The sequence below is a fragment of the Sarcophilus harrisii genome, chromosome 6 (assembly GCF_902635505.1).
Source record: "Sarcophilus harrisii chromosome 6, mSarHar1.11, whole genome shotgun sequence".
Taxonomy (NCBI): domain Eukaryota; kingdom Metazoa; phylum Chordata; class Mammalia; order Dasyuromorphia; family Dasyuridae; genus Sarcophilus; species Sarcophilus harrisii.
Window position 1 is genome coordinate 219,019,407 of NC_045431.1, and position 69,122 is coordinate 219,088,528.

Below are 69,122 nucleotides of genomic sequence, written 5' to 3' on the forward strand. Positions count from 1 at the left end.
GTTTGGCAGAAAATTCAAAATTTTCTCACTCCAGAAGTGTTAGGCTCCTTGTGACACCTCAGATACCATTGAAGGGGGGAAGTAATGAGCTCTGTTTTATAAATGTCAAGTTTGAGATTCTCTTGGGACTTGTAGTTCAAATTGTCTACTAGGCAATGTAGAACTGGAACTCAGAATAGGATATAGAAATCCCAACTGTCTGCGCACAGATCTTTGAGAGAGGGGTGATCCAGGCCATTGCCAGTCGGCTTGACTTTTGTCTTGCCACTGTACTCTGAAAGAAAAAGCGAACAGCAATTTTGTGCAGTTCTGCCTCACTTGATTCCAATTCACTCACAAGTGAAGACATCACTCATCTGATATCATTGGGTCTCTGAAAACAAAGGACAAACAACAGAGAGAAGAGAGAGCCCAGTAAAAATTTAAGGTATACTTGAAGTTAAGGGTTATGATATGATTAACGACCCAACAAAGGAGTCTGAGAAAATCCAATAGGTAAAACAAGATAAAAACAAGAGAACAATGTCAAGAAAACTCAACCGACCATCTAGTAGGAAAAGGGGATCATTGGTGTCAGGCTGCAGAGAGGCCAGTCAAGATGAAGAATGAGAAAAGGCCTTCACATTTGGTAATTAAGGGAACATAATTAACTTTAGAGAGACAAGTTTAGTTTTATGATGAGATCAGCAACCATATTGCAAGAAGATGAAACGTTAATGAGAAAAGTGAGAATAGGGAGCTTTTTTAGGACTTTTAATGGGAGCAAAGCTACTGTAAGATCATAATCTGAAAATATGGATCTAGTGAGTTGATTTTTAAGGATAGAGAAATCTGGCTTTTTATAGATAGGAAGGAAGGGAGAGATTGATGATTAGAAAATGAAGGAATGATTTTGAGGGTAACATGCTAGAAAAGTTGGAAGACTATGAGATCAAGGATAGATAGAGAGGTTGGTCCTAGAGAGAAGGGCCACCTCTCCATCAAAGATGAGTAAAGGAGGAGACATGGGGAATGATATCAAAGACTAAAATGTAGACAATGGGAAAAGAAGCAACTCATAGCGAAAGGCCTCTATTTTCTCAATAAAGTATAAGGCCTGGTCAAGTCCTCTGTTCAGAGAGTGGCTGAAGGAGAAGGTGTCTCCTTGTTTCTAGTAGTCATCTCCTTCTTTGTTCATCCTTTGAAGTTGCCTCATTGATATAACCTCAGACCATGTTACTTTTTTTTGACAAATATATTTTTTAGCCTGACATTTAAAGTCAGTCTCTACAAACTGACTTCTACCTACTTCTCCATACATTCCTACACTCTGTTCCTTAGCTATAATGGCCTATTAGCTGTTCCCTAAGATGCATATTTGCCTCTCTTCTGCCTCCATACCCTCACACTAATTGTTTTATATGTCTGAAGTACAGTACTCCCTCATTTCAGCTTATTTCCTTAAAAGCTTCAAATTCAGTTCAAAACCTTCATTTAAGACCTTTTCTTATGGTTTTCCCCTACTCCTGGGTTTGTAGTGTGGTTTCCTGCTTCAAAAATAATTTAAAAATTTTTTTCATGGGTATATTTTACTTGTTTTTTTAAAAATTATTTTAAATAGTAACTTATTTTCCCAAATACATGCAAAGATGCTTTTTAACATCCACCTTGCAAAACTTTAATGTTCAAGAATTTTCTCCCTCCTTTCTCCAAGATAGTAAGCAGTCTGATATGTTAAACATGTGCACTTCTTCCAAGCATATTTCCATATTTGTCATGCTGCACAAGAAAAAAGAAAAAAACTGAAAAAAAAAAAAAACAAGCAAACAAACAAAAATGTGAAAAAAACCATGTATTGATCCACATTCAGTCTTAGTTCTTTGTGGATGTGGGTTATAGCACAAATCTTATTGGGTACTTTTTATTAAATCTCCTTTGTGCTGGGTTTTCTTGACACTTTTTATGCCGTGGATTTCTTTATCAGTCCAGCGAAGGCTGTGGGCCCTTTATCAGAATGTTTTTAAATACATAAAGTACACAGAATTACAAAGAAATCAATTATATCAAAGTATAGAGAAATAATAAAATATCTAAATATAGATATTTTAATATCTATATCTAAAATATCTAAAAATAGATATAAAAATCTAAATAATATTTTAATATAACCAAAGCATTTTCCAAAAAGCTCACAAGACTCTGGATTAAGAACCCTTTGTTTCAATCATAATTAACTCTTCATGACCCCTTTTGGAGTTTTTGTGGAAAGATATTGGAGTGGTTTGCTATATCCTTCTCCAGCTCATTTTACAGATGAGAAAACTGAGGTAAACAGGGTGTACCCAGGGACACACAGCTAGTAAGTGTCTGAAACTAAATTTCCTGACTTGGCCCAATGTTTTGTCTATCTACCGTACCACCTCTTTACTCTTACTAGAATAAAAATAGTCTGAACATACAGACCTTTTCTCCTGTTTGTCTTTATATCTACCCTCAGTGCTACAGTTTTGCCCAATGCATAAGAAGCTACTTCAATAAACATTTATTACTGATATACTCTTATAGTTCTATAAAACTGTTGCTTCAAAATATAGATATATTTTTGAAAAAAAGTCCAACAAAAGTATTAGTGCTAATTGCAAAATGCTGACAAAACTATATTTATTCAATAGGTGGGGCTTATAATACAAATAAATGATGACCAGGAAATGGAAAGATGATAAAATGCAACACTCTTGGAATTGTACCTAAGCCAGGCTTTGGTGGCTCTTATGATCAGGGATACAGCCAAGCATGTGCCACATCACCATCATATTTCTTTTCTTTCTCAGTGGAGCAACAGAAGAAAGCTGCTATCTTAATGGCTTTTGGCAATGTTTTTTCTGGATAGCTTCTGAAAGTTCCTAGATCTGCTTACATGATGTTTGAAACTGATGGATTGGTCTTTGTACAGCCTCTCCTTCTGGGTTGGAAATAAGGCATCTTTCCTTATTTAATCTACTTGGCTCAATGGAAACTGGAGAAACCAGTTTACTTAACTATTTATTTATTTAGTTTAGTTACTTAAAGTCTGTCATATTAGTTGTAAATAGCATTAGAACTTTTAGTAAAGCTAAATGACAGTGCAGGTATACAGAAACTAAATAAGAAACTAATTTCTTTCAAGATAATGTACTCAGAATCTGAAATTATATTCATTAGTAAATTATACTTTTGCAGAAAATACCAAATATTATATATTTTATAAAAACAAACATTAAAAACCCACTCTGCAAAATTTAAAATTGGATGGTAAAACTTTTTCATTTGGATGAGTTTTTGCTCCCTAAATTAGAAAAAGAAAATTTCCATATTGAGCTTGAAGACCTCCAAGTTGAGCAATCAAACAAGTCTTTTTAATCTTTTAGTTGGTGAAAACTCTTGGGCTTATTAGGAGGTATTAGTAAGAATAAAATTTATGTACCTGAATTCATTCACTGTTATGCTTGTCAAACAGTCTGGATTCTTTTTACAAAACAAAACAATGTTTCATTGATATCCTCTAGATAATTGAGTAAACTTAGAGAAGTTCATTTCTTTCTCTTGGCCTCCATTTCCTCAATACAAAATGAGGCAATTTGTTCTTCAATATCTATAAGGTCAGCTCTGGTGCTGACCTGTGAGTCAGTGTCCCAGTAGTCGATTAAAAGCAGCACATGATATTTAACTAAGTATCCACTCTGTTAGACATTGAGAGAGAGAGAAAAATTTAGATTAATCAAAGATTGGATTTGTAATTAGAGGACTTGAATTCAAATCACACTAATTTTTAAAATTGTTATCCCTCTTGTCTAGTAGCTGCAGTGTTCACCTTGGAGGCAAGAGAAACCTGATTTCAAATTCTGCATGGGCAAGTCACTTAAGGAAACCTAGTTTCCTTATCTATAAACAGAAGATAATATGAATAGTTTACTATTAGTGAGCTTGAATAAGGTAGTCTACATGAAGCACTTTGCAAAATTTTTAAATGTCCAAAAATGTCTTAATTGGTATTGTGATGAAAAAATGGATTCTCCAGAATTATCTTAGCAATTAATATCCAATTTAATTTTAATCTAAGTGATTCTTCAGTACTTCAGTTGTTTATGAGCTTCTAGTTAAGAGTGAAATAGAGCCAGTGAATAGGACTAGTAATATGGAACAAAACTGGAAAGGAACATGAAAGCCAGATTTGGAAGGTGAGGAGATGGAGAAGGAATTTTAAATGCCCAAATGAGAGTTTATATTTTATCCTAAAGGCACCTGGAAGAAACTAAATCCTTTTGAGTAGGGATTGACATGGGGAATCCTGTGTTAAGCAGTTCTGTATAGATGTACTGATGAGGAATGGTAATTAGGAGGATTTTTGCAATAATTAGGCAAAAGGTGATGAGAGTTGAATTATGGTGGTGACTATATGAAGGAGAGGACAGAATAGGAAAAGAGATCTCATAGAGTCTCATAAATATGACTCCAAGAGAACAGAAGGGCTATCTCTTTATCAAAAACTGGAATGAAAGTGAGAATGGAGACCAGGGAAGAGAGATTTCCATTAAGTTACAATTAGGGATTGTTTTATTATTTGTATCCTCAGCACCTAGTATGATGCCTGGAACATTGAAGACACAAATGTTTGTGGATTGATTTAGATAAATCTTTTCTGACGACAGATTCAAAAGGGAGAGGGATATATATATGTGGAGAGTTGGTGGGACAGATAATCTTAACTCATTATGGTAGCCTTTCTATCACTAATTGCAACTTTTTTAACCTTGAGATGAGAGAGCACTGAGTATATTTGAATACATTAATAAAAAATGTTTTATGGAACTACTATGAAAATATAGCAAATTTTAAAAATTCTACTCTCAATGAATAAAGTATTGGGCAAAATTTGGATTTTTAGTACAGGCCCCAATGAAATGTCAACATGGTTAAAATAAAAGATCAGAATATTAGTGATGCCCCAAGATCCAGCCCAGAGGAAAAGGGTGATTTCTTAACAATGTCAAACAGAGACTCAAAGCAAAAAAAAAAAAAATGTATACAGGAACTATATGGAAACCTAGAAGAGGTCAAATGAAATGAAATTAAAGCTCTTAAGGACAGAATTCTCAAAGGAAGAATAGCCTGGAAAAGAAAGTATTGAGTTTCACCCAGGTAATAGACTTTCTGAAAGTTATACTAAACCACACAGAAATCAGGGATTCCATTAGAGAGTAAGAAATGTTAGAAACACAGCCAAGAGATTGAAAAAAGAGGGGAAAAATGTATATCCGTACCAAAGCAGCCAACCTGGAAAACAGGAAAAAGTTATACAGTGATAATACTATTAATACATACAATCCTGAAAGACTTAATGATGCTTGATTAATGCCATATCAACCACCCCAAAGGACCTGTGATAAAGCCCAGGTGCCAGACGAAATGGATGCGGGGTACAAAATGAGATGTGTATTTCCGTGCATGACCATTCTGTGAATTTGATTTTCTTGACTATGCTTATTTGTTACACGGGTTGAGTTTTTAAATTTGGGGGTGGTATTTTGGGTTGGGGAGAAAAGGGCTCAGCCATGACAGCAAAGGCATTCAAAATTGCATAGAAGAGAAAGGAAGGAAGCATAGACAAAATCAAGGCAGTGTTGAAAGTGACACTTTGAGAAATGGAGAACTAAGACAGCTTAATGGAAGGAAAAAATCTGCATATTTTCATAATAGTTCTATAAAACATGCAAGGTATTCGAATATACTCAGTGCTCCCTCACCTCAGGGTTAAAAGTTGCAATTAGTGACAGGCAGCATAAACTAAAACTATTTGTTCCACTAGCTCCCAACATATACTCTTCTCCCCCTTTTGAAACTCTATGTTGTTAGAAGAGATTTATCTAAATCAATCAACAATAAGTTCAGGTGTGAACTGGCAGCTTTGTCACTCACTATCTAGTTCCAGGTCACAGATCCAGGGTAGACTGAGAAAGGGACCTATGGACCTGGACAGTGTTCCCAGCTAGGGATACCCTGGATGAGAAAGGAGGAAGTTCAGACACCAGCAGCAGTGTGTGGCTCAGATCCAAGCACAGGTTTTAGCATCTAGCTCAGCCTGCAGAGGAATAGTTAGGGCATGAATCCTGAACCAAAGGGGAGCTTATAACTACTGCTCCGAGCCAAAAAAGCTTTCCAGTTGGCTGATAAGGGCTGAGTTCAGCAGCAGTCTCTTTTTGCTCAGACTCAAATCCAGGTCAAGAACTTGCAAACCAAGGGGCAGCGATTGAACTTTGCCCTGGATGAGATCATTTTTGAAGCACTGAAAGCTTACAGGTCCCCAGTCTGGCTTGGAGATTCTGGAAAAACAATACTGAGTACCCCAAGAAAGCAGTAATGGCACAGGGCCAGACTTTCTCTTCAGAAGTGCAACAGAGCCCATTCCTAACTTTAAATTTGAAGTGAGGAAGTAAGTTGGAAGAATGGGAAGGAAGGAGGGAAATCTCCCCATAAGGAGCTATTTTGGTGACAGGTAAGCTCAGGACACAAATCTGCAAGAGAAACTACTACAAAATATCTACAAAAAAAGGAAAGGCACAGTTTGTTTAACTTCTGTAGATTTCCTGGAAGAGATGAAGCAAGAGTTAAAAATGCTTTTATAAATGAAAAGAGAGCACTTGAAAAGAAATTTGGAAAAGAAGTGAGAGCTATGTAAGAAAGCATTGGTTAGGGAATTAAGAGGGGAATGATACAAGATGTGCAAAGTCTTGTTCAAGCAACAAACTTTTTGTAAAATAAGAATGAACAAAGTATAAGTTAATGACTGAAGAAAAATATAAAAAGGCCTAAACAAGAATGAACTGCTCATATCCCTATACGAGAAGGTGATGGTAAAAAGGCATTCCTTCTGATTCCCATCATCATCAAGTTATAGAGGGAGTCTTATTAGACAAGACCAAAGAGTACTTTTTGTCATGACTTGATTACGCCTAAAAAGGGAATGGGACAGAGAGGCAAAGAGGAATACACATAGGCGGAGGGAAAAGAACCTTAATGGAAAGTTCTCTCACATAATCAAGGTTCTATATAAGCAAAGGGGAGGGGGAGAGCAGCTGCCGTTTGAACCTCACTCTCATCTGGACTGATCAAAAAAGAATTTACACTTACAAAATGGGTACAGAAGTACATTCCATCAAATAGGGAAAGGGAATAGAGTAAAAGTGGGATTAGTCCTAAACAAAACAAGCTCAAAAATTGTATCTAGCTTTTTAGGGTGCCAAAGAATGGGAATCTGAGGGGGTTAACCATTGATTGGAGAAAATTAGAACAAATTAAGTTATATACATGTGATGGAATGCCATTCTGCTATTCCAGAGGCCTAATAAGGAAGCATGCCCCTAGCTTCTAGATAGATAGGTGAAGGGCTCAGAATACAGAATGAGACATTTTTTAGACTTCAATAATATAGAAATTTGTTTTGATTGACTATGTAATGGGTCTCATTTTTCTTGTATTTTCAGTTTGGAATCTGGGGCTTGGGATAGGTAGATGAGAAGGTGGATTTTGGTTGATTAAAACAATAAAATCTTAGTCTGTCTGTCTCTCTCTTGTTGAGGCAATTGGGGTTGTGACTTGCCCAAGGTCACACAGCTAGGAAGTGTTAAGTATCTGAGACCAGATTTGAACTCGAGTCCTCCTGACTTCAGGGGTAGTGCCATATCCACTTCATCACCTAGCTGCCCCTAAAATCTCTTTTTAAAAAAAGAATTTTAACACATTGAATTTAACATTTTTTTTAAAGTGAAATAAGAAATGGAGAGTTAGTTTTTATATGCTCTTTTGTGTTGCGATGTGTATAAGAAAACAATTTTTTATTAAATCCAGAATTTAAAACATTTTAAAAACAAATAAGATAGTTTTCATGATGCTTTAAAAAATTAGTTTGAAAAGAGTAGCCCTACTTAGATAATTTGATACAAACTTAATTAACAAGAGTTAAGTAATGATTTCAGTTGAGGTCCTCATAAATAAAATGATAAATATAATTTTTATTTAAAATTTATTTTTAAAAGATCACTTTATATGTTTTGGGGGTTGCAAGGTACTTTATATCATTCTCGAATGAGACCTGAGAAAATATAGTTTGTATGGACTTTATAGAGTTTATATATGAGTATGTTTCTATCAATCCATTCATCTTTTAAAAATTAAGAACAGGAAACACAAAACTAGTCAATAAAAGTTAATAAAAAAAAAAAGAAGAAGAAAGGATTCTTAAAATGCATTTCAAAGGTTAAATTTTTATCTTGGTCATTTAAGAGAGTGTTTCCCAAGGCTGTGTGCATGGGCCTTTTCTACCTCCATACAGTTTTACTTGTTTATTTCATTATGTTCCATGGATTCAACTATCATCCTTATGCATATGATTTCCAGGTTCATTTGTCCAGCCTAATCTCTCTTGTCCTTCAGAATCTTATCTCTGACTGCTAATTGGACACATTGAACTGAATATGACAGATAGCTTAAATTCAACATGTCCAAAAATGAACTCATCATTTCTTCCCCCTCCCCCCAAAACCATTCTTCTTAACTTCCCTATCACAGACAAGGGCACCACTCTATTCACAGTCCCCCAGGCTCGGCACCTCAACTCGTCATTTCCAGCCCACTGTTGCCAAGTCCCGTTAAATTATTTCTCTTATACACCACCTGTTCTTTATCACTGCTCCTATGCTAGTACAAACCTTCCTCCCCTCATACCTGGGTTTTCTCAGGACAAGTTTTCCCTACTGGAGGCCATCCTCCAATTCAGCTGTCAGATGAAGTCAATGTCATGCTTTACCTCTCCCCTCCCAATTCAGTCACCTCCATAATCAAATATGAAATCTTATTTTGCTTTTAAAGTTCTTTATAACCTGGCCTCATCCTTCCTTTCCAGTTTTCTTACCAGTCTCCCCCAAACCCTTTACTGACTGCAGTGACAGTGATCTTGCTAATCCTCACACTATTAAGCCACCGCCTACCCCCCCCACCCCCCCTGCAACCTTCCTTGCCATTAGAACTGGAAATTGAGTTTAAAAAGAGAGCCAGGAAAAAACCTTGAAGCTCTGACCACTTTTACATATCATTGTGTCGTAAACTCCAGGTACATCGTCTTGATCCTTAATTCCCCCTCCTTTTGAGTATTGTCCCACGCCTCACTGTCTCCTGCCTTTGACCTTCTTATCTTTTTTTTTTTTATTTTTTTTATTTTTTATTTAATAGCCTTTTATTTACAGGATATATACATGGGTAACTTTACAGCATTAACAATTGCCAAACCTCTTGTTCCAATTTTTCACCTCTTACCCCCCCACCCCCTCCCCTAAATGTCAGGATGACCAGTAGATGTTAAATATATTAAAATATAACTTAGATACACAATAAGTATACATGACCAAAACATTATTTTGCTGTACAAAAAGAATCAGACTCTGAATTATTGTACAATTAGCTTGTGAAGGAAATCAAAAATGCATGTGTGCATAAATATAGGGATTGGGAATTTAATGTAATGGTTTTTAGTCATCTCCCAGAGTTCTTTTTCTGGGCATAGCTAGTTCAGTTCATTGCTGCTCCATTAGAAATGATTTGGTTGATCTCGTTGCTGAGGATGGCCTGATCCATCAGAACAGGTCATCATCTAGTATTGTTGTTGAAGTATATAATGATCTCCTGGTCCTGCTCATTTCACTCAGCATCAGTTCGTGTAAGTCTCTCCAGGCCTTTCTGAAATCATCCTGTTTGACCTTCTTATCTTGACCCCTATCCTGTCAAGATTAAGTTATGATCCTTTCCTAAAATTATGGCTTGTCAGTCCTCCCACTGTCCTTGTCCCCCTTATCTGCCTTTGTTTCCCCTATAAGATTGAATACTCAGGTTACATATTCTGTTTGCAAAACCTAATTAACTAAAACCCTATATAAGTTCTCTGCCTCAGTTTAAAATCTGAGCCAAATGCTTTGGACAAGCTGTCAGCTAGCCTAAACTCTCCACATTAAAAATTAAAAACCAATTTCTGTCTGCCTCAGTTTCTCTGGTATTACAACACGAGCTATTCCCATCTCATGCCTGGAATTCTTTCTTCTCATCTCTGCTTCACAGCTTTCCTACTTCCTTCAAGTCCAAGATTAAATATCACTTTCTTTTTCTCAGCCCATCTTAATCTTTGTGCCTTCCCTCTGAGATGTCTCCAGTTTATCCTGTGTATGTCTTGTTTGCACATAGTATTTTGAGAATAAGGACTTTTTCCCCTTTTTTTTTATATCCCCAGCTCTTAGTACAGTACCTGGAACATAGTTGGTGCTTAACAAATTGCTTATTGGCTTTAAGTGTGAAAGACACCATTAATAGAGGCATGTTGAATTCAGCAAGTATTTATTTAATCTTGGTCTGAAAAGCAATGTACATCTTATTTTCCATCTTGAAAACTTTTAGGGGATTGTCACTAAAGAATTAAAACATGCTGTATTATTGCAACTAAGGCACATAAGGTCTACGCTTAAAAATGCTTGGCTAGAAGGATTTTTGAAGATAAGCCAAAGACTAGGTTTGCTGCTGACCTAGAGATTTCGTTACTTTTGCTTTATTGAATTAATTAATCTGGCAAAAGTAAAAATTGAGATTTTACCTGCAATTAATTATCTGGCAATAGAATAATAGAGCAGTTCAACTGTAAAAATCTGTCTACTGCCAAAGTGGTAATGAAGTGTTTCAAAGAATCTTCATTGGAAGGGACCAGTAACCATTTAATATTGCTTGAACAAAAATGATATCAGACAAGTTGTCATTGCCTTTCAAAAAAATTATTTTATTTTAAAAAGCAGAATAAGAAAAAAAAAAATCAGAAAAAGATATACAAAACAAAAACTGAAACTTAGGCCTTAGGGTTTGTTCTACTTTACCCTACAGTTTTTTGAGAAATTTTTATTCCGCTCACTATTACTTACTTAATCTCCTCCACCAGGGGATCCCACCCTTTTCTTCTTCCCTCACCCTTTGCTTTCCTCCTCTTACCCTCCCACAGTACCTATTAAGTCCATTCTCGATGTAACTTTTCAGAATTATATGCTCTCCTTCCCCTCTAATACCTCTCTGTCTATTCTTCCTCTGCACCTCATTTGTATAATACAATTACTTCTTTTACCATAACTCTGCCAATTTTCCTTTTGAGCTATCCTGTTGTTGATGTAAATCTTAACTATGTGGTATTCATTTCCCATAAAAAAAATAAAGTTTGTCTATGTTAAGTTCCTTGACATTGATCTTTAATATTGGCTCTTCTATGTTAAAATTTCTATTAAGTTCAGGTTTGTTTGATAGAGTCCTAGAAATCTCCAAGTTCATTGAATGTCCATTTTTCTTATTCAGTATTACAGATTATTTTGCTAGATAAGATATTTGTGGCCACAGGCCTAGTTCTTTCCATTATCAATGGATATGATTCCAGGACCTGTGATCTTTTATTGAGACTGCTGATAAGTCCTGTATAATTCTAATTGTAGCTCTAGCATATTTGATTTTTTTCCTTGTTTCTTGCAAAATCTTCTCTTTAATCTGGGGTTTTCAGAATTTGACAATAATGTTCCTATGTGTTTTCACAAAGGGTCATGTTGAGGTGGTGATGGGGGATTTTTTCTATTTCTTTTTGTCCTCATGTTCTATCACTCCGGGACAATTTTCTTGGATTATTTCTTGCATTATTATGTCAAGGCTCTTTTCTTTTGGTCAAAACTTTCAGGCAGTCCATTTATTCTTCTATTTTCTCTTCTTAATCTGTCATTTTTTAAATAATATATATCACATTCTATTCTGTTTTTTCATTCTTTATAATTAGTTTTGTTATTTTTTTGGTCTCAGTTTCACTAGTTTCCCCTTTCCCAGTTCTAATTTCAAAGAGTTATTCTCATCTTTGAGACTCTACCTCCTTTTCAAGTTAGTTTAACTCCCCCTCCTCCCCATAATCTTGTTATTCTTGGATGATTTTTATTTTTTAGTTTTTTCTTAATGTCTCAAAAATTATTTTTTGACTTCTGTAAATTTTCTCTGGGCAGGGAGCTATTTCATGTTACTCTTTGGGATAGAAGCTTTTTTTTTTTTTTTTTTTAATTTCATTGACCTCCCTGTAGATAAATCCCAGTCTTCCCTATTCCCATGTAAATTTCTATAAGGTTCTTTCTTCTTTGACAGTTCAAAAAAAAATTTTTTTTTTAAATAAGAGGTATTATTCCAGGCATCTCTAACCCCCCAGGTTAGGGAGACAATGCCTCTAGCTTCACACTCAGCTTTCCCCTCTGACCTGGAACTCCAAACCAAGAGCTCCCTCCTCCAGCAAGTGCCCACAGCCACAGCATCCTTGCCCCCGCACTAGGATGTGCTGGTTCCCTCCCAGGTCTATATCTCAGCACCACAACTAGGCTGGGCTGTTCCTAATCAGCTGACATTCCCTCAGTATTTGCAGACTCAGACCCAGACTCCACAAATAGTCCAGGAGGTGAAAGTTTCTGTGCTTCCTGATGAGGCTCCAGTCACACCCAGCTAGACTGAAGGTGTCTGTACTTCACATGGGCCAATCCTTGGTCTGGGGTCTTTAGATTTTCTCAGATTGTTCTGCCCCAAGCCTTCTTGATTTTTCACCAGCTGTGTTCACCTTGAGGTGCAAAATTTGTTCTATTTGTGGGAAAAAACTGAAAAGCTTAAAACCATTTCGTACTGGCTAAGAAATAAGAGTAGTTGATCAGTGAAATGGATTAGGTTCACAAGACACAATAATCAATGACTACAGTAATCTAGTGTTTGAGAAACCCAAAGACCCTAGCTTCTGGGATAAGAACTCACCATTTGACAAGAAAACTGGAAAACAATATGACATAAACTAAGCATAAACCAGCATCTCACACCCTATACCAAGATCAAAGTCAGAATGGGTTCAAGATTTAAAGAGTGATATTATAAGCAGATTAAAAGAACAAAGGATAGTCTATCTCTCAGATCTGTGGAGAAGGAAAGAATTTGTGGCCAAAGAAGAACTGGAATGCAAAATGGATAATTTTAATTATATTAAGTTAAAAAGTTTTTGTACAAACAAAACCAAGAAGACAAGATTGGAAGGGAAGCATTAAACTGGGGGGGGGGTGGGGATTGGGGTGGAATTTGCATCCAAGAATTCTGATAAAAGCTTCATTTCTAAAATATATGATTGACTCAGGTTTATAAGGATTCAAGCCATTCTCCAATTGATAAATGGTCAAAGGATATGAACAGATAATTTTTAGATGAAGTCTTATTTCTAGTCATATGAAAAATGCTCTAACTCATTATTGATCAGAGAAATGCAAATTAAGAAAACTCTTTAAGGTACCATTACAAACTCCTCAGATTTTCTAAGATGACAGGAAAAGATAATGATGAATGTTGGAGGGGATGTGGGAAAACTGGGACAATAGTATATTGTTGGTGGAGTTGTGAACTGATCCAGTTATTCTGGAGAACAATATGGAACTATGCCCAAAAAGTTATCAAACTGTGCATACCCATTGATCCAGAGTATTTCTATTGGGCCTGTATCCCAAATTGATCTTAAAGGAGGGAAAGGGACCCAAGTGATGGCAGGTATTCTTACATCATTTGGGTTTGTGCTAAGTTGATTGTCTTGAGTGGCATTATCAGCCCCAAACTGTCATTGCATTTTGTTTTAGCGAGAAAATTTCCATATTCAAATTTTCTGTCACCAAATTTGAAACCACCAGAAAGAAAAAAAAAATTATCTTGATTGTCACATTTGTACTTGTCCCAATAAAAGTGAACCCTGAGCTTTTGCAGAATTGATTTGGAATATTATAGCCATTTTAGTGGCTGTCAGTCAGGTAGTGACCAGAGAAGTAGGAGAAAGGTTTCTTCAGAACTCAATGCATCTTCCCCTCCTTTATGCCCTCTTTTTTGATGCTAATTTTTATTTCATTTTAACTAAATAGATGAGTTGGCTAGTGCTGTATATGGTATGTTTTTCCCCATGTCAGTATTTTCTTAGCAAGTTAATGGATACTGGTATTCATACATTATTTGGTTTATTTAATACAACTTGTTTTTGGCTTTAGAACCGATCTCCCTTTCTTTTCCCATGCCCATTCAATTATATTATGTATTTCTGTTTGTTCCCCCACCTTTTCTGATACTAACATACGTTTGTGTGCCTTTTTTGAAAGGGGTTGTTGTATATGAAAGCACTTGGCAGAATAACATAAGGTATTTACTGAAAGCAAAGAGTCTGTGTTCTTATTTTTTTGTTCTGTGTTCTTTTGTTTTGGGATACTGTTTTCATCTAACAGGTAATCTCAGTTATGCAGACATAGACATACATAAAGTGAATATTTAAAACACAGATAGCTTCTAAACTCTATTTATGAATTTTCACCTGTTTCTTACCGTTGAAATTGAGAGCACTCAGATTTATATTCTCATATTTTAAAACGAATTCACTGAATTTCTCTCTCTCTCTCTGAAATTTCCCCTTATTTATGTTATTGGCCACTCTAGGAGGTTCATTTTTCCATTGTAGAAACAATACATTTTGTAGGACCTTTTTACCAAAATGAGCTTGAGGCATATATCTTTCGCTGGTATATTAAGAGACTGAGATGATCCTTGGGAGTCAGGAGAGACCAGGTTTAAATCCTGACTGTCATTTTTATATAGCGAGGGGTGTGTGTGTGTGTGTGTGTGTCCAGAGATATGTGTCCTAAAATAATTTGCTTCCAGTTTGAGTTTCTTCATTTGGGTGTTGTTGGACAAATAAACTCTAAAGGGCTGAATAAAATGTGTCTCACCTAATTCAGTTACCTTCTGCCAATAGTAATTCATACCCTCATGATGGAAATGATAGAGTAAATGACTAAATGTTTATAGCAGTAAGACAAATACTTACATAGTAAAAGATAATTAAGCACCTAAGATATGTATAATTATTTAAACTGATCTAAAGTTTGCAGTGGTATCTAAAATATTTCAGAGATTAATGGATTAGCTCCCCATTTCTGTTGTTGATGGTCATATATATAAATATGGTAGATGATTTTACAATCTAAGATATGATCTTTGTGGTTTATTTCAGATACGAATCTGGCTGCAAATGAAATATGCTTTTATTTAGTTTATTATGCTAATAAAACAAATGTTAACAAATTGGTTTTATTCTGTGCATGATTTTCATTTATTTTAACAGCATATCAAGGTAAAAGGCTCATTTTTTTTCCTGTCCCCTCAGATATAAGTGAAAGTTTAATAAAAGTTAAGGTTAAATTTAAATCTTTTCTATACTATACCTATTTATACAGTCTATAGGTGGTATACTACTAATTTTGATTATTTTGATCAAAATGGCTATATCTTTGGAATTGTAAGGTTTCCCTAGAGTCTTTTTAGGAAATTTATTACTATAGTCTATTACATTTAGATCTTGACATTTCATCAGTTTTTCTAAAATAGAATTGAGCCATGCTTATTTACCATAGTAGAAAAATCAGTATATCTGGAATTGGAGACTTTAATGGGTGTGATCACAGTGTAAGTGTTCATAATGTTGTGAGACCTTGGGCAGGTGTGTTCTTCCTCTGTATAGCAAAATAAAAGTTTGTACCACCTCTAAGGTCTTCTTATTCCTATATGAAGCTGGTACCAGATAGGACCTCATTTTTTGGAAAGATTTTTTTATTTCAAAGGGTAAGATCAAATTTTCAATTAAGTAGCTAAGAATTCCATGCAGACTAGTGATTCAACTACCAGGTTCTTCATTCTTTCAACTGATTACCAGCTCCAGACTTGCCTAGAGTGAAGTAGTGAGTTTTATCTCTCCTCTCCCTCCCTACCTCTATATTCAAGCTGAACTCTGTTCTCTGAAGGGAAGGACTCTTAGGGACTTTCCCTTATCTTTATTTTTAACCTGAGGCTCTCCTTGACCACTTAATTCTGTGGTTGTTTTCCCATTTCAGTATTTGAGTGTCACTTCTTCTTTCTCTTTTCAGATAGAATCCCCTCCCCACCCCCCACCCCAGGCAATTGGGGTTAAGTGACTTGTCCAGGGTCACACAGCCAGGAATTGTTAAGTGTCTGAGACCAGATTTGAACTCTTGTCCTCCTGACTTCAGGGCTGGTGCTCTAACTACTGTGCAACCTAGCTGCCCCTCAGATAGAGTTTTTAAAGTTCCTAATTGGACTGCCAGTAACTGGTATTTTCTTTGTTTTTTTCTTCTTTTTGGGAAAACTGTGAAGAAAGCTTTCATCCCTTACCGAAAGATAGCTTGGGGATAAGAATTGGAATTTCTAAAGGAAAAACTATCTGCTCTCTTTACTCTCATCCATTTGAACCCCAGGCCCCTCCCCCCATCCATTACAGATTGTTTACCCCATTGTCACTTCTAGACTTTCCCTCTATTTTTATTTAGCAATTTCTCCTTTAGGTTTCATATTATACATTTTTATCATCCATTTCACATTCTGGTGGCCATTATATATTAAGCCAGTACATTTTCTTTATTTAATGAGGATTTCTGCCTCAAATCTTACCATTGTTTTATGGGCTTCGGCTTCAACTGTCACAATATTTCATGCTCATGAATTCTGAAATTACTTTATCTGATCATAATTTTATTAATCTTTATGCCTCATGATCTTTCTAGCTTTGTTCTTCTGACTTCACCTCAACCTCTCTTTGCTCTAATCCTCAAGCCTTTCTCAGATCATTATCCTTTCATTGATGACACTGTTCCCTTCTGGTGAATCAGTTTAACTCTGCACGATCCTTGAAACTAAGATTCCTTATTTTCTTGTCCTTTCATCCATCATGCCTTGTTGAAGGAAATTATGAAGCTGTGCTGATTTGATCCATTACAAATTTGTCATCTTATCTCAGCTGGGTTCTCAGTAAAGAAAGTCTCATATCTCCAACTTCTCACAACAACTTTCCTCCAAACTGTCTTCTAAAGACCTTGCCTATTACTTTGGTGGGAAGGAAAAAAAATCAAGGCTGTTTCCTTTTTTTTTTTTTAATGGCACAGTAGTATTCTGTTACATTCACATATCATAATTTAGTTTATCTGTTATCCAACTAATGGATACCTTTTTAGTTTCCAGTTCTTTTTTGATCACTAAAGGATCTGCTATAAATAATTTTGCATATTCTTCATTTTTGCAAAAGAGATCTTTTTTTTCTTTCTTTCTTTATCTTATATGTAATGGTGGTATAATTGTGGTATTGTGTAATAGTGGCTAATAGTGGTATTGTTGGCTCAATGGTTATACCAAGTTTAATAAATTGAGGAGCATAGTTCTGATTACTTGCCTAAATGACTGGATCAATTCACAGCCTACAGTTATACTTGTTTTCCCCTCCAGTATTTGTCTTTTTTGGTTGAGTAGATGGTTTTGGTTTTGCTTAATTTTGCCATTAGGATGGGTGTGAGATGGAACCTCTGAATTGCTTTAATTTGCATTTCTCTAATTTTTAGGGATTTGTACCAAAGCTCTTCTTTGCTTGCATTTTTCCCTCTGAAAACTTCCTGCTGGTATCTCTTGACCCTTTATTGATTGGGAAATAGCTCTCATTGTAAATTTGAATCCATTCCCTATATGTCTTGTAAATGAGACCTTTATCAGAGAAATTTGCTGCAGACCCCTTCCCCCTTCTTTTCTTCCTCCCCCCCCCCCAATTTAACTTGCTTCCCTTGTCATGTTAGCTGCTTTGGTTTTGTCCAAAACTTTAATCTGGTTCTGTTCCTTTATCCCTCTTTTTTTCCCCCCTTACTTAAGAGTACAATCATAATTTCTTATGCTTTTTTTTTTTAAGCCCCACTTCATGATTTGCCATCCATGGTTAAATTTTGTTTTGCTTTTATGACTTAACTCCTTCCTGAATTTACTTTCCTTATTCTCTATTCCCCCCTCTCTATTTTTGCTCTCAACTCTATGTGAATACTTCCTTCTTTGACCAATTCAGTAAAGGTAAAATTTGTGTTACTCCTTTGTAGTCCTTCTTCCTTCTTTGTACTATCTTCTACTTAAATGTTCTGAAAATATGAGATACTATCTTCCACTCATCCTTTCCTTCCCCTCCCCCTTCCATTATATTCCTTTCCCCCTTCCAGTGCTTTCTTTAAAAAAAAAAAAAAAAAAAAAAAGTCATCAAGATGTACAAAATCACTGCAAGGCCCTTTGTCTTATTTGATTCCCTCTGTGACTTTTGATAGTAGGTTTTTGGGACACTTATTTTCCCCATTAGAATGTGTTTCATCCTTTTTTAGTCCCATCTGATTCTCCTGTTTGTATTTCAGTCTTTGTTTAGTTTTGTTCTTTTCACCAAGAATATAAGTTCTGTCTTCCATTAAAGTTCTATTTTCTCCAGTTTTACTGAATAAATTACGTCTTTGTCTTAAAACCTGTATCTTTTGCTTTTCAGAATATCATGTTCCAAATTCTATTCCTTTATAGTTGTTAGCTGCTAAATCTTGTGTGATCCTGACAATGGCTATTTAGCATTTGAATCCTTCCATTCCAGTTACTTGCAGTATTTTTTTTTTCTTTGTCCTGGAAGCTTTGCATTTTCTTTAGGGAGGGAATGAGGAGGAGGGTGGGGATGGTTTCTTTCAGGAAATTACCAATAGATTCTGTGTTGTTTGCCCCTGGATCTAAGAAATCTGTTTTCCTTAATGATTTTTTTCGCCAAGAGATCTTGAATGGCATATGATAGTGGTAGAGTATTATTTTACTATAAGAAATGATGGGAGTAAGGATCAGGAAAACATTTATATGAGCTGATACAAAGTGAAATGATGTTGTAGTGATGATTAATAGTGAAATACTTGGCTATTCTGATCAATACAATGATCCAAGATAATTTCAGAGAACTCATGGAAAAAATGCTATCTGCCTCCAGAGAGAGAATTGATGAACTTTGAGTGCAAATTGAAGTATAATTTTCTCACTTTATTTTTCTTGCTTTTAAAAAAAATGATTGATGTGGAAACGTATTGCATGATTTCACATGTGTAATCGATATCCCGTTGCTTGTTTTCTCAGTGGATAAAAGAAGAGAGAATTCAGAACTCAAAATTTAAAAAGAAAAGAATGTTTAAAAACAAAAAAATAAATAAATACCAAGAGGAGAAAACCACAGTGAGGAGTTAGCATAGGTTTAGTAGAAGTTTAGTTATAGAAAAAGATTAAATAAAAAGAAATTATGGTCCAACCAGAGAATATCAAAGTTCGTAATTAAGGAAATGCAACATTTATGGGTAAATGAGCTTAGGTGCTACTCATGGATATACTTGTAAGTTTTCATTGCATCCAAAGCTGTCTAATCACTGCTCTTTTTGCAAACTCCTGTTCTAAGTTTGGGTTTGAGCAATGAGATCCTGGCCCTGGCACCCCAGGGTCTCTCTTCACCTGTTGGAGTTGGAAAAATGATTTGATGTCAATTTTCCTTGCATTACCTTTTATCAAGACTTAGTTTGTTTTGTTTTCCATGTCTTTAGAGAGTGATTTAAAGGGAATTTGGACTATATTGCTTCCTCTTCCTTGGCTACTATGTTTGGTCTCAGAACAGATGTGATTTCACTTTCTGCAGAGGTTTTCCTGATCCCCTAGACTTTTGGCACTTTCTTTTCTAATATTTCCTTCATTTTGCCCTCTCTTTCTTGTGGAACTAGTAACTTATATGTTGTCACTCTGTTAGAATGGAAGCTCTCTGAAAATTGGAAATTAGTATGGAAGAAACTAGGCATTGACCACACTTAAGACCGTACACCAAGAAAAGGTCAAAATGGGGTCATGACCTAGGCATAAAGAATGAGATTAAAATTGGAATTGGAAGAGCATAGGATAGTTTACCTCTCAGACATGTGGAAGAGGAAGGAATTTATGACCAAAAAAGAACTAGAGATCATTATTGATCACAAAATAGAAAATTTTGATTATATCAAATTGAAAAGTTTTTGTACAAACAAAACTAATGCAGACAAGATTAGAAGGGAAGCAATAAACTGGGAAAACATTTTTACAATCAAAGGTTCTGATAAAAGCCTCATTTCCAAAATATATGGAAAATTGACTCTAATTTATAAGAAATCAAGCCATTCTCCAATTGATAAATGGTCAAAGGATCTGAACAGACAATTCTCAGATGAAGAAATTGAAACTATTTTTAGCCATATGAAAAATTGGAATAAAAGGTTTGGCAATTATCAATGCTGTAAAATTACCCATGCATATAACTTGTAAATAAAAATCTATAATTAAAAAATAATAATTGAAATTATCCTCTTTATATTTCAGTTTATCTCGTAATATAGTTTAAGGTCTCATCCTGCTGAATCTGTTTCCTTTACATCTTTTCTCCCTGGTTTCTTGGAGTTCCTGATCTTTTGTTTTTCCTAAGAATTTTGTTATTTTATTATCAGTCTTCAATTAAGATAGCTCTTGAGGAAAATATTATCTATAGAAACCATACTTTAAAAAAAAATTTACCCCTGTCTTATTGAAATATTTCTTCATTGTACCAAAATGGGCAGAGTCCTGGGTTTGGAGTAAGGAAGATTAAGTTCAAATTGTCCCACTCTAGAATGCTTCAGGCAAGTCCTTGTTTGTTAAGGAAGTTCCTTCCCAGAAATTTCCCTTCCTTGGGAGAAAATCACAGATCCTGTGTTTACTCTAATCAAACTGACTTTCATTTTATTGATTTATATTTGTAGTAATGGTAAATTAATTTTAAAGTTTTTTTTGGCTTAAATTTTATCTGTGGGGACATGTTATCTTGATTCTCTACTTTTGATATTCTTTAGTTTAAACTATGGAGGGGGACATTCATCACAGTCTGAAACGGATCTTCTGCACAGACAGAATTATGGCACCTCTCATCAGCTTCCTGGATATGCTGTCACACATCATTCCACTGGTAACACTTCTGTTGTCAAGTCTGTCATAACTCCTACAGATTTTGTACTTTGAGTTGTGAATGTGAATGAAAAGAGAGACCTGTTGAAAGGAAACTTAAGTAAATAAAAGAATGAGATTAAACTTTCTATCATATTGATGGATTAATAAAGAAAATTATTAGATTAAAAATTTACATAATAGTTATAGAAATGAAACTATAATTTTGTTTTTGAGATTGGGTTTCCCTCTCTTGCCCAGGCTGCTCCCAAGCCTGATCTCACTCCTGATTGGCTAAGTATCTGATGGGGGCAGATTTCACTCCTTCCTAAGTAGCCTGCTGTGAGTTTACGATCTTGGTGTGGGCTTTAACTTTGCTGTAGTTCAAAACTCCTAAGCTCATGTGATCCATTAGCCTCAGCCACTTCCACTAAGTGAGGATTCAGGTGGACGCCACAAAGCCCTGACACTATAGAATTTTTAGAGTAAATTTTAATTTTATTTTAACTTAGCAGTATTGAGTAAGAATTTTCTTTATTTCAAATAAGTTGTCAAGTTCAGGATTGTGCTTTATAAATATGGGTAGAAACAATATGTATTTTTTATTTTTGTAATATATTTTAACATATAGGTCTTTCTGGAATATTTGATACTAATATGAACAATGCTGGCACTAATAATAAAGAATCTTCAGTGATGAATTTCCTATCTGCTATTGAATCCCGAATTGCTCCAGCCACTTCTTCAGGAACTACTCTTTTACCACAATTCAGGGCTCCGTCGTGGCAAACAGGTAATATTTACTGAATTTTTAAATTTATCAGCAAACTGGTAACTCATGATTCAACATAGATTTTAAAATAATGTATGTGTACAAAAGATTTTTCTCTGTGATGAAAACAAAAAATTAATATTGGCCTTTTAGAATAGTATCAGGACTCTGTACCAGATCTCAAACTTTATTAAAAATAGCAGTCAGCATCAAAACTAGCTAAGAAATAGAGTGGTGGATAGTGAAAAAATTATGTACACAAGACACAGTAGTAAATGACCATAATAGTCCGGTGTTTGATAAACCCAAAGACTCTAGCTTCTGAGACATAAGTTTACTGTTTGACAAAAGGCAGAAATTAGACATAAACACTATATAATATACTAAGATAAGGGCAAAATGGATACATAGTTTAAATATAAAGTGATAGCATAAGCAAATTAGGAAAACATGGAATAGTTTACCTTACTGATCTATAGAAAGGGGAAGAATTTATGACCAACAAGAGATGACATTATAAAATATAAAATGGATTGTTTTGATTATTAAAATTAAAAAAAGTATTACATAAACAAAACCAATGCAACCAAGATTAGAAGGAAAGATGAGAAACAATTTTTATAATAATGTCAATTATAAAGGTCTCAATTTTTCAGAAAACTGAGTTAAATTCATAAGAATATAAATCATTTCCAAGTAGATAAAATGGTCAAAGGATATGAACAGGCAATTTTCAGAAGAAGAAATCAAAGCTATCTATAGTCATGTTTTTAAAAATGCTCTAAATCACTATTGATTAGAGAAATGTAAATTCAAATAATTGAGATATCACCTCATAGCTATCAGGCCAATATGATAGAAAAAGAAAATGATAAATGTTGAAAGGAATGTGAGAAAACTGGGACAATAATGTTCTATCAGTGGAGTTATTGAACTGATTCAACCATTCTGAAAAGCAATTTGGAACTTTGTTCAAAGGGTAATCAAACTGTGCATGTCCTTTGATCCAGAAATACCACTACTAAGTCTGTATTCTAAAGAGATCAAAATAAAGGAAAAAGAATCTACTTGTACAAAAAAAGTTTTGGCAGCTTTTTTTTTTCTTGTGGTGGTAAAGAATTGGAAATTGAGGGGATGCCTGTCAATTGGGGAATGATTGAACTGGTGTGTGTATGAATGTAATGGAATGCTATTGTTGCTATAAAGAAATGACAAGCAGACCTTTCAGTAAAACTTGGAAATACTTACATGAGCCAAGGCAAACTGAAGTGAACAGAACCAGGAAAATATTATATACAATAACAGCAACATTGTAGAGTGATCAACTGTAAATTATTTAGCTCTTCTCAGCAATACAGTGATCTAAAACTATTTCAAAAGACTCATGAGGAAAAATGCTTATTTATATCTAGAAAAAGAACTGATGGAGTATGAATGCAGAAAGAAGCAGACTATTTTCATTTCTTTTATTTTTTGTTGTTTTTCTATTAATGTGTATATTCTTTCATAGAATGACTAATATGGAAATGTGTTTTATAGGATTGCACATACATAACATATCAAATTACAGTCTTAGGGAGGGACAAAATTAATATTAAAATTTGTCTTTACATGTAACTAAGAAAAAATAAGGTTAAAAAATTGTATCAGGAGAGCTAGAGCGAAGATGTTAAGTGAGATTGGAGAAAGCTCTTCATGACAATAGAAGTTTTTGCAGCTAGATCAGTGAAAAAAATCAGAGAAAGAATAGGGTAGGTAGCTGGTCCAAATAAGCTACCTACATTTTAAGGCATTGAAAGTACTGGCCAGTAAGACTGCTGATACGCTCTCAGGTTATGTGATTTCCATAAGGTGACAGTTCTGGAAGGATTTGTAGAGGTTGTTTTACAAACCAAGACCACGAAAAGCAAGTGGCTGAGCTTCACAAAGCAGTACACAGCAAATGCTAGACTTTGATCCCAGTCCTCTGACCCAAAATCAGAGGTAAAGTTCAATGTTCATCTTCATGTGATACAGCATTCCAAAAAAAAAAAAAAATGTAATTTTAAGACTGCTGAGAGGTTTATTAATGTCCAGGACCATGATCTGTGGGAAGGGTGGTATGATAGTGTGGAAAGAATACTGAATTTGGGGCAAGAGTTGCTTAGTTCAGGTGCCCGTTTTGCCATGCTCACTGCTTGTACCCCCTTGGGCAAGTCCCTTCATCTTTGTGTCAGCTCTAGAGTGAGCAGGCTGGTTCTGGAGACCCAGGTGGTCCCGAGGTCCTGGCAGAATGCTCGCATTCATCCGCTTTGCTTTGCCCTCAGCTAGAGAGTTGTCACCGGTTTTAGTACTGCACATTAGGGTGCTGATGAGGGGGCAGTAGAAAAGGGGCTGTAGGAGTTTGCCAAGTAGGGGGTGTTTAGCCTGGAGAAAAGGCATAAGGGGGTAGTGGGACAGTAGGGCTGTCATGTGAAAAGGTGACGAGGTTTGCTGTGGATCATCAGTGCAGAAGTGGAAGGATTGCTGAGAGTTCATTTACTCTAAAATGAACTCGTGTTAAAGTTGGAGAAACTGAGGCCTAAAGAGATTAAATGATTCACCTTGTGTCATGGCAGAAGTCAATCTGAAGTAGTCCTGGTTCTTTGACTCCAAATCCATTGTTTTTAGTAGGCCTGTGCTGGCAAAAGAAAGATTTGGGTTTGATGTAAAGATGAAGTTTCCCAGTAGTTTTTTTAAAAGAAGATAGTTCAGGGATAAGTTGGATCAGAATGATTTCTGCAGTCCCTTCTGATGCCAAGATTTGTTGACTGAATGAAACTATCCTCAGGTATAATGGGCTCCACCTGATTCAGTGAGTTCTTTCCATTAAATGTTTTTAAGCAAAAGTTAAGGGCTCATCACATGTTGCAGATGGAATGCTTGTCCTAGCAGGGTCATGGAAAATGTGTCTTGAGGAACAGCTAGGTGGTGCAGTAGATAGAGCATCAGCCCTGAAGTCAGGAGGACCTAAGTTCAAATGTGGCCTCAGACTAGCTAACTAGTTGTGTGATCCTGGGCAAGTCACTTAACTCTTATTGCCTCCCCATAAAATGCAAAATGCCCCCCCCAAAAAAAGGGGGGATAAAATATGCCTTGAGGATATGTAGATTCTTAATATCATGAAAGCGCTATCCACTGCACTGCCCAGCTGCCCTGTTGTGCTATCTTTTTATATATTCTGATAGTTTTTTTTTTCTTCCTCATAGGTATGCATTCCTCAACAGCAACTGAGCTGTTCGTTACTGGGGCTTTGCCAACCACTGGAACGTTTCCATCAACATCCACTCTTTCTACTTATCAACATCCCAACACTTTCAGCAATAGAAACTTTACTACTACCCCACCTCTGACACTTCAAGATTCAACTTTCAACAATACTTCAAATGGCATTTTAAATCCTCATGATCCTTTGCTACAAATCAAGACTTCGCAGGGTACTGTTCCAACTGCCTTGTCATTTGAACGCCTGGGCAGTTCTGTGCTAAGTACCAGTGTACCGCCTCAGTCATCTACATATCGTTCAGCTCAAGAGTCTGCACCCCATCTCTTACAACCTCAGTTCAGCTTGTTATCTTCACCCCTCGGAGGAGCTCAGCAAGCTTCTCAAGCCTATAGCTCATCGGTTTTTACTGGTTCTACTACATCCATTGAAAGAGTTCTTAGAGAATGTAGTGTTATTAAACACCACCAGCGGCCTTCAAATACTCAGTCTATTCAGGCACAACTGACAGGTTCACAGCATTCCTTACCTAGTTATTTTTCAAATGCAAGTGTAGCTGATTTTCAGGATACAACCAGGCAGCCATCTTTATCTTGTAACCCAATTGGAGATTCTACTCAGGTGAGCAATGGAGGACCACCACAGAAGACCTCCCAGGTCTCGGTAGGAATGGCTCAGTCTTACCCATCTACAATTCCATCACCCAGCTATCTTCCTACTTCAAAAGTAAAAAACTGTTCTACAAAGCAACCATCAAGGTCAGCTAAGACCCCTAACCCTCAAAGTGTGATGCCTCCTGTGCTAAAACAAAGCTATTCCAAATCTTTACATAACCAGAGTTCTGTGATATCAGGCCAAGCACAGATTTATTCTACAGCTCAGCTACCCAGCCTTTTATCAGTTAGCCAGTCCCAAAATTATGCTTCCACACAGTCACATAATGTGCCATCTATTGTTCATTCCCAGGTTTACACACACAGTAAAGCTGAGAAGTTGCCTCCCTTATATAAAACACTGACTTTTTCTGCGCAATCTCAAACAGTAACTTCAGAAAGTCAGACAATTAGTTACTCCTCTGATCAACAGCAGGTTTTATCTTCAGTTACAAATGAGAACTACTCTACTCCTACAAGAGATATTTCATCAGTTAGCCAGCCTCAGAGCTATTCTTCTGGCCACTCTCAGGGTTTATCTACTGTCAGTCAATCACAGGTTAGTTTCTCATCTCAATCACAAGTTTTGTCAGCTGGTAGCCCTTCAGAAAACTACACTTCAGGTCAATCTCTAACGTTAGCATCATCTTCTCTTCCATTTTCTTCTTCACCTCAAGTTCAGAATTTACCAGCTTCTAGTTCAACCCAGAATTACATTTCTATTCACTCTTCTCAAAATGCTCAGACCCAAGGATCATCGTCGCCACAGTCACAAAAATTTTTGCCAACTCCCCAGTCAACCCCTTTTGCATCCCCAGTTCATTCACAAACCTTGCAGAATAATAGACCTTCCACTGATGCAAAATCTTACACTAAAAGGAAACCTGATTCTACCATGTATACATCCTCAAAGCAAGAAGATGATTTTCCAGTGCAATATTTACAAGTGTTACAGCAGCCGGCATCTCTTGAATCACCAACCCAAAGGCTACCTGATGGAGAAATTAATGCTCAAGATCCAGCCTACAGAATTTCAAAGGCAGATGATAGATATCCTCAGAGTGTAATTAGAAGTAATTCTTGTCTTGAAGATCAGGTTGTTGGGGTTGTTCTACAAGAGCAAGAAAAGGAGGAAAGAATGGTTAGCTCTATGACACACCTTACCCAATCAATTGGGCCAATGCCTAATGTGTCAAGCCATGATATTAAGAAAGCATCTAATTTAATGCAGACTTCACAAACAAATACAAAAGAATTAAATCAGCAACATCCTCTTCTGCCTAAAGTTCATGAAGTACAGGTCCAAGAACAACATAATCAGGCCATTCACCCTTCACCACAGATTCAGATTCAGACTAATGCTTTAAGACAAATCCATCAACTACCCTTGCCTAGTTCACAGGCACTTCTAGAGTCTGGGTATGACTTGCAGATTTTTCAACAGTCAATTTTGCAGGCAAACTTAGGCCAAGCAAAGGCATCGACACAGATAGAGCCTGTTCAGAGTTCTCAGCAAATTGTACATCCATTCCTTCAAATGGACAGCCCTGTTATTCAGAGCAGTAGTGTACATTCTCAGCAGCAACAGCTACATCCTCAAAATTCTGAAGTTATTAAAATGGATCTCTCAGAATCTTCTAAACCATTACAACATCTGGCAACAAAAGGCATTTTTAATCAACCAACTCAACATTCAAAGAATCAGTTTGTTTCCCTTGGTTCAATGTGTTTTCCAGAGTCAATTCTTCTCAGTGATGAGAGAAACATTTTATCAAATGATGATATCTTAGCAGCTACTGCTGCAGCTTGTGGGGTTACACCATCTGATTTTGCCAAATCAACTTCGAGTGAAACACTTCCAACAGTTGAGAATGGTGATGACCCCAAATCCCATTTTCAGCAATCAGCAGATATTAGGCATGTGACTCCAGACTTCAACTCCCTGACAGCCATGGTTGGGAAATCAGAAAATCTAAATAACATTTCCTTAAATGGAGGCCAAATTACTATAAACCTTTCATCCATACCTATTATTCATTCAAAGAATATGAACCTTGATCAAAAGCATCTTGAAAGTCCTGATCAAAATGTCACCACCTCAGCAATTGAGGAGCAGCAGCAAAGCTCTGATACAGTAAATAAAACCTCTAATATCACTAATGAATCTGAAGACGACAAAGAAATCCCTGCTGATGGTATGTTGAAAAATAGAGACCAAGAGTTTATTACTACTAATAAAAGTGTAAGTGGGGAAAGTGCTGTTTCAGAGACTGAATTTTGTATGGCTAGTGACAATGGTGCTACAGGGTCCCAGAATAAAGTCTCACTTCCTCTCGTGGCTGTGGTACAACCTGGGGAGATGTCAAGTGTCAAGACGGAAGAAGACGACCAATTCAACCTTCAGAAGAAAAGGGTTACAGGAAAAGGGCTAATGAAAGAGGATGACAATAACAGTAACCAGAAACAGGTGAAGTGGCCCCCACAGAATAAACGTCAGAATTCCAGGGGCACAGACACATGCTTGCCATTTTCTCCTCCTAATTCAGAATGTTGTCATGATGGTTATCAGCATCAAGAAAAGATGAGACAGAAGATCAGAGAAGTTGAGGAGAAGCAGCCAGAAGTGAAGACAGGATTTATTGCCTCTTTTTTAGACTTTCTGAAATCTGGACCGAAACAGCAGTTTTCAGCCCCTGCTGTACGAATGCCAAATCGGACTCGACGGCCAGGGACTCAGGTTGTTCGTGCACCTTGCCACACCCAACTCCCAAAGACTTCATCTACTTCACCTGCAATATCTGAAGCTGGGGGCTTTAGTCCATCTGGAAAAATTGAGGAACTCAAGAAAAACTTTGAAGCTTTACCTTCGTTTTCTTCTGATGATGAAGATTCTGGTGGATGTAGTAATGATCTTCAAAAAAGTATCTCCACTGTTTTAACTACTTTGGATGATACTTCTGATAAAAAAAATAAATCAGGTAAAATTTTACGTTGGTAGTCAATTTACACTCTACAGCAATTTAGCATTAGCATAACAACTTCCAGTGAAATTATCAATTTTAAGCCTTTTTTTTTTTTTTTAAGTAGGCACAAAGATAGAAATGAGATAGAAAATGTTGTTCTGTAGGTGTCGTGTGTCTTAATTTCAAATAGCTTTTTCAGAAGGAAGTGTTTACCCCGCTGGTATGAGTATTGCGTTGCTATTTTCTTCCTTGGAGATGAGGGGTCTAGAAGTAGGCTGGTCATAGCTAGCACTTTCTTTCTTAGCTTCTGACAAAGAATTCAAAAGTTCTAGAAAAGCTGGGAAATTCATTTGAAGTACTCTGAAAAAGAACTTTGTCTTGTCAAGACAAGGCAGTCAAGGAATAGGTTGAAGGGAGATAAAGGTTAAAAAAGGTATGAATAGACAGACCATCAGGATTGCTAAACTCCCCAAGAGAACAGCAGCTAAGGGCTTCCCTGGAGACAAAGAGTTGAGGTCAAATCTGCTGATGTGGTAAATGTGGTCGCCAGAGTGTGGGCGGACACATGTGAGCTCTGGTTCTCATGTTCATTTGCATAAGATAGACGAAGGCTTGATTGATGAGTGAAGATTAGGACTAGAAATTACAAAAAAGATCGAATAAAAGGTGTTTTTAGAGAAAGTTTCAATTAAATCTTGTTAGGAGTGCTACCTCTTTTTTAAAAAAAACAGCCCAAGCATTTCCCTAGTTCATTTTAAAATATGTATCTTTGTGTAATGATTCTACTCAGGGTCTTTCTCCAATGTCTTGTAATCCTGTGTTATTGAAGGCTTTTCAGACAGAGTACAAGCTCTAGTAGGGCCTTCCAAACTGAAAAGTAAGAAATTGTCTGTATTTAACAAGGACTAATCCAACATAGTTCAAAGACTTACCACCATATTGGCTGCATGCAAGATAATGAATTTTTCAACCATTTCATATCATTTTTTGGAGTGAGAGGAATTTAACTATAATATATTTTGTTTTAAGATCAATTATATTTCCCAGTGTATTTCTTGTCCCTTTCCCTCCCAGAGTCGTCTTTCTTTTTTTTTTTTTAAATTAAAAGTGAGGGGCAGCTAGGTGACCCAGCAGATAAAGTTAGCCCTGGAATCAGGAGGTCCTGAGTTTAAATATGTCCTCAGACCTAACAATAGCTGTATGACCCTGGCAAGTGACTTATCCCCAACAGTCTTAATAGAGGAGTGAAAGAGAGAAGGAAATTTCATCAAAACTTAAGTAGCATATAACTAATTCTGACAGTATATGTCATATTCTACATCTGGACCCTTGCAAAAAAGAAAGGCAAGTGCATCCTTTTTCTTTCTCTGAATCAAGTTTAGTCATTAGAATTACAGTGTTAAGTTTGGCTTTTTTTTGTTCTTTGAATTTCCATTGTATACGTTGTTTTCCTGGTTCCACAGATCTATTTATAAGTTCATACGCCTTATCTGTATTCTTCATATGCATTGCTTCTTAAAGTGCAGTAATAAGCCATCAACATTATAATAATAATATAATAATATTAATATATTAATTAATATATTAATAATAAAATAATAATTAATATAATAATAATATAATAAGCTCATGGTTTGTTTAGCTATTCTACAGTCATCTAGCATTGGCTTTGTTCACCATTTTTTGCTATTCCAAAAAGTGATTCTGTAGACAGATTTTGGTATGTGCAGGATCTGCCTTTGACATTTTGGGGTGTTTGCCCAGCATTGGGATCTCCGGGTCAGAGGAGTCATAACAACTTCCAAGAACATCCAAGGCCATAGAGGCTTTTTGATGACAAATGTAGATGAAAAGAAACAACAGTACACCTGTTGTCTGTTGACTTGGCTGCGAAACTCCCAAGTACAAACCATATTAAAATATCATTGGTATAGATTTAACAAAAGAAATAAAAATGCAATATACCATAGATAATATTTTCTAAGTCAGCATGCTGCAGGGCATCCATTTCTCTTTGAGTCCGACATCACTTTAGTGTACCATAACAAACTACAGAGGTGATAAGAATCAGTGGAAGGAACCATGACTGGAGTCAAAAGCCCAGGGTTCAAATTACATCAATCATACGTGGTAACTAACTGACTGTGGGCAAATTATTTAGTCTTCATGGACCTCATTTCCCTCTTTTATCAAATTAAAGGGTGGAATTAGATGGCTTATGAGGTCCTTTATAGGCCTTATAATTGTGGAAATTTTAATAAAATCCCTAACGTCTTCACATTTCCAGCTTTCTTTTCAGATTTGGGGAGAGAATTATATTAATAAAGTATAGAAAAGCCAGTGATTTGGATTTATTATAAAAACGGGTATGAACTCTTGTTTTAAAATTTTTATTGTTTTTGGTTTTATATCATTTATTGCTACATGTACCCCTCAACTTGGTGACTCTTTCCTTTTAGCAAAAAGGACAAAAGATAAACAAGATGGTCTTGATATTTCTTAAAAATAGAATTTCTAAAGATTCTTTGATATTTTTAATGTAGAATTAATAGAACACACTTTTGTGCCTAATTGAATTCCTGAGACTATATGAAAACCAGAGATTTGAAACGATAGTTTCAAGATGTTTTGGGTAATCTTATGAAATTTATAATCTCAACAAGGAGTATTTATAAAAATGAAAAGAACTGAGAAGAAAAGGAGAGCAGCCATCACATATACAATGAGGCTAATAGCTAGATTATCCCTACTTTAGATTCTTCTTCCTGGGATCCTGATCAGGGCAGTAGAGGTAAAGTAGGCAGTGACGTAGGAAAAAATACACAAGGAAAATACAGTAAGAATATAAAAATTTCTTTTCGTGAATACAAACATGTGGAATGCCAGAAAATTCTTACCTTGGATCACAAAGGTAAATTCTGTGGTGACATTAAATAGAACAAAGAATCAAAGCCTCTGCTGTAGGATCTCCAAACTGGAGACTGTGCACTTCACGCGCTAACAGTTTTGGGAATATATGAAGAATATGAGTCTCAGTAACCTATTCTTACTCACTTGGTTTCGGCCAGAGACCCTTTCACTTGAGGAGATGTTGTAGTAGATTAGCAAGGCTTCAGCAGTGGCACAGTGGACAGATTTGGAGTGAGCCAGGGACTTGGAAATGATCACCTGTGGTCAGATAGATGTGATACACCAAGACTGTCTGGGCAGCCTCAGGTTTCTTCTGTTTGCCTCCATCTCTTTTGAAGAATTTTGATTGGTGGTAATGGTGATGATGGGAACAGAGGAAAGCTCTGCAAGAGGCTGGATTGGCAGCAATGGCCAAGGAAATGTGGATTCACAAGGTGAGTGGTAGATAATCAATCAGTCAACAAACATTTATTAGTACCTCATGTCCTAGGCAGCGTGCTAAAGATAGACCTTTACAATCTAAGTGGAGGAAAAATGATAGGAAGTGAGGAGGATGCTATTAACCAATGAGCAACTCTTGAAGGGTTTCTTTTAGGAGAGCATTGGGGCTGAATCTTAAGGGTTATACCCACTGAAAAGTTTGCAAAGCCTACTTAGAGCACACAGATACCTTTTATTAAGTTTCTTTGGCATATCATACGATCAGATATTGTTCTTTGTTTTTTTCTTTAGTATATTGCATGGCATGCATTGCTCATAGCATTACATAAATGAGTGGTTGGTTTGTGAATGATTTTCCTCTTGAAAGGTCTACATATCATTGCAAAGGTCATACTGGCTCATAGGTGAAGGGTCTCTGTTACTCAAAATTGCAGTCAAAAAGCCTTTTGTTCCATTATTTAAGAGCCAGGTAATGGAATGTCTTATTTGTGGAACAGACCATTGTCACTGAATCAGAGTATTTGGCTGAAAGTAAGATGTCAGAAGCCTGGAAAAGTAGGAAGGGCCTGGGTTATGAAGAACTTTGAATGGCAAACTGTATTTTGTATTCGATTCTGGAGGCAGAAGAAGCTATTGCATTTAGTGCTGAGTAGGGAAGGAACAGGATCAGACCAGGAACTTTTATATTAGCTTAAGTATAAGGTGATAAGGCCCTGGCCAGACTGTTGTCAGTGTCAGAGGAGTATATCTGAGAGATCTTGCTTAGGCAGAATCAACAGGCCTTGGTAACAGAATGGCTATTGGGAGTGGGGTGGGATGGGATAGTGAGAAAAATAGTAAAGTGTCCAGGAAGACGTGGAATAACAGCTTTTTTGTTTTTCCAGATACATGCAAAGAGTTTTGAACATTCATCTTTGCAAGACCTTGTGTTTCAAATTCTCCTCCTTTTCCCCCTTTCCCCTCCCCTAGACAGCAAGAATCCAGTATAGGTTAAGCATGTATAATTCTTCTAAATATGCTTCCATATTCGTCATGCTGTGCAAGAAAAATCAGATTAAAAATGGGGAAAAACTTGAGAAAGAAAAAACAAAACAAGCAAACAATAGCAACCCCCCCCCCCCCCCCAAATTATGTTTCAATCCACATTCAGTCTCCATAGTTCTCTCTTTGGATGTAAATGACTGTTTCCATCACAAGCCTATTGAAATTGCTTCGAATCACTCGTTGTTGAAAAGATAGCATTTTTTTATATAGGCAGTGTAATTACTATGGAATATCACTAGTGAAAGCCTTCCTGTTCTCTCATCGAGGATGACCTCTATGCATGAGCAGATTACTCTCATAAAAAATTACATATAGATGAGAAAGTAAGCATGTGAATTAGGAGTTACTGATCTCTGCCACTGTTTTTGTTGAAGTCTGAAGTACATATGTCTTGGAGGAACAATGTAAATATTGACAATTAATTGGCACAGAAGAAAAAGATGGAAAAAAGTAAATATCTTAGACCAGAACCACTTGAACTTTTCCCACTTGTGACTCCTTTTTGTCCGATAAGCTATCATAGAAAAATAAGTATATAAATCAGACATATGTTCTAAAAATGAACAATCCTAGATACATTTTTTTTCCTTCTCACTCTTCTACGTGGTAGCTCTGCTTTCCTGGATGGTGGGGGAAAAAAGTATTTTTGAAAAGATCTGCAAAGATTATTAATCCAAATGTATATTTCTTATTGTTTCAGCTTTTAAATACCTTCAGAGTAACTTTAACTGGGTCTGTTTCCAAGCTTTCAATAATAGTATTTTTTTCCACTGCATTTTGCTTTATGAAGTGGTGGCACTACTTACAGTCTGCAATGTTCTGCTCTTCTTTAATGTTTTACAAAGAGTCTATTCCGAACTGATATTGCCCTTGGTCTTGTCAGAATGAAGTGTTAGCTGGCTGAGGTAATTTCTAGGCTTTTTTGATCTCCTTGTTAGGGCTGTTGATTCAGTTAAATATAGATAATCCAAACTTTTATCTTATTTTCATGACAAACTTTTTTTAAAATCATATTTGTTTCTGAGTAATTAATATTTCATTCCTCCCTGGAATCTACTTTTTGCTTCTGGAGACTTTTTCCCTTACCCTAACAGTGTTCCCAACCTGGAAATTCCTATCACCAAAACTATTAACAACACTTTTTGTTATAGCAAAGAATTGGAAATAAAGTAAATGTCCATCAGTTGGGGAATGGATAAACAAATTGTGGTACATTAATATAATGGAATATTTTATTTTGCTCTAAGCAAAAACAAAACATGGTAAATATGGAGAGAGCCCACTTAAAGAATTGCATGAACTGATGTGAATGACAGTGAGCCAGAACAGTGTAAATGGAAAGTACAACTATAAAATAATTTTGAAATTATAAAGAATAAGTTTGGCTGAAAGAAAAGATATATGAGAAGACATCTCCCCTGCTTCTTTGCAGAAGTTGGGATCCACAGGTGTGAAACATTGCATGTAACAGATTTTCTTCATGTGCCATTCAGATTTTTTAAATAGTATTTATTCTAATTACATGAAAAGAGGAATTTAAAAATGTTCTCTTTCCCTTTCCCTCAATACACTAAGAAATTTAATGCAGGTTATATATATGCAATCTTATAAAACATTTTCATATTATGTTGTGAAAGAAGAAACAGACCAAAAGAAAAAAGTGTGAAAAACAAAATGAAAATAGTACGTTTGTTTGCATTCATATTTCTTCAGTTTTTTCTCTTGATGTCAATATCATTTTTCCTCATGAGATCTTTGGAATTGTCTTGGATCATTATATTGCTTAGAAATAGCGAAGTTATTTATAGTTGATCATTGTACAGTATTGCTGTTATTGTATACAATGTTCTACTTACTTCACCTTACATAAGTTCATGTCTTTACAAATTTTTCTGAAATCTGTCCGTTCGTCCGTCTTCTTATCTTCTCGTTTTCTTGTATTTCTTGTATCCCATTATACTCATATCTCAATTTGTTCAGCCATTCTATAATTAATAGGTATTTCTTCAGTTTTCAATTCTTTTCTACTACAGAGATCTAGTATAAATATTTTTGTACAAGTAAGTCCTTTCTCTTTTGGGGGGATTTTTTTGGGACATAGACCTAGTAATGGTATTGTTGGATTAAAGGATATGTTGTTCAGTTTTGCTGAGTTTTTTTTTTTTCCCTTTTCCTCTTAAAAAATATCATTAAAAGGTAGAGTTGTCTGAGAGGGGGAAGGCTACAGAGCTAAATTTAAGCAATATTAAAAACAAGATAGCAATAAAATGTACTTTTGGTGAAATTTTAAAGATAACATTAAAAACTTAGAGGAACACAGGCCCAGCAGAAGGGTGAAGGTAAAAGGGAGCCCAGTCTGATGATGCTGAGCAGCAGAACTGGAGCTCTAATTGAAATTGTGGCTCCTTCCTTTCAAAGTCCTTTGGAGGGAGAGAATTTCAGAACTGGCCCAGCCACTATTCCAAAGATCCATGACCAGAATGCCTTTCTACAGTGATGGAATCTGAGCTGCTGCTGTTGAATTCTTACCATTGGCTTCTGTGTGATCCTGCCCATAGTCTTCATCATGGACATGATCTGCCACTACATAATCTATGCATCTTGTTCCAGAGCAACAACAGATCTCAGTCAAGTCCTAATTTAATGTTGTGACCTAGAGTAAAGCCAAGATGGTGGACTGACTCTTGGCAAACAGTACAATTGATCTCTCCCTTACAGAATTCCTCCAAACAGACATAGAATATGCACCAAATGGATGTCAGGATTCTTCTGTTGGGAGAAATTCAGAAAAATGAATAATTTGTCTAGTTCAGATGAGCATAATAAAGAGGCAGAGAGGTCTGAGGACACAGTGGGCGGAAAGTGTGTATTAGGGCGTCAAGACTGGGAGAGGTTCCAAAGAAAGCTTAGCTGCCCATTACTCAGCCTCGATTTACAGATCTAGAGCCAACCTGGAAACTTGTGGGGGCAGAATGGGGGTGAGGAAGGCTATTCCCAGGAAGGGGGGGCTTGGACCAAAAAAAAAAAAAAAAAAGAAATTTAGAACCTAGCAGCAATGTATGTCTTTGACCCCAGGAGCAGATCAGATCTTGTTTCAGCATCTAGTCCATCCTGCAGAGGAATAACCAGGATGGGAATCTACCACTCGCCTAAAAGAAACGCCAAAGTGAAAATTCTCAAGATCATGATAGCCAACATCCAGAAAGAACTTCCAGGTCAAATTTTAAAAAAGCAAAAAATTCAAGGAGCCAGAAAGAAATACTCCCAAGTATTTGGGGAGACTCAATCTTTAGCAGCCACCACTATAGGATATGGACTTAACAGGAATAACTTACCCAGCAAAACCAAGTAGAATGCTACAAGAGGAGGGAAGGAAAAAAAAGTATGTGTGTGGGGAAAGGATCTTAAATGAAATAGAGGATTGCCGATTATTCCTTATGAAAAACCAGAGCTCTGTAGACACTTTGAAGTTCAAAACACAGGAGTCAGCGAAGAGAAACATAAAGAGGTAAGCATGAATGTAAAGAAAGAGGTAAACCAAGATAATTAAAGGATAAATTGTTTGTATTCAAATATGGGAAAATAGATAATTTTACATATTTATATATATCTTTCTGAACTCTGTCCTTGTCAGGAATCAGTGTCTAATTAGAAAAATTCTGAAAATGGTGTGTCTTGATGATCTTAAGACTAGAAAGAAGAGGCAACTAGATGGCACAGTGGATACAGCACTGGAAGTCAGGAGGGTCGCAGTTCAAATCCTGTTTCAGACACTTAATACTTCTTAGCTGTGTGACCCTGGGCAAGTCACTTAAACCTAATTGTCTCAGCAAAACACACTGAATAGAAAGCTAAAGAGGAATACAATGGTGAGGGAAAAGAGAAGAAAGTAAAGATTATCACACATAGTTAGGGTATACAAGTAGAAATGTACAAAGAGAAAGGGGAGAGGGAGAGTATTTGACACTTCATGTCACTTCTGAATTGGTCATCTGAAAGAGTACATACACATTTCACTCAACAGACTAATAGGAGGGGAAGGAGGAAGAATTGGAAGCATCAGTTCTAAGCAAAACAAACTAAGGATGTATAAAAAAATTTTTGTGAGGTGGCAAAAAAGCGGGAATTTGAAGGAGTGCACAAGTGTGATAAAATACTATTGGGCCTTAAGACTTGGAATGCACTGGAAGGTTCTGATCTATATATTCTGTTCATTATGCTCCTGGTCCAAGCTCTGTAGATTGGGGGCCAATTGATGATCAGATCGGATTAGCTACATGTTCCAGGTTTCCTAACTAAATTTGTACAGAACTGGGATTTGTTCCTTTTCAAGCATAAAGCTTCAGGTTCTAGGCTTTCTTCACTAGTACCAGGGACTAGTTTGCAATGTAATTGCAACTTACTTCAATGTTTAGCTATGTTGTGCTTCCAGCTTGGACTTTTCTGTCTTAGACTCCTTCCCTACTATGTTGATGTGGGCTGGTAAGGTGTACCTGCTGTTGCTTTCCCCCCCGAAATTCTTTATAATTTTGACCCATTCTTTTTAAAATCTTTATTACAGTAATTGCTGGTGTCTGCTTCTATTTACAATGACATCTTGAAGAGGATTGTTCCCTGTAATGACCATTGGCTAATTGTAATATATAGAATATTCTTTCTTGTTTGGGTATAAGCTATGTTAGGTGTTCACTGAGAGCTCTTGGAAGTCTCATGTTTTGTGTATTAAGTAAGTATTATTTTCTTCACTTCTTGAACACCTTTTTGAATATTTCATAATTGTCTCAGGCTTCAAGAAATATTTTCTTCCAAACTATTTTAGTCATTTTAGAAATCACTGAATCTTTTGAGGTTTTCTCCCGACTTAAAGATGTAGCTTTTTCTTAGCAACACACAGTAGGTCCTATGTAGGGATTTCAAAAATCATTTTTTCTTCACTAAACTTCCTTGGATTTTAAAATTGTTAGCATGTAAGTTGTGTGCAAGTTCTGTTTAAAGAGAGAATACAAAGCTTAAAGTGAAAGTAGAAAAGAACAACATAGGAATAGAACAATATGTGTAGGGAAGTAGAACCTGGTAATACCTACTCTGCATTGACTTGCAATATCTACTCTCTCTAGACTCAAAGTGTCTAGAGAAAGCCCATTGTAAACAGAGTAGACATAAAATGGGACTGCAGAAAAGAGGAAGGAATCAACTGAACTTGGTTCCATATAGCTTATATGAGATTCATTTTGTCTAGTCTTTTTGAGATCAAGGAAAACCAAAAAGACCCTATTTATTTCAAACTCTTCCCAACAAGCACATTCACAGATAAGTACAGAAGACAAACTAAAACTCTCAGTGGTTAGAGGTGGAGGGGGATTGACAACTGAGAGAGACCAGGAAAAACCCTTTAATCTTGGAGGGACTTTAAGGGAGAAAGAGCACTTTCAGGTGAATGTGTGTGCATCCAGGCCTGGTCCTCTTGTCCCCACTCAGCCAGGGCTCTCCTTGTATCAAACCTGGCCTGGTCTTAACAACACAAATGGTTTCCCTGTTTCAGTGTCCCTCAGCTCCACTCTATCTACTCATTCTTTAATCGGCTTACTGCTGGGATCGACCACCAGCTCCTAACACCTTTGCCTTCCCTTCCCTCCCCTTATTCACATTAGTCTCCTTTTCATGTAAACTGCAACATGCTGGTCTGGTGTGCTCCCATCTCCATGGGCCCAAGCACCCTTTCTGGCCATTCCCTGGGCCCTCTCCTGGGATTTTAGGACCTTCCTCTTTATGTCAGCCTGGTGGCACAGTGCCAAGGTGTCCCCTATTTCAAATCGGCCCCAGGCCCTTACCAGCTGTGTGACCCTCAGTTTCCTTATCTATAAAATGGAGATGATAATAGCCCCTTCTTCCCAAGGTTGTTCTGAGGATTGAGATAATATTTGAAAAGTGCCTGCTGGCACACAGTAGGTGTTATAGAAGTGTTAGCTCTTATCACACACAGTAGATGCTATAGAAGTGTTGGCTTTTATCGTTATTAATGAGATAATATTTGTAAAGCGCCTACTGGCACACAGTAGGTGTTATAGAAGTGTTGGCTTTTATCATTATTAATGAGATAATATTTGTAAAGCGCCTGCTGGCACACAGTAGGTGTTATAGAAGTGTTGGCTTTTATATTATTAATGAGATAATATTTGTAAAGCGCCTGCTGGCACACAGTAGGTGTTATAGAAGTGTTGGCTTTTATCATTATTAATGAGATAATATTTGTAAAGCGCCTGCTGGCACACAGTAGGTGTTATAGAAGTGTTGGCTTTTATCATTAATGAGATAATATTTGTAAAGCGCCTGCTGACACACAGTAGGTGTTACAGAAGTGTTAGCTGTTATCATCATTAATGAGATAATATTTGTAAAGCGCCTGCTGGCACACAGTAGGTGTTACAGAAGTGTTAGCTATTATCATTATTAATGAGATAATATTTGTAAAGTGCCTGCAGGCACACAGTAGATGTTATGAAGTGATAGCTATCATAAGTATTGCATCTGTCGCATCTTGTATAACCTTGTATATGTGCTTGCTATTTTCCCCTTAGAATTGGGAGCTTCTTGAAGGTGAGCACCCCCAGAGCATGACACAGTGCCTGGCTCATTGTAGATGCTGTATAAATGATAGCTGTGATTATCCCCACTTCCTACACATACATTACTCCTCTTCCTATGTTGCTTTCCCATCATCTCAGGAGTGCTGTTTGGGTCTAAGCCACAGACTAAAAATGAATAGTTTTAAATGATAACGAGAGTAGAAAGCATCACTGTGACAGTTTTAGGCTCCCTACTCTGTACCATATTTATTTTAACTGCAATGTGACACTGCTTCATTTTAAGCAGTTTCTACATGACTCATTACAGTCACCTTGGTGCTCCCTCCCATCCCCCCCAAATCCCAGTTGTCTTCAAGGATGATCTTTCTTTAAGCATGAAGTTGTCCTTTTTCTCTTCAAGCTCCGTTGTTCCCTGACTAATACTTTGGCTCTCAATACTAATCTTGGAGTCACAGAATTTTATTTTTGAAGGACCAGAGAGAGAACTTCATTTTATTTTTGAAGGACCAGAGAGAGAACTTCACTGACTTTCCCCATTTTAACCATGTGCATGCTGAGATTTCCAGCAGTTCAGTGCTTTGGCCAGAATTCCAGAGGGTAAATCCAGTGATCTGGATGCTCTCAGACCCACTATATTGTGTTTGGCTCACACATCATCATCATCTTAGAGACTGGACCCATTTCCTTGACTCTCCCTCCCATGCTGGGCACCTTTTCCTTTCTGCGATGAGCCCTCCAATGCCCCAGTGGTGGGGCATGGGGCAGCTCTGGTCCTCGCTGTCTGTGTGCTCACGCCATGACTCTAGACATAGAGAGACACATAACAGTGTAAAGGAAGGATACAGACTTACTGGGGGCCGAGTACTTAACTGTGTCTCTACACCTTGTTTAGTTCCAGAAGCTGTAAAGCCCGCTGCTGGTACAACACCAACTCCTGCCGCCACCACTCCCGATGCTGCTGGGAAGCACGAGTCTGTGCACAAAACTACAGCCCCTGCCAGTGCTCCAGAAAACGCAAGCTCTGCAGACCCCCCTAAGCTCTCGGGCCTTGACCTCGATGGCCTTTCTTCAGACCAGTTAGCAAAGGTCCAGGAAACAGCTGCCATAGAGGGGTGTGTGGAAGAGAACAGCGACAGTGGAGGAGAAGGCCAGTACCGAGAACGGGACGAATTTGTGGTGAAGGTGGAAGACATTGATAACCTGAAGGTAAAGCTGGACATGCTCCCTTTTAACCTCCTTGTGATAACAAGATATTGTCATAGACTCCCACTTGGCCTCTGCCTCCTGTCTCACTTCTCTTCAGCTCATCCCTCTGCCAAAATAATCTTCCTTTTACCTAGGATAAGACTGTGCCACTCCTCTGCTTACAAGCCTCTAATGGCTCCATTATTTCAAAATAAATGCAGACTTCTTAGACTGGCAATGAGGCCTTTCCAGTCTGACTTTGGGCCACTTTTCTGGCCTTATTCATCACAGGCTCTGTTTCAGCCCAACTGGACTAGTCGTCAGGTCCCATAGTCTCTTCCTCTCCCCCCCACCCCCCCATCTCTATTTAAAATATTTTCCTTCATTTTTCTTTCCTCTATGACTTCCCCATGAAGCTTTCCCTGATTTCCTTCCTCCTCAGGTTTTCCTTAAGCACTTTTTCCCTAACACAGAGCACCTTAAATTGTATTTATTTGTGGGCCATGTCCTTCCCTTCCTTACACACATTAGATTGTAAGATTCTTGAGAAGAGACTTCATGGTTTTTCTTTCTTTTTTTTTTTTTTTTTTTAATCTCTAGCACCCAACAGTCCCTAACACAGAGTCACTAACAAAATCTGTTGAATTCATTTGCATTTCTTGTGTATTGCTAGATATTCTAAGTAATGCAAAGATTGTTTTCATTCCTTCAGTTTTAGATAGCTGAAGTGTCATTCTTTGCAAAGCTTCCTATTTTCCATTTATACACCAAAATAGTAAATGAGCTAATATGTCATTTAATGAGCTAAATGTCATTTAAGAATAAAAGCACTGAAGAATTCTGAATTTTTATCTTGGTTCCTTGCTAACTGTAGCTTGGCATAGTTTGGGTTATAGTTACATTGTTGGAGGAGTTCCATTCTCAAGGTGATGTGCATTATGTAATGATATGGCTAAAATGGTGATTTGTTATGGGAGAGTTTGGGGGGGAAGGGAGTGAGAGGAATTGAGAAATGGCCATAGTAGCTTTTTTTTTTTAAAAGCATGGATAAAATTTTATACTGTTGGGAATAGACAAGCCAAAGTATAGTGTGGTAGATGGCCGGCCTAGGAGTCAGGAAGACCTGCGTTCAAGACTTGCCTTGGATACATGCTACTAGACACTGTGACCATGGGTGAATATGTCACTTAACCTCAATACCCGCAAAAGAATTCCCTTATCATGAGCAGTGAAATCATAGGTTCCTGCTTGGAGGTGGGGGGAGGAAGTATGTATGTGTAATAACCAGAATTGGCATAAGGTGTTTACAAACTTAAAATTCAAAGGAAAATTACTATTACAGGGAAAAGAGATCAAATAGTATTTGTTAGATGAGGTCTGTTAACATCTAATGATAATCTTCTGTATCTGTAATATTATGTACTCCAAAGTTAACTGTGTCTAACATTACAGTGTTATGTACCCCAAAGGTAACACACTGTGTTAGACCAGTATTGTAGAAGCTGCAAAGAAAAAATCAAATAAAAAGAACTTTGACAGTGAGCCAAAAACATAATAGACTCTTTTGAGATAATCTCACAAGCAGTGAAGTGATCCATCTATAAAGAAAATGGTGGAAGGGTTTCCTCTACCGGGTGGGAGACTATTTGACTCTTGAAATTACTTTCTAGATTCTGTGACCCTGAAAATCAAATCATCTGTTTTGATTTAATTCTATGCTTTACAGGTGGCTTTAAAAACAGGTAAAGAACCACCAGCAATCTGGAAAGTACAAAAAGCTTTATTGCAAAAGTTTGTTCCTGAAATTCGAGATGGGCAAAGAGAGTTTGCTGCTACTAATAGTGTAAGTAGAATCAACATCTACCAATTTTGGAAGGTCATTGCTCAAGAAAAGTTTTGGATGAAATTCAAGAATACATTCTACAGTTTGCATTTCTGGAAGGATTTGTGTTAGGATATCCTGAGTTAAGATGGAATGATGACAGCATTTTAGACATTTTTTCACTGAATGCATGAAGATAAGACTAGACAAATAAACTTTTTTATTTGAAGAAGGGTAACAGAAGTTTACGTTTCCTTAAATATCCGAACAAGCAAATGATAGCGACTCTCTGGGTGTCATGTTATGCAGGAGAACTTTGATGTTCTCTCTGTCAGCTCCTAGAACAGGGAGTGTGTTCCTAATAGCACCTTCCTCCCCAGCCTGAAACAAGCCTGATCAGCGTTAATGATCCCCTTGGTAAGTTGCATATAAGCTTTTAATTACTGAAAGGGAAAGATGCAGTTTTAAACATCTGATTAATGTTCACTGAAGTAATTTAACATTTTGTCATGAATTTTAGTCTTTAAGCAATGAGTACAGTCACATAATTTGGAGTGTCTGTGTTTTTCCTCAGTATCTTGGATATTTTGGGGATGCAAAGAGTAAATATAGACGGGTATATGTAAAATTCATTGAAAACACCAACAAGAAGGAATATGTCAGAGTGTGCTCAAAAAAGCCAAGAAGTCACCCTTTACCAGCATCCAGGTATGTGTCTTCCATTTCAGTTTTGGGCAGGACCTGTCCTTCATGATGGGGTGCAGGAAGTGAAATCGATGGAAAACTAAAATTTTAATTACTAAAGACTGAAAACTCAGTAACTAATGCATATTAAATAAATTAATGCTGAGGGCACCGTAATAGATATTATCACTTTCTGTGGTGATATGGGCCCCCCCTGGGGTCTTGTGTCCCTTTTATTGGTGCCACCAGAACGCTAGTGCAATTCTAGGTTTTTGGAACTGTTGTCGGTGTTTGTCTCTGTTGTCTAGAGAATGAGAATTTCCCAGAACCAATCCAGAACATAAGTAGCTGTAGACTCCATGCCTTTCTCCCCAGCCCAGTCCTCTGGCTCATTTTCGAGCTTTCAGAGCTCCAGAAGCTCCACAAGCCAGGTGTAATGTGTAACCTGTCCCAATGTCAGCTTCTGGGAGTTAGATGTGCCCCAAAGGGAGCTGAAGGATGAAGGAACTGGAATAATCAGTCCCCTATCTGAATGCTGAATAAGGACTGGGGGAAGACGATTGCTGTAATGAGGAAAGCTTTGGAGACCTTGGGAGAGATTGTTAGGGTGCGGATCAGATTCCTGAAGTGCTCAAAAGGTAGTAAGATCCATCCTGCCGAGCATAGTCACATCTTGGGGGCTCTGAGTTTTCTTCCTAGGTCATTGGGCAGAACCTGTGGTAACAAAACAAACCCTTCTAACATTGCAGAGCTGTTCACTCTAAGCCGAGCAGCAGCAATAAAGTTCCTGATCCTCCAGCACCAAAAACAACAAAAGTCTCTTCAGTGAAATCCAAAGCTAAGCAGCCAAAGACAAAGGCCGAGCCGCCGCCAAAGAAGCGGAAGAAATGGAAGCAGGAGCTTGAGTCTTCCCAGTCTGATTCCTCCCCTGAGGTCCACACCAGTGGCAGCGAGGAAGAGGGTGAGTGGGCAGGGGCACGTCCAGCGAATGGCCCCTTGGGAGCCTTTGCTGCAGCGCTTCAGGGTGGTGAGAGTGTCTATTCTAAGAGGTTCTCCACCAAAATGGATTCGTCACACATTTGAGTAAAATATATTTTCCTCATGGCTACTTCATGTAGCATTGTAGTTTATTTTTAAAATTTTTGTCACTCTGGGCCTCAGGACAGCTAGACCACCAAACCTACTTTACAGAAGAAGGGAAGGGAATGGCACTTACGTGACAGTGCTGGTGGTAGTTACTGTGGGCCAGGTGCAGTGCTGACCACTCCTCGGTGCTTGGCAGGGAGGTCTTGTCTTCACATGGGCCTCCTAGCCTCTGGACCTCTATCCCCAAATGCCCCAGGGATTTTGTGATATGCTCTCAGGCCGAGGCAAGGGCCCAGGCCAGCTCTTCTCCCTTTCCTTGTTCCCTCAGCATCCTGCGGGGGCTTCAGACCCTCCACTTTGCTCTATCGTCCAGCATCCGTTCTCTCTCTGACTCCTCTCCTCCCATGTTCACTTGCTCGTGGGTTCAGATCCCATACCTGACACAACAGAGGGGATTAATCCCTGCATCATCAGCCTGTACACCAAGCACTATATGGATATCTCATCCCACTCTCAGCCGCCTTGGGAAGAGATACATCCTATTTTACAGCTGAGGAAACCAAGGCAAATGGTGACTTGTCCAGGGCACATAAAGCAGCTGAGACTAGATTGGGGCCCAGGTTGTCTGTAAGATGGTCTCCCCTCCCTGCCTGGACCCCTGCAGTCACTCCTCCACAGCTGTCCCTGTCCCACCCCTCTTCCTTCTGGATTTCTCGCACACACAGAGCCAGTCCTCCTCCACTTCCCTGTGGCCCGTTAAGTAGTGGCCTCCTTGGCCCTCTTGCTCAGATTCATGATGTTCAGCATCCCCAGCCCCCCCCCCCCCCCCCCCCCCCCCCCACAGCCCTCTGAAACACTGACTCTCTGTGGGGACTTTTCTGCCGAAGCCTCCCACAGAGTTGGTGAAGGATTGTTTAATAAACACTCCCTGCTTCTCTGATGAGGTGTGTGTAAGATCCATGGGAGCGGGGAGCGGGGAGCGGGTCTTACCTGAAGTTTGTCTCCTCCAGCAGCGCCCAGCCCAGGATTCTGTATATAGCAGGAACATAATTAATGGTTGTAAGTGGAATTGTGAGCTTCTCCTACCAGAGTCTGAATAAAATCAGTGCCCAGAATAGGTCTGCCCATTAAGGCCTGTTTCTCCCTTGGAGAAAAAAGGTTTTTTTTACATATTAGCAGCTATTATTTAAAACGGGAAGATTTGGCTTTCCTATTTACATTCAAGGAAGGCATATAAATAGGACTACATTTTTCAAGAAGTTTCTTTTCACCTCGGAGGCACCACCACGCTCAGAGCCGGGGCCCGGAGGTGGGAAGCCTCGGCTCCCCGAGCTTGGGTCCTGCCTCAGAACTTGCTGGCTGGGCGACCCTGCACAAGCTGTCGCCACTGTTTGTCTCCATTTCTTCATCTAAAAAATGAGCTGGAGAAGGAAGTGACAAAGGCCAGCAGCATCCCTGCCAAGAGAACCCAGTGGGGATGGACACAGCAGCAAACTCTTCTGGCCACCAGGTGTCGCCCTCGGGCAGCAGGAGCGCCCAGAAGGGGAGATGCCGGCCGCCCTGGCAGCTCCCAGGGGAGAGTCAGGTTTTCTGTTCGCATACAGATGTCCTGCCCAAAACTGCCCGTTGCCGCTCTAATTAGAACAGTTTTCTAGGAAATACCGCTTTACGTCGCTATGTGACATGTTTCTATGCTGGAGTTCTGTGTAAAGGGATGGGGAGGAGACACAGGGCCCCAGTAGCCTGCGGAGTCAAAGGGTTGGTACCAGGTCCTGTGGAGAACTCCAGGAGGGCAGCCAACGAGACTGCCTGGTGGTGGTGTCCAGAGTTGACCCCAAGTGGCCAGGCTTCCCTGGCCTTCCCTCAGAGGAGCCAGAGCCGGGAGGAGTCTCCCACAGTCTTCTTTCTGCTCTTTGTAATTCTTACCCTTAACAGCAATAGTAGGATTTTTGAGAATTATAGTGCATTTCCACTTTTAAAATAATGTATCTCTTTCCTAGAATTTGACCCGCCAGCTCCCTCTGTCCCCCGGTTTTTGAACACAAGGGCTATGAAGGAAACCTTCAGGAGCTACGTGGAGCTTCTTGTGAGCATTGCCCTGGACGCAGACACGATGCAGGCCTTGGAGAAGAGTGAAGGTAGGTCCGAGATGGGGGGGCCTTCTCAGTCTAGCATTCTTACTGCAGACACACTGAAGGGTCCAGCCCGAAACTCTCTGAGCTTCCTTGCACTCAGAGGTCTCATGCACAAAAAGGTTATGGTCTGATGCTTGCTCTTCTTTTCTGAAGAGGACCATGACCTGCAAGTACCTGTGTGTGAGGGGGACTGGGCAAGGTGAGCTGGCTCACAGACCTGGGCCTTTTAGAAAAAAGGTCTTAACTTGCATGAACTGATGCCGAGTGAAGTAGGTAGAACCAGAAAATCATTGTAAAGGACAACAGCAAGGTTATAGGATGAGCAACTCTGATGGATGTGGCTCTTTTCAACAAGGAGATGATTCAGGCTAGTTCCAGTGGTCTTGTGATGACAAGAGCCATCTGCACCCAGGGAGAGGCCTGTGGGGACAGTGTGGGTCACAACATAAGAGTCTCACTCTTCTTCTTGTTTGCTTTCTCATTGTTTCCCTTTCTGATCTGGTTTTTCTTGTGCAGTATGATCGTTGTAGAAATATGTATAGTAGAATTGCACATTTAAGATATATTGGATTACTTGCCATCTAGGAGAAGGGGGTGGGGAAAGGGAGGAAAAAAAAATTGGAACTAAAGTTTTGCAAGGGTAAATGTTGAAACTATCTTTGCATATATTTTGAAAATTAAAAGTTATTATTTAAAAAAAAAAGTTAAAGATCTCAGTTTAAATATGGATTGGGCATCATCTCAGTCAAAGCTGGGTAAAAAATGAGGTAGGGAATGACCTCTTTTACCCTGTCAGTAAACAAACAAAGCCGGAAGGAAAGACCCTTGGGGTTTCTGGCCAAAGTAGAAATAGTTTCTATTTACATTCACTGAGTCCAAACAGTGACCAGGGGAGGCTTGGCCTGACTGATCAATAAGAGTCAGGGTGATTTGTGTTTAAGGCATGATCCTTAAAAAAGAAATCTAGCCTGTAAACCCCAGGATATCTTGGGAGGTTTCAGGGATCAAAATTTATATTTCTTTGGGCAGAACCCCTACAGGAAGGATATAATATCCTATACGGACAGAGGAAAGGGAAAATAAAGAAAAAAGGAAAAAAAAGTCTATTATATATTAAAAATAAAGAATGAATCATTCTACAGTTTTTTTCATACACTTGTACTGAGCATATTCCTGACAATATCTAAATAGGTATAATTATTTAAAAAAAAAAACAAAAAACAACCCAAGAAAGAATTCAGGTTAATTGTAATGAAATGTAATTAGCATCTGATTATTAGTACTTTTCTTCTCCCCCATTTCCCCTTTTTCCTTTTGTGCACTATTTCTTTTTCTTCTTTTTTCCCCTTACTGTTTATCCTAGCTAGTAAAACACAAGGCATCTAAAATTTATAGTTATAATTATCTACTTTGATTATATCATAGATATCATTCAGTCTGGCTGCAGCCCAAGCCTAGTTAATAGCAAAGCTGAAGTAGAAACCCAGGTTTTAGAAAACCCCGGCTGATGCCGTCTCCCCAGTACATGGGTCAGTAACAGTAAAGTCACGTCATTGCATTTCTGTCTGAACTGCAGCTTCAACAGACACATAGGAACTGACCCCTAGATGACTTCCAAAGTTAATAATTTACTTTTTAGAATTACTAAAAGTCTTTGAAGGTCTTTTTATATTTGACAGAAAATGACCAATTTTCAGAAAGACAGGTACCATATAGCGAAAGAATACTGTGTGAGGCCCGGTTCTGCCACTGAGTAGTTCTCGGGTGTTAGCCTCGACTCCACCATGAGAACAGAAGCGGTAAAGCCTGCCTTGTCTCCCCTGTAAGGCTGCTTTATGAAAACATGTCCCCTGCCACGTATGACGGTGATGTGTCAGGGCAGAGAGAGGCTCCTTGCTTTAAAAAAGATGCAGCCAAGGCTGGGGGGAGGGGGGATGTACCTGTCCTAGCCACCCTCAGACCCTGATTCCCTGCTTCCAAGCTAAGTAAGCTTTTACCTCACTTTGAGACCTCTTTTCTTTGCTTCATTATTAGAAGAACTTGTTTGAAAGTTTTCCTTCCATAGATCTTGACAGAAGTCTTTCTGTGGGACACTGGGTATTAAACATTGCATATAATGTCCTTTGGATATGCTGGCTGTTTTATTAGCAGTTACAAGGGAAAGTTCTCTGGGATGGTAATTGCTAATAGAGGAAATGTAAAAACAAAGAAAAAAAACCTGATTCTTTTTTTTTTTAAGATATTGTGAGTTGACTTAATCAGTATTTTTTCTGGAAGTTTGTGTATTTTAAGTATTCCAGTGTATTACATGTTTTAAAATTTGATTATTCAAATGTTTTCTGCTCAATATATTTCTCCTTTAACTATATTACATTTTGGTACTATTCTAGATGAACTACTTTTGCCACATATGAAAAAAATTGATGGTATGCTGAATGAAAACAGACGACGACTTCTTCTGAAGCTTCATTTGGATCAGTCACTTAAGGTATTTCCTCTCACCGAGATGGATTCAAGCTTGTTCAAAGGGCAGACTTGTGATGGGTACGCTCTGCCTTTTTCTATTCTTCCTGCTGAGGACCCAGCTTCTCCATTCACCGGAAGATTCATGTTGAGTTTTAATTATATTACTAAATGAATGTTTCATGATAAAAATCCTTATCCACATATGGATAAAAGGAAAAGCTGAAAACTCTATGTGTGCTGTGGGGTGGGGGGTGTATAACGGGGTGGGTGAGTGAGGACTCCTGTGAGAATACTTCCTGGACTGTTGCGTCCCAGTCCCTGCTCCACAGTGTCTCATCTCGGCTGTTTTTGTGTAGGAGCTGCCACTGGCTCATTTTACATATGAGGACGCTGAGGCTCAGAGAGGTTGAATGGTCTCCTGTGTGAGTGACTCCAGCCTGGAGGACTTTCAGGGCACCTGAGCCAGGAGGGTGAGAGACGGGGCTTGGGACCAGGGAGAGCTCGAGGCCTCCCTCAGCCCCCTGCTCCTTTCTCTCCTCTCCCCTTCATTGGTGTTTTGGTTGGACTCTAAGCTGTCCACCCTCAGTGAGATCCCTTTGAAAAGTTTCACTCCTCTTCTTGTTGAATGTTTTGGGAGGTCTACTGTTATTGGGTTTTTTTTTTTTTTTTGGTTGTTGTTGGTGTGTGTTTGGGTGGGTTTTTTTTGTTTTTTGCCTCAGGAAATTTGTTTTGGTGTTTTTTGATCTCCTTGGCTTATAGGAAAAATAATATGAAAGTTGTCCTTTTATCTTCGGAGGAGCCCAACATTCATTGCTTCCAACTTTGTTTAGAACCACTGTTTAGTTTTTAAACTTTTGACATATTGGTCAAAAGGAATAATTGTGTTCAGAAATAATTTCAGACAGGGAATGCATATGAATAATGAAAAGCAGGACAATAATTCATGATAAAAGAACACTCTTTAACAAAAGTAATAGGGACTACTAATTATTGGTAGCTAACTCTGGGCAAAGAATCTTATTGTTTAATGAAGATGAAGCTTTTAGTTTCCTTTTATTCCTCAAGGGGAAGTCTGATTCATCCATGAAAAAAAACATACCCATTGTGTTTTCAGGACCACAGTACTAGTGTTTGGAAACAGTTTCTAGATGAGAGGGTTCTTAAGCTCTAGGGGTAGTGTGATGTTGTAGGTAATAGGTTTATCAGACCATATGTGTATTTAATTGGAACATTTCATCCTTTTATTCTGACAGTGGTGAACTTGAGCTTATTAGCATCCATTTAGTCACACAGGTTGCCTGCAGCATCCTTTTCATTTCTAATGGAAATGGAAGGCTGCAAACTTATGGCTATTAGACTATGCCGTGACCTCTCAGCAGTGAGAAGGTGTTTCTGCCCTCATCTCTCACATTTATATCCTTTTTTAAAGGTTTCTGTTCAGTCAGTCCATGATCTATAAGGGGCATGTATATGTGGAGGCAGGTCGTGTAGGAAGTGATATGACTTAGACATGGCCCAGTCCCGGCCCAGTCCCAGCCCACAACACATTCTCTGAGTGATGCCTCTGAAGGGTGAAGATAATATTCTGCTTTTTATGGCCCTTGGAGAATCAAGAGATGCCCTCTTGTTTGCATCAGGACTCAGGAGTGCTCTCCAGCATAAGACCACCTAAGGAATGAGGCAGCACCATGAGCTACGTCAGAATGGCCTGGGTTCCCCTCCCAAAGGGTCAGGCTTGCATATTGTCATTAAGAGCTACTAGCAGAAAGGTGATAAGAACATCTGGAAGTTTGGCCTATTCAGAAGGCCAATTGATTCATTTCTGGTCCATCCACAGAAAATACTGATTAGTTGGATGAAAAACAGAAGGCCATGGGGCTGAACCAATAAATAGCCTTAGGATCGAACAGCTATTAAAAAACTAATATAGATTTAATTGTTATAAGTGACAAATAATAGAGGATCTTAAGATCAGAAAATTTAAAGTTTGAAAGAAGTTGAGACATCATCTAGTCTAAAAGCGAGACATACATTTACCCAAGATCCCACAGGGAAAAAAGCAATAGGGCTGGACATGAAATGAGAACTTTCTGACTCCTCTTCTAGGGCTCTTCCCATTATACCACACTGCCTGATCTCTGTAAAGAAGGCTGAAACACCTTGCTGGCTGTTGATTGTTTTCTAAGACACTTTTTCTTCGGGAAGTGCAAGTAAACCTAGACAAATAACTTTTATTAATTACCAACTTGATTCTTACATCATATATCAGATGTAAAAGCCTACATTGGATTTAGTGTTCTGCATGTACCTGAAGCAGTCTGATGTGTATTTTCTTTCCAGATAAGTTGGTTTTCCTATCCTCTTCCTATTTTAAAAACTATATTCCAATGCCAGCTTTCCATTTCTGATTCATTTTTAATTGATTTTTTTAAAGTACTGATTGTTTCCTTCAAACATTTTTGATTTTGCTTTTCTCTTTTAAAGAATGCTTTGGAAAGTTTTCCTGAACTAACAATAATTACTCGGGACTCTAAAGCAAAAAGTGGAGGATCTATTTCAAAAATCAAAATGAATGGTAAATCTTATAATAAGAAAACACTTAGGACTTCCAAATCAACCACTAAATCAACACAGGTAAGTGCCATATGATTTTAAACTATTTTCTCTTCTGTCTCTACTTTACATCACCATCAAGAGGTTCTTTTCTTCCAGTTTTACCATCCTGCCCTAGATTGACCTCTTTCATAAGAATTTATTTTCCCTCCCTCCCTCCCACTGAAGAATTGTTAAAAGAAAACCTCTTAACCCATCCATCAAAAATTCTCACATTAGCCATGTCCAACAAACGTAGGTCTCATTCTTCATTTTTAAGTGCATCATCTCTGAGAGAAGGTCATGGGTTTCAACTTTAGTTCTTTGGAGTCATGATTTGTCATGATATTGATCAAAGTTCTAAAATCTTTCAGAGTTGTTTTTCTTTATATAATGCCATTATCATTATATAAGTTGTTTTCTTAGAATAGGAGATGGGATGTTTTTAATGTCTGTAACATTTCTGAGTGATTCTAGAATAGCTTTAACTAATTTTATCAGATCTGGCAAGTAGTAAAATATGGTAAAAAGTCCAATAGTAATTTGAGGGAATTTTTATATTAAGAGAAGTTTAAAGTTGGCATCTGACTTTGTCATTATGATTTAATACATTTAAGAGATGAGGAAAGAAGGGGGAAAGGATATTAGTCCCTAAAGAAACACTCATATTTCTCATGTGAAGGTTTAGAAAAGAGAAACTGTTGTTTATATTAATTATACTATACAGTAATATTCCATAACAATTACTCAGCCATTCCTCAGAGAAAAATATCTATGGGTCTTCAGTTTTAAGTCACTCTCTTAAGGGCTGCTATGAGATGTGAGACGTTGGTCTCTATCTGATTTCAGCCAGACTATTTTCCTTTTTTCTTTCTTTTTCCTTTCCTTTTTTTTTTTTTTTTTTTTTTTTTGAGGTAATTGGGGTTAAGTGACTTGCCTAGGGTCACAAAGCTAGGAAGTGTTAAGTGTTTGGGGGCTAGATTCAAACTCTGGTCCCCCTTATTCCAGGACTGGTGCCCTATCTACTGTACCACCTAACTGCCCCTGCCAAACTATTTTCCCATTCTCCCCTCAATATTTTAGATGTTAAGACCACTCCTCACTATTACGGTTTGGGATGTATCAAATACTGGTGTATTCCCTTTCCTTTCTTCCCAGACTTGGTCTGCTAAGTCAGCGAAGCATCTTCCCACTATGAATCTGGCCTTCGGGCAGTGTGCTCACTTCCCCTCACCTCAGCCCTGTGTCCTCTTCACCATTTGCTTTCTTAGCATCTCCTCACAAGCTCGAGATGGGAAAAAGGAAGACATGAAAATGTGTCCCGTGAGGGCTCTTTCAGACCTTCTTACTCCCTCAGGTCTAACATCACACAACCCTCTCTTGTCCAGTTGGACAAATTGTTCTACTTTTCCAAGAAAACCGAGGCCCCTCTTTGGGAGCTCTTGTCCTCCTCACTTGTCCCCTTCCCCCCTTCCTCCCTTCTTCCCTTCTTCACTTCACTTCCAGAGTGAAGGGATCTCCTTTTTTGGCAGAGCCAATTAGGGAGTCTTCAGACGTGTCCCTTCTCATCTCTTTGGTGAGCTCACTTCATGTCCTATCCTCCTCCTCCTGTAGCTATTGAGGAAGGATTGTTATTCGTTCTCAATGTGAACCAGCAAATAGTGTTCTTAATTTGCCTTCTGCCAAATCTCCCTCAGATAAGTCAGTTCTACAATTGAAATTGAGAGTTTGATTCAGTATTTTTGTAAAAGTATTCTTGTGTCAAGTGCTAAGTTCAGTGAAATACATCATTAAAATTTCTTTTTTAGGAGTTTGCTGTAGATCCAGAAAAAACACAGTTGTATTCTTTATATCATTCTCTGCATCATTACAAATATCATATTTATCTGATATGTAGAGAGGAGGTAAGTGCTTATTAATTTATTTCTGTTATTTATTTCTTTATATTAGTATGTTATGTACTAATATTATGTATTTTATCTCTAATTCTTTTATAAATTATGCTTTTAAAAAAATCATCTGCTTTAACAAAGACCACATCTAATAGTGGTGGTATCTTTTAATATGAATATGGTGAAAAAGTAAGCTAGATAGATAGATATTTACTTTGGATTCCTTTGGATAATGGATATTCTTTTGTCCCTTTTTTTCCCAGACTTGAACCCATCATGTCTAATTGCTTTATGTCCATAATATGTCCTGATGAGTGCCATTTCCAAGTCTATTAGTAGGAACTACTAATTACAAATTATGCCTCATTTTTTTCTACTCACAAGTGAGCATTTTTATGTTGCCATTAGTAACTGCTTTGACAATAGTCTTTCTTTTTAAGTACTTAGACAAGTCTAGCTGAGGATGGTTATCATGATTATCATTTTGTTGTCATGAAGTGAATCTAAAACTTTTATCACCATTTAGGTAGAGTATATTAAACTTGCTAAGAAATCACATATAAAGTAGAAAGTTGCACCCAGGAGATGGGATGTTTTTAATGCCTGTAACATTTCTGAATGATTCTAGAATAGCTTTAACTAATTTTATCAGATCTGGCTGTGTTTAGCAAGTAGTAAAATGTGGTAAAAGCTCAATAGTGATTTGAGGGAATTTTTATATTAAGAGCGAGTTTAAAATTGGCACCTGACTTTGTCATTATGATTTAACACATTTAAAAGGAGATGAGGAAAGGACGGAGAGAGGGTCTTGGTCCCTAAAGAAACACTCATGTTTCTCATGGGAAGAACTAGAAAAGGGAAACTGTTAACTTTCCTTGGACTGTGAAAAGTTGTTGCTCCTATAACTTGTAAATAAAAATCTATGTAATAAAGAAAAAAAGTTGTTGCTCCTACAAAAATTAATGGTGTTGGCTAAAAATGTGACAGCCACTACTTCTGGAAGAGGTGAGAAAGCTCTTAAAACTCAAAAGCCTTAATAGGAGCACAAATAGGAAGATCGCCTCCTTCTGTGGAGCCAAATGTTAAATGCATTTCTCTTTCTTCCAAACTTGCCTAAAAGAATCATTGCTCAGTGTTGGAACTTTCTTTAATTAGCCTGTGAATTTTCTAAATACACAATTAGCTTGGGGATACAAATGATCATTTTCAAATATTTGAAAAATAATCTTTGGCGATATTGTAATATACAAAGACTATAATAAAGCCACAAACTAATGCAACAAGTCTTTCTCCTTCAGATTTCATCTGTGCAAAAAAAAAATGAAGATTTAGGACAGGAAGAAATTGTACAGCTCTGTATGAAAAATGTAAAATGGGTAGAGGACCTTTTTGAAAAGTTTGGAGAACTTTTGAATTTTGTCCAGCAAAAATGTTCATAACATTTTCCAAAATATCATTTTTCTACACGCGGGAGGAAAAACAATTCAAAGAGAATTTCCAGTTCTTCAGACAATGCATACCTTCTTTACTTAGGGAACTTGTACCTTGGGTTCCTGCTAAAGAAATTAGTCCTTTGTAAATGGACCTATAATACATTTTTTATCCTGATGAATGATTTTTCTATTTTGTAAACTATTGGGTAACAGTTATTTTGAGAAATGTTTTTTGAAAAACAATAAAGCATGCACTAAATATAATTCTTTATTGCTACAGAGGACACTTAAATACTTAGGTTTTTCTTGCGTCTGGCTAAATGACAGCCAGGGATCAAAATAAACTTATATTTACATTTCCATCTGGCCACCAAAATGAGAGTATTGTACATTTTGTAAACAGCTAGTGTGTTGTGTCATTCCATAAGAGAATATTGCCATCATCAAATTCAGAAACCACATTCTGCTGAATGGACTCCTTTTACTCTGAACATATTCAGGAAACTGGATGTGGAATTGGTGCAATCCTTTGACTGCTTGTTGTGTCAAATTATATTGTAATGAAAAACAATGAACTATACTATTTTCCCTGTTTTGAAGAAAAGTATTTTCCTTTATACTCTGTTTTTTTTTTTTTTTTTTTTTGGAAAAAGTTCACTTGTACATTTTATCTCACTAATAGTTGTATTTTTCACAGAGAAAATATTGTGGTTATAATTGTTTCATATAGCTTTGTAATACACTTTGCATTGTTTCCAGTAAATTTTATTCATTTATATGTTGACTTCCTATTGTAAACTCTATCTTGAAGTAACTGATTTGTTTATACAGACTAGCTTCAGTGTTAACCAGAACATGCATTCAATACTAGATTAGTTTTGCATCATAAATGTAGTTGTGTTAGACACTGCAATTATTTTCTGACATAGGAAAATAAATTTCTTACTAAACTAGCACTTGATTAACTGACTTATTAAAATGAAAGCTTAACTGTGGCTTACTTTCTGGTTAACAAATTGGTAAATGACTTGATTGTTATATGCAGTGTTGAACACAGCTTACATCATTCTTAGAACTGGAAGTGGTGGAGTTCTCCTTTTGGTGCCTTTTCAACCTTTATACATGCTTCTGTAGCTTTCTTTAGTTTTAATAGCTGACATTTCAAATAGTTCTGCTCAGACTGTGAATGTATTAGGTTCAACATGATATTATTTTTTATTTTTGTTTGCCAACAGGATGCCTTATTTGTTTGGAAGAGGTTTACTAGTGTCACTCAGCTATTTACTTTTTTAAGATTTTAAGAAATGGTCAACTACCATATACTTCTGTTTCTTTTTACCACCATTTAGTGCCTTAACTCCTGCCAAGAAAGCAGTTTTACTGCTCAGTGCCCAAAAAAGACATGGTTGTGTAGCCATTGTTAGTGTCTTGATTTTGAATTACCAGGCTAACGGCTAACATATAATACTTAAAACCTCAGTAAATGTGGCTGAAAGTTGAAGAATGACAAGCAATTTGATTTGTGTTAAAACACCTGTAGCATTGGGGGAAAATTCAGTATTTAGTCGTGAATATTTATGTTGTTTAAAGCAATAATACTTACACACTTATACACAATTGAACACGAGATAAAAACACTGTTTCATGACAAAGCAAATGTTCCATTTCTGGAAGTTTCTCAAAACCTGTTTAGGTAGCTTATTACCAATAAGTGCTTACTGGACTCATGTCATCTGAATTCATATTTGAGAGTACAGAATGTCCGAGGTAGTAGCATCCTGAAATTAATTTATGCTAAGTGATGAGCATACATATGTAGGAAGTGGCCATATTTCTCTTTTGTGATATTGACTCTGGATGGAACTCATTTACAAAATTCAAAGTAGAAAATTGTATTGAGATGCTAAAAAGTAAAGATCCTTTATTAATATGCTATTATTCACCAACACACAAGTCTTTATGTCACTCACTCACCCAAATTCATCTCTTTTAGCATTTCTAATCAAATTTCTGCATTTTGGGATGTTACCAAAATTATTTCATGATGTGCCCTTGAAAAGTGAGGCTTTTTTCTTAGTTGAAATTAAACACATGCTTCCTACAAAGACAACCGTTTCACTTTCAGCCATATGCTTGCAGCTTAAGTCACTTAACAGGTGTACTATTTCCCACTACATGTTAAAAAAAGAGAGAGAGAGAGAGAGAGATTAGAGCTTACTTTTCTGTTTCTGTGGTATGTTGCTCAGGGGAAACCTGAGAATTCTAGTCATAACAACATCTCAGTCCTCAAATGAGCTAAATAACATAGGCAACAACAGAGTTTCTCCTTCAGATCCTAGGAAAAAGAACCATAAGTCATGCTTCTACATGAACCTTGTTTAACTAAATACAAATGTTGTTGAGTATCAATTCCTATCTTTTCTTTAAAAAATGCTGATTACAAGGCATATGATGGCAGCTTGAGTTAAAGTGGGAATGTGCTTGTTGCCACAACATTGAAGATGAAATTTTCCTGTCTATACAGATCTGGAAAGAAAGATTGTGCACAAAACATCATTTCTGTAATTTTTTTTTTAAATTTCAGATATTAAAAGAAGTGATATTCCCACACACACACTACTTCTCATCCTAGCTCAGTCTCCTTTTTCTTGATCCTTCAGTGAGTCATAAATTGTTAATGGTTTACTAGTCATCATAGTCTGGTGACAATAACAATTGCTCTTTTTTTTCCCCCATTGCAAGATCAAATAGGGAAATTTTGGGAAGAAGAAAAATCTTAAATATTTTTCATAAATTTGCAAATTCTCTTTAACTACAGAATCGAAAAGTGATAATAGATTAATTTTCTAAGATTCTCAAAAGTCTTCTGTTGTTCAAAGAAAATATTGAGTTCTTGAAACATTCAAAAAAAAATTTTTTTTTTCCCTGAAAAAGATGCTTCATTTTGAGCTGTGACTTTGAAGTCAGTGGAGCAGCAGGGTTTAAAGCGGTTGGTAATATCTTTGAAAGCTGCTTCAAGTTTAAGTTCTACAACATTTATTACGTCTGTATGGTTTTAAAAGCTGTTTCTGCCTATTGTAGCAGAAAAGCTTAGCAGAAAGGCAGTTTGTCGAATAGAATGTAAAATCCCAGGATAATTGCTTCCAACTGTGTCAGTGGCACAGAAACAGTGCACCTAGCTGTGCATTATTGCACAATATACACCTTGTTGCATCAATATTAAATGCATGCTTTTGCATATCACCTTTTATTTATGTGACAATAACTGAAAATACAGATGCTAAGGAACCTTATGCATTTTTAGTCCAGAGTTTCAAGTGGTCCATTATTCTATGTATGGAAATGTGAAGGGACAATTTTGTATAATACACATTTGATGTTACTAATTCATTAAAATGAAAGCAATTTTTAAACAATAAAACTGAAAATGTTCTGGGTTATTTGTTTTTTCTTTTAAGTGAATTAAAATATTCTTTTACAAGCAGTCATCCTTTAGATTGCATTTGAAAAGTAAGTCTAATTTAAGCCTTACTTGTTTTGATTTCAATTTTATTAATAGCATAGTTACAATTTTATCCTAGAAAAATTCAGAACATTGAACTATGTTACTCTAAGTTAAAATATCTTTCAAAATTCTAAGCGTCCCATGTATTTACTGCACAGCATAATGAAACTTTGCTAAGCCTGCATTTTTCTCCCACTTAAAATAGCACATAATCACTTAAAAAAAAAAAAAAAGTGAAAATTTTAGCACTGAATCCATTTGATGGGTTTGTTTTTGATGGTTCCTTAACTTACAAAGTAATAAGATATCATCCCATTTTAGGGAATAAAAAGGTCTAGTGAACCATTAATTTTAAATTTTTACAATTTGCTTAGAGAAATAGTTTCCTGATTTTATACATTTGGAAAATAATACCACTCCCCTTAGCCAGAGACATTTGATGAAAATGGACCAAAGAAATGTATTATGCAACTTTGTTGCTTCACTTTGTTCAGTTTTTTTTAGAAAGCCTCCAGTTTTAGACTCCCTAAACAACACGATATTTTTAAATTGTCGTCAGCTCTCATTTCTTGAGTAGATTAGCCACCTTGGAGCCAGAGTTACTGAGAGCTCTTATAAATTGCTTATTAGCATCTAGTTCTGTTTCTTTTTTCCTTCAGTTGCCATTGGAAAACTCTTTTGGGAAAATCATAGGAAGATTAACAGATCAGAGATGGATGATGGCATCTGAGGAAATTGAGGACCGACCTTGGTCTTTAAAGGACTTTAGCCAAGGTTTCATAGGCTATAAGCAGCAGAGCCAGGATTTCTAAGCTTTGATCTAGTCACCCTGCCACTATAGCAGTCCTTTTTCCATGGAATAGCATGTATCAAGGTGAGGAATGATCTGTGAATTCACCAGGTGATGGGATTACAATCAATCGGGATGAAGAAATGGTAGCTGAAAGTGTGGTCTACCCAATGTGTTAGATAATATCCATGATCAGACATAAATTGAAAAAGATTCTAATCCAAAAGCAAATGATTTAGGATGAGTGTGAACTTTAGAATGAAGGAAATGTAGTTATGTTATAGTAACTAAGTAAAACAAGTTAAACTTGGGGATTTTGTGCTTTGCGAGTTACTGGTAATGTTCCTGCCCTCCTGCTTTCAGCTTGTGGCTCAGCCCTTTCTGTCAAGGGCCCCCAGGTGAATGACTCTTTGTTTTACTCCTTGAGTTCTCTCTCTCTAGTTTACAAATTTGAGCTGAAAAGGACCTGGGGCGGACATGTAGTACTCTTGGACCTGGCCAGTCATCATCCAGGCTCTTTCAGAAGACTTAAGTTTGCATGGAGCCTCAATTGGCCTCTTACAGTTTTTAGTCACTCCTACTACTTCTGCCCTCTGATGTCAGCAGAAGAGCTCCAATTCCTCTTCTATATGACAGTGCTTGATATAATTGAAGATAGGTATGTTTTTCTCAATTATCCCACTTACTGACCCCTTCCACTGCAGTCTCCTCTAAGCTAATTTTGATATTTTCTGGGTTTTAAAATCTCTATGGGCTCTATGCTCTTTCTTCTTCCTTTCAATTTTTATTTTTGTAATCTCTCCCCCAATCTGTTTCTTCCCTTTTCCACTTATAATTCGCCATATTCATCTGCATTATATTGTCATACAAGTGTAACATGAGCACATAGTTGTTTAATTAAAACTTAAAGGGAAAAACTGCTGGGAAAACTGGAAAACAATAGGACACAAACTAGGTATAAACCAACACAACACACTATACCAGATACATTCAAACTGGGTGCATAATTTAGACACAAAAGGTGACATTGTAAGTACATTTGAAGAGTAAGAAATAGTCTGCCCGTCAGATATATAGGAAAAAGGATTAAATGAGAGCATTGCAAAATGCAAAATAGATAATTTAAAGATATATTTAAAAGCTTTTGTACAAACAAAATGCAACCAAGATTAGAAGGAAAGTAAAAGGTTAGGAAACAATTTTTTACACCAAGTATTTCTAATAAAGGTCTCATTTCTCAAATATAAAGAATTAAGTCAAATTTATAAAGAGTACAAGCCATTCCCTAATTTAAAAATGGTCAAAGAATATGAACAGGTAGTATTCAGATGAAGAAATCAAAGCTACTTGTAGGCATATGAAGGAATGCTCTAAATTACTTTTGATTAGAGAAATGCAAATTAAAACAACTCATTATTATCAGATTGGCCAATATGACAAGAAAGAAAAATGATAAATGTTGGAGAGAATGTGGGAAAACTGGAACACTAATCTCCTGTTGGTAAAATTGTGAGCAGATTCAACCATTCTGGGGATCTATTTGGAACTGTGCCCAATGGGCAACCACACTATGCATTCCTTTTGACTCAGCAATACTACTAATAGGTCTGCATACCAAAGAAAACATAAAAAAAGGAAAAGGACCTAAAGTGCAAAAATACTAATAGCAGCCCTTTTCATAGTGGTAAAATATTGGAAATTGAAGGGATGTCCATTAATTGCGGAAGAGCCAAACAAGGTGTGGTATATAAATGTAATGGAATGCTATTGTCCAATAAAAAATGGTGAACAGGCAAATTTGAGAATAGCCTGGAGAAACTTGTATGAAATGAACAGAACCAGGAAAACATTGTACACAGTTTCAGCAACATTGTGTGATAAAGTATGATTGGCCCAGCTCTTAGCAACATAGTGATCCAAGACAAGTACAAAGGAAAATACTAACCAATTTTTTCAGTTTAATCTTTCTCGTGTTTTTTTTCTTTTGATCCATTTCTTTTTTCACAACCATGAGTAATACAGAAATATGGTTGATACGACAGCACATGTATATAAACTATATCCAACTGCCTACCATCTTTGAAAAAGGAGAGTACAGAGGGAGAAAAGTTTAGAATTCAAAATCTTGTAAAAAAAAAAAATGCTAAATTTTTTTCTTGACCTGTAACTGGGTGAGGGGAAATACTATCATTTTAAAAAAAGGAGACACCATAGTATATTCATAGGAAATAAATTAATATTCATAGATACCATATATTCAGGCTGAGAAATGTGGTTTGTCAAGATACTTCTCATAAGCTTTATGACTGGGGATATGTCACAACCTTTTGTAAAATTAGAAGACTTGGGTCCCTTTGTTTTAGGAGCAACAAGGTGCCTGGTAACTGCTGTTGTCTAATGGACACAAGAGAAGAAAGGTGATCCCTGTACTTGGGAAATGTGCAAGTCTACTTGAGGAGAAGCAGACTACAACCAATGAAGTAGTAGAGTAAAAATAAGATATAACTAAAGCTTCAATAAGTAAGTACATATTCCAAGGCTCTGTGCTATCTGTCATCACAGCAATAGAAGTTTAAGACTGTTTCAGGAGACCATGGGAAGGGAGTAAGCTATAAAAGGTTTTCCAGGTGGAGCAAAAGCAATGTCCTGGAAAAGTGCAGAATATGATCAGCTAACAATGACATGTGGTCCCATGGTGTATATTAGATTGGAAAGCTATTTGGGGTCAAAATTGAGAAGATCCTTGAATAACAAATGAATTTGTGCTGATGTTTCCTGGCTTTCAATGTGTTAATGATTCGTTCTGTTGATATTAATTGAAGTCTTTGCTGCATCGTTTCTGGAGCTGATCTCTGCAGTAGAGTATTGTCAGTAGACTACTGAGCCCAAACTACAGAAAGGAGCAGGCTTGGGGGGAGGGAGGAAATGTATTAAATAACTTTATCTAGCAACTCTTGGACTAATCAACTGGAGGCCCTCTCCATGCTCTGCACCAATCTCCCATTGAGTGTTAATAATAAAATGTTTATTTGGCAAACATGAGTCAGGAAGTCAGGATTTTTCACAGTCTAGATGAATATAAAGTGCATTAGCATTATCGCTGGGTTTGGCAAACAATTCACTATCAAAGGAGATAACATTAAAGCACTAGTCACCAAGCCTTGGAAACCAATACCCAACTTTTAAATGTGTTGGTTCCAATCATGATCAAACATTTCGTGGAGTCCTAAAAATGAGAAAGATGAGAAATGCTATTACTATTCCAAGTGGATTCGAAGGATATAAATAATATGTCTCTAAGGAAATATATATGCCTGAGCTGATAATCCTCTCAGCCCTACCTAGGGAAATAATACCTTTCCCTGGGATTTACTTAGTCAACAAGCATTTGTTAAATGTTTACTATGCTACCAGCACTGGGGATATAAAGAGGAAAAAAACTGAAGCCCACATTCCAGGGGGAAAAGAAAGACTTCCTGTGCAGAGGTGGAGGAGTGTATTCCAGGGGACAAAATGGTGTAGAATCAGGATGAATAGGAGTATGTGATGAAAAAAGGAAGTTGATCAAGGAAGCTCATAAGAACAGAATACTGAAGGAAGGACGGGAAGACTAGAAAGGTAGATAGGGACCAGATTGTGGAGGGTGTCAAAAACCAAACGGGATTCTATATTTGGCCATGAAGTTAAAAGGAATCCACTTGTTTACTTGTGAGGAGGGGAGGGGGTTGTGCTTTAGGAAAACTTTTGGTGGCTAAATGGTGGGTGCATAGGAGTAGGGAAGGATTTGGGATTGGGAGAACAATTACCTGGTAACCATCTGGACAAGAGGTGATGGGGGCCCATCCTTGGGTAGTGGAGGGGGGATGGAGGCTGGGGAGAGAAACCACATGATGTGACCACGGAATAGATAGGTGGGATGAGTGTGAGGAGCCCATGATGGTTCTGAAGTGGGGAGCCCAGGTGAGGAGGACGGTAAGTTTACCTTTGGATATGTTGGGGGGTGGGGGAGAGGGGCGCCGGATCCAAAACGTCCAGAAGGCAGCTCGCGAGAGAGCAGGGCTAGATGTGGGCATCTGGGAGTCATCTACAGAGACTGAAGCCTTGGCAGCTGATCCTTGGGGACCCCTCCGTGACGAGGAGAACTATCTAGCAAAGGAGAAGAACAAGGAGAGGGGCAAGCAGGTGTGAGGCCATGGACACGGAAAATGGGACTGAAGAAAATTAAATTGGGCAATGAAGAGATCAGTCCCTTGAGAGGGTCAGCGTTGTCCTGGTCTGCATTCATGGTGAGATGACTGCTTTTCCATCTCAGGCATATGTATTTTCAGTCAGAAACTGAAAAAGTGTTTTACAATGAAGTGCTCATCTGGTTATCAGTGAGTTTGTGTAAATATGTGTCCTTTATTTCATAAAGATATGTAACTGCCTAATTTTTAAGAGTGAAAATTCACAGCTGGGCTTGGCAAGGGATTGTTGTCAAGTGGCATAAAACAGGGCTTCTTAAACCCCTTTTTGCCCAAGAAATTTTAACATGAGCCAGGTATACAGGTATGCAAATCAAATATTTATTGATAATCATAATTTCGACATCCCTACACTTAGTTACATGACTCACAGTTTAAGAATCTTTGGCATAAAATACGGTGGGCATCTACAAAATGCACCAGGCTCGTTCCTAAGGGGGATATCTAAAAAAAGACACTGGGAGTCTTGTGTAGCCCAGCACGGGACAGGCTCTGGGGCCTGCCTCAAGCAGGAGAACGCAGCAGAGCACTGTGTGCCCATAGAAAGGCTACCCCACATCAAGAGGAGGTCCTAGGTCCACAAAAAGTCACAGATTGGCAGCTTTGTTGCCACAAGCCAGTTCCAAGTCATAGATCTTCCTGACCCTCTGAGGGGGGGAACCTAGTAAAGTACCTAGCAAAGTAGCACAGAGGATAGAGCACTGGGCTATTGTGACGGACAAGTCACTTCGCCCTATTTACCTCAGTTCCTCATCTGTAAATGAGCTGGAGAAAGAAATGGCAAACACTCCAGTATCTAAACCCCAAATAGGGTCACAAAGAGTCAGACATGACTAAGCAATAATAAGATCCTTCCCATTCTTTATAATTTAATGACTTTGGTATAAATAACAAAACTGAATTCTCTTGTAACTATCCTATTAGATATAATTATTCAAGATGGCCATAATAATGGAGAAAAGCAAGACTGGTTCAAGGTTTATTGGCAACCCAGGCAAAGTGAATATTCGAGCCTTTAAGATTTGGGGCACTCTTTAACATATATTACTTGGGGACTTTGGGGGGCTGGTACTGGAAGAAAACTGGCATTTTATAATTTTCTGACAAATCCTCAGAATTTCCCAATTTAATAAAATAACCTGTTACTAATAAAAAAAAAAAAAACTGTTAATACAAAAAGCACTTGTTCAAGAGGGAGGAAAAAAACACAAGTTAATTGTTTTTTTTTCCTAAAGAGACAATCACAAGTCTGATTTCTGAACCCTAACAAGCCAAAATTTAGTCATCTTTTCAAATGCCATACATTTTAGGACAATGGACACTATCATGGTAGTGGCTAAGAGGCCTCCAAAGGGTTGCCTGGATTCCAGCCCAGCTCTGACCCATCTCTGCTGTGTTATCTTAGAGAGATCACTTAATCCTTCATTGCCCCTAGTGAAAATTAAATTTCAGAAAAGCTGCCTAACTGCCTTAGAGGAGGAAAAAGTCCTCCCCAGAAATTTCCTTTCATGAAGTCACAGATTTGAGTTTTTAAAAACTCAGTATGCATTTATTTTTGCTATTGATTTTGAGCAAGATTTAGTATGAGTCAATTTTATCTGGACACAATTTAAAGATTTAAAAATGTTGTTTGTATTTTGTTCTTGAAGAGGACCATGATTTCAGGGAGGTGATGCCATGAATTGGATTTAAGGGAGAGAGACTGAGCAAGGTCAGCCACCTCGCTTTCCCCTTGGGACATAGAAGGGTCCAGTGGCCAGATACAGATCAGGACGGCTGCAGATGGCCCTGGATGAAATCAAGCATTCTGGCAGCACTGGGACCCAGAAGTTTTTTTTAGTGAAAATATAACTTGGATATTTCCACTGGTCAGTTTATTGACAGCAATATTAGGATGCCCATGTAACATGTCCTTGGAGCATGTTCGATAGATGAAGCCACATGGAAGGGAAAGGGGATGTGAAGAGAGGCAAGAGATGTTCAGAGATTATTTCTTTACATTTGAGTCCATCTTCCCCAAAGATCAAAGCACAGAGAGGAGAGGATACCTCATTTGGGGGAGGGAAGGCACTTCTATTTCAGGTCTTATGATATCTTCTCAATGAGTATCACTTTGTAAAAGCTAATTGATTTTAATTGGCCAGCAGTGATTCTTCGAAGGCACTAATTGGCACTGGGAAATGGTAAAATGGGGCAATAATCACTAGTGAGTGACACTGGAGGAAATACCAGCTGGAGAAACCCATAATTCCTGGGGGGCCCTTATGGGAGAAGATTTCGTCAGCCAAGCCTTGGGGGCAAGTCCTGCCAGTGGGACTGTGCTTAGGAGAATGAACCCAGAGCCTATAAACGTTATGTACATCCTGTTTAAATTTTGGTACTGTTTCATTACAACTATGGAGAGCTGCAAAGCTATTTCTGAGAGAGTTGCCTGACCTCACATTTCCATTGCAGTTAAAGTTAATTCTAAGTTTTGTCCCTGCCTTCAACCAGGAATCAGAAAGGGAAGAGATAGGAGGACAGCCTCGAAATGATTGAAGTGAACAAAAGTTCAGCAGAACCTAGAGTAGCTTGTTGAATTTAATCTAATTTAATTTAGCGGAAGATGGATTCCATTAATTATAGGAGATGGGAGTGTAAAAGGAGAACATGTTAATTTGGGGGGCAGACTAAGAAAGATTGTTTTAAATTCTCTTAACAAAGCAGTATGTCAAAACGACCCAAGTTATTGTATATTTCATTGTTCATCATTATTTAATAACTGTCAATTTTTGAAATATCTTGAATTCTTTATAACATCCAGATAAAATCACCATAACATTAGTAAGTGACTTGTCTAAAACAGTTTAGTGAACAAGGAGATAGTTAAAGACAGAACTTAACTGTGAGCCATTCCTGATGATAAAGTAATTGGGAAATTTTATTTTAAAGTTCTTGCACTGGAGGGAAATTCACTCCATTCCCAGGAAGGGAATATCTCCACTGTCATTATCCCTTTCCAGGATGCATCTGATTAGAATTCACTAAATTGTAAAGTCCTTGAGGGCAGGTACAAGAACTGCTGTTTTCTTGCTGTCACAAAGGCCTACAATTCAGCTTTCACCTTGTTAATTAGTTCTTGTTTGACAAGAGAAATTTTAGGAAATTTCCTAATAGTTAATTCAACTATTTTTCCAAACTAGAGAACTTGGACACTAAAATTGTAAAGACTGAAGACTAAATGTTCTGTTTTTAAAAGAGGAAATAAATAGCTGCTTAATTCATTTTGAGCAAAATTCCTGAGATAGAAGCTAAATTAGGGTAACAATGATTCTTCTTTTTGACTACTACTACTAGTATTGTCCTACCATTAGGAAATCATCCTAAAATTGTTATCATGGAATTACAGATTTAGTGTTGAAGTGGAGCCTAGAGATACTGCCTAGTCAAAAGTCACATTGAGATTCAAACTCAGGTCTTGTGCCTCTTTCCATTGTACCACATTGCCTCCCTGTGACTTCTAGATTTTTGTTAATTAAACATTGGAACTATATATGTTTTAACTGAACTAGTTATATTGCAGAAAAAAAAATTAAAATTAAAATAAAACAGCCCCTTAATGTATTTCCTTATCCCATGAAAAGAGTTATTGTTACCCTAATGACATATTAAAGGACAAAGAGGGATGACTGTGAATAACTGGAATATTTTTATGAAATATTTACAGTAAACAGGATTTGCTCTAATTCTTTCACAGCAATAGAGCTTTCTTTCCTCTTCAACCCTTCCCCTCACCCCCCCTACTACCAACTAACAAGAAAACTTTTATGTAATTTTTGAATTTGAAATTAAGCTATGGGCAAACTCATTAAAATCACTGTAGCTTTCCTATTACACGAGAATTTAAATGGAAACCATGTTAGAATTTTTAATACATCTATTTAATTTTTTGTTTAAAAAATTCATGAAATGAAATTGATGAAAAAAGTAATAAATGCCTTTAAAGCAATTATCATAATAGATAAAATCAGAAAAATTTCTATTCTAATTAAGTTTAAGGATCTGTATTCATTATTTCCAAATAATGTTTGAAGATTTTATTAAAAGAAATAGTTAAATACTTTATGATGTTTAAAATCCAGACAGAAAGTTTCTCTTCAATGCTATAGTAAAGAACATATAGTTTGATTTATTTCATCCAAGAATGCATTTGACAAGCATTTATTATTGCCTATTATGTGTAGGTTATTGTGCTAAGTATTCAGAAGTTAAAAAAAAAAAAAGTGAGCACCAATTCTGTTTGAGACTTATCTAAGGAAAAATCATCATTATATCAAAAATACTTTAAAAAAAAAAGGTGCTTAACAAAAATAGCTATTTTGGTTTAAAAAATACTGAAAAGAATAACTACAAATGGATTTTTCTTTAAGATAACCAAGAACAAGTATTATATGTAATAGGGAAAGGCTGAAGTCCTTTCCAATAAAATCAGAGTTAAAGCAAGTATATCTGTTACACTGTTACTATCTGACCTAGTTCTAGAAATGCTTGCTATAGCAGTAAGTCAAGAAGTAAAAAACTGAGGGGCAGCTAGATGCCACAATGGACAGAGCACTAGCCCTGAAGTCTGAAGAGCCCGAGTTCAAAGTCTAAGACACTTAATACTTAAATTGTGTGACCCTGGGCAGGTCACTTAATTCCAATTGTGTAACCAAAAAAGAAAAAAGAATCCAAAGAGAGAAAGTTGAATAACCATAAGCAGCAAAGAAGCAAGGGTAGAAACAAAATTTAACTATAACTTACATCCTTACATAACTATAACATACCTTCTCTAACTATAGAATGTATAAGTATTTGGGAATCTACTTACTAAGCTACAAATAGAAATTTTATCAATCAGCCATTACAAAGCATTCTCTACAGGAATTAAGGGGGTCCAAATAACTGAAGAAGTAATCGTTGCTCATGGATGGGTTATATCAATATGCTAAAAACAGTGACATGTCATGATAATAGTGCAAACCATCCCTGGGAAACAGGCTGCGTTTCTGTAATCTGTTGGAAGCGTCCATCGGCCATCATCTTCCCAGAAATCAGCAAGGCGAATGCATTACAAATGAGAAAACTGAAATCCCATTGCATCCACCCCCGGGTGCAGCGCCTGAGCGCCTCCCCAGCCCAGCAGCCTTCCCGACACACTGGGGGCCGCATCGCAGGCGAGGGGCGCGCAGGAGGAGCGGGGCTGGCCACGCAGCGGGGAGAGTTCCCCCCGCGGAGAAGGCAAGGCCTGAGTTGTAATTTCTAAAAGCCTCAGGGCCCCCCCGCAGCTCTGTGTGACCGACTGGGGCTGACTCGGCTCTTCAGATCCAAGACGAGCACAAATGACTCATGAGGAAAAGGGCCATCTATAGCCTCAGAAACAAACGATGGGCTCTGAGTGCGGAGGGAAGCATTTTTTTTTTACTTAATTTTTTGTGTGTTTTCCCCCCTTCTGCTCTGTTCCTTCTTTCACATTTCTATGGAAATGCTTCACAAAATAGCATATGTATAACCTCTAACAAATCGCTTACTATAAAAAAAAAAGGGGGGGGTAGAGAAAATTTTGGAATTCAAAATTCTATAAAAGTGAAAGGCAAAATTGTCTTGCCGTGTAACTGGGGGACTATTTTATTATTTTTTTAATTTTCTGTTTATTTAAGAAAATAGAATAGAAAAAAGACGGGAAAGGAAAACGAAACAGTACAGAACGTTTCCATGTGTC

General features: G+C 37.4%; 1 protein-coding gene across 3 annotated transcripts; it reads left to right on the forward strand.

The window, feature by feature from the left end:
* The first annotated feature begins 20,847 nt into the window (after positions 1–20,847).
* QSER1 (glutamine and serine rich 1) lies at positions 20,848–58,279 on the forward strand. 3 transcript variants are annotated; one of them, XM_012552554.3, is made up of 12 exons: positions 20,848–20,959; positions 21,569–21,730; positions 24,937–28,581; positions 40,441–40,754; positions 42,460–42,576; positions 43,130–43,263; positions 43,989–44,200; positions 46,326–46,463; positions 48,851–48,948; positions 51,411–51,560; positions 53,327–53,422; positions 54,709–58,279. In XM_012552554.3, the coding sequence occupies exons 2-12, from the start codon at positions 21,595–21,597 to the stop codon at positions 54,847–54,849; spliced, it is 5,181 nt and encodes a 1,726-aa protein (XP_012408008.1). In that variant the 5' UTR covers positions 20,848–20,959; positions 21,569–21,594; the 3' UTR covers positions 54,850–58,279. The 3 variants fall into 3 exon arrangements, with proteins under 3 accessions (XP_012408008.1, XP_031798179.1, XP_031798180.1); XM_031942319.1 differs by lacking the exon at positions 54,709–58,279 and adding an exon at positions 53,674–54,696; XM_031942320.1 differs by lacking the exons at positions 20,848–20,959; positions 21,569–21,730; positions 24,937–28,581 and adding an exon at positions 30,188–31,910.
* The last annotated feature ends 10,843 nt before the right edge of the window (positions 58,280–69,122 follow it).

Coding starts and splice junctions, on each gene's coding strand:
- QSER1 (XM_012552554.3), top strand. CDS start 21,595: ATGAACAATGCTGGCACTAATAATAAAGAATCTTCAGTGATGAATTTC. Junction 40,755..42,459: donor AAGACATTGATAACCTGAAG/GTAAAGCTGGAC, acceptor TATGCTTTACAG/GTGGCTTTAAAAACAGGTAA. Junction 46,464..48,850: donor GGCCTTGGAGAAGAGTGAAG/GTAGGTCCGAGA, acceptor GTACTATTCTAG/ATGAACTACTTTTGCCACAT.